Source organism: Triticum aestivum, chromosome 2B (genome assembly GCF_018294505.1).
Source record: "Triticum aestivum cultivar Chinese Spring chromosome 2B, IWGSC CS RefSeq v2.1, whole genome shotgun sequence".
Classification (NCBI taxonomy): Eukaryota; Viridiplantae; Streptophyta; class Magnoliopsida; order Poales; family Poaceae; genus Triticum; species Triticum aestivum.
In genome coordinates, this window is record NC_057798.1 from 574588249 (window position 1) to 574660081 (window position 71833).

Here is a 71833-nt window from a genome sequence, read left to right on the forward strand (position 1 = left end):
AAGCTTTACGTGACTTGACCACGATGTCATCCATGTATGCTTCTACATTCCGACTAATTTGAGTGAGCAGGCACTTCTGAATCATTCTCATGAATGTGGCTCCAGCATTTTTAAGACCAAATGGCATGGTGACATAACAAAAGCACCCGAATGGGGTGATGAAGGTTGTTTTTATTTCATCGGGACCATATAGTCGGATATGATGATACCCGGAATATGCATATAAGAAAGACAAGCGCTCACACTCTACAGTCGAGTCAACAATCTGATCGATGCGAGGGAGAGGGAAGTGATCTTTTGGGCAGGCCCGATTGATATGCTTGAAATCAATGCACATACGAAGTGAATCATCCTTCTTAGGGACCATGACTACATTGGCTAGCCACTCGGAGTGGTAGATTTCATGGATGAACTCTGCTGCTAATAGCCGAGTCACTTCTTCGCCAATTGATTTCCTCTTCTGCACAGCGGACCGCCGAAGGTGCTCTTTGACGGGTTTTACCTTGGGGTCGACACGCAAACGGTGCTCAGCTAGTCCCCTGGGTACACCTGGCATGTTAGAGGGTTTCCATGCAAAGATGTCCCAGTTCTCACGGAGGAACTGGATGAGCACTTCTTCCTATTTGCTGGCGAGTGTTGTTGATATATGAGTCGGTGCAGCGTTGGGATCGGTCGGGTGAATATGAATCGGCTTCATTTCACCAGTCGACTGAAATGCAGAGTCTGTAGCAGGCTTCTTGGCTTGGAGCAAATCACTCGGATCTGCATTCTTCTGATACTCTTGGAATTCAACTGCTGCCATCTGTGCACCGGCGATTTTGGAACCTTTCTGGAAACATTCCTCTGCCTTCTGCTGATTGCCAGTAACTGTGATCACACCTTTGGGGCCAGGCATCTTCAGCTTGAGATACACATAACATGGTCGAGCCATAAAACGTGCGTAGGCTGGCCCGGGGGCAAGCGGATCAGAGGAGCGACAAGACCCGGGGGCCCAGGAGGCTCAAGGCCCGGAAGGCCAGCTTACGTTATGGTAAGCCGGCTTAAAGAGGAAAAGCGTGAGGAATATCTCCCTTACAAGGAATCAAGACCTGGACTTGTACCCGGCTTGTAATAGAAGATAGGCTAGTCCTAATCCTATTTGGACTCCACATGTAACCCGCCCCTCTAACTTATATAAGGAGGGGCAGGGCACCCCAAAGACGAGGAACAAGAAACAATATCTAGGGCTAGACACAAAGGGGGGAGCCGGCTTATGCGGCGACTCTCGATGAGCATAATGAGACCTAGCCTCAAACAGCATGTAGGGTTATTATCGGATGATGTTTCCCGGGGCCCGAAGCTGTCTAAACACTTGTCTTGTGTTGCGTCTCTCGATTCCGCTCAACCCCTCTCAAGCTACCACATAGATGCGTTGGCCTCGCGATTAAGTCCTGACACTAAGGACATCTGCCGTGACAATTCCACGACAGCTTGGCATTCTCATATGCTTGGGTTCTCCATTCATCAAGTGAGCTAATATCAAACAACCTCTTCTCGCCGGCAAGTTTGAAGTCATAATTGAGCTCTTTAATAGCCCAATATGCTTTGTGTTCAAGTTCAAGAGGTAAATGACACGCTTTTCCATAGACCATCTTATATGGAGACATACCCATGGGATTTTTGTATGCAGTTCTATAGGCCCATAATGCATCATCAAGTTTTTTGGACCAATTCTTTCTAGACCTATTCACGGTCTTTTGCAAAATTAATTTGAGCTCTCTACTGCTCAACTCTACTTGACCACTAGACTGCAGATGATAAGGAGATGTGATTCTATGATTGACATCATACTTAGCAAGCATCATACGGAAAGCACCATGAACAAAATGTGAACCACCATCAGTCATAAGATATCTAGGGACTCCAAACCTCGGAAAAATAACTTCCTTAAGCATTTTAAAAGAAGTGTTATGATCAGCACTACTAGTTGGAATAGCTTCTACCCACTTAGTAACGTAATCAACAACAACTAAAATATGTGTATAACCATTAGAGGCAGGAAAAGGTCCCATATAATCAAAGCCCCAAACATAAAATGGTTCAATAACAAGAGAATAATTCATAGGCATTTCTTGACGTCTACTAATGTTACCTACTCTTTGGCATTCATCACAAGATAAGACAAACTTACGAGCATCTTTGAAGAGAGTAGGCCAATAAAAACCAGATTCTAGTACCTTGTGTGCAGTTCTATCTCCAGCGTGGTGTCCTCCATAAGATTCAGAGGGACACTTACGTAGAATCTGTTCCTGTTCATGCTCAGGTACACAACGTCTAATAACACCATCTACTCCTTCTTTATAAAGGTGTGGGTCATCCTATAAGTAATGTCTTAAATCATAGAAGAACTTTTTCTTTTGCTAGTATGTGAAACTAGGCGGTATAAATTTAGCAACAATGTAATTAGCATAATCAGCATACCAAGGAGCAATACGAGAAGCATTAATGACCGCTAGTTGTTCATCAGGAAAACTATCATCAATAGGTTGTGGGTCATCAAGAACATTCTCTAACCTAGACAATTTATCTGCAACGGGGTTCTCAGCTCCCTTTCTATCAATAATGTGTAAATCAAATTCTTGGAGCAAGAGAACCCATCTAATGAGTCTGGGCTTAGCATCTTTCTTTTCCATAAGATATTTAATAGCAGCATGATCAGTGTGAATAGTAACTTTGGAATCAACAATATAAGGTCTAAACTTATCACATGCAAACACAACTGCTAAGAACTCTTTTCCAGTAGTAGCATAATTTCTTTGGGCAGCATCAAGAGTCTTACTAGCATACTGGATAACATTCAATTTCTTGTCAACTCTTTGCCCTAGAACAACACCTACAGCATAATAACTAGCATCGCACATAATTTCAAAAGGTAAATTCCAATCAGGTGGCTGAACAATAGGTGCAGTGATCAAAGCTTTCTTAAGAATTTCAAATGCTTCTACACAATCATCATCAAAGACAAAAGGAATATCTTTTTGCAATAAATTAGTCAGAGGCCTAGAGATTTTAGAAAAGTCCTTAATGAACCTCCTATAAAAACCGGCGTGACCAAGGAAACTTATTATACCTTTTATGTCCTTGGGACATGGCATCTTCTCAATAGCATCAACTTTGGCTTTGTCAACTTCAATACCTCTCTCGGAAATCTTATGCCCCATTCGTTAACCATAAAGTGACACTTTTCCCAATTCAGGACGAGACTAGTGTCTTCGCATCTCTGCAAACACGATCAAGATTGCTCAAACAATTATCAAAAGAGGATCCATAAACGGAGAAGTCATCCATGAATACCTCACAAATATTTTCACAAAAATCAGAGAATATAGCCATCATGCATCTTTGAAAGGTAGCAGGTGCATTGCATAAACCAAAAGGCATACGTCTATAAGCAAAAGTACCGAAAGGGCAAGTAAAAGTAGATTTTGATTGATCTCCCGCTGACACAGGTATTTGAGTGAAGCCAGAGTAACCATCTAAAAAGCAAAAATGTGTGTGTTTGGATAGTCTTTCTAACATTTGATCAATGAAAGGTAAAGGGTAATGATCTTTCTTAGTAGCTTTATTTAACTTACGGAAATCAATTACCATCCTATAACCTGTAATAATTCTTTGCGGGATCAATTCATCTTTATCATTAGGAACAACGGTAATACCTTCCTTTTTAGGAACGCAATGGACAGGGCTTACCCATTCACTATCAGCAACGGGATAAATAATACCTGCCTTAAGGAGCTTTAGTATCTCCTTTCTTACCACTTCTTTCATCTTGGGATTTAGTCATCGTTGAGGATCTCTAACTGGTTTGGCATCGTCCTCCATATTAATTTTGTGTTGGCATAACGTGGGACTAACGCCCTTAAGATCATCCAGAGTATATCCAATAGCAGCTCGGTGCTTCTTCAGAGTTTTCAATAATCTTTCTTCTTCTTGCTCTGAAAGGTTAGCACTAATAATAACAAGATATATTTTCTTTTCATCAAGATAAGCATACTTAAGATTATCAGGTAAAGGTTTGAGTTCAAACATGGGATCACCCTTGGGTGGAGGGGGGTCCCCAAGAATTTCAACGGGAAGGTTATGTTTCAGCATAGGTTCCTGTTTGAGGAACACTTCATCTATTTCCCTTCTTTCCTTCATAAATATATCATTTTCATGGTCTAGCAAATATTGTTCTAACGGATCAGTAGGAGGAACAGCAATGGAAGCAAGACCAATAATACCATCCTTACTAGGTGGTTCCCTATCACGAGGTTGTCTACGAAACTTAGCAAAATTAAACTCATGAGACATACCATCTATACCAACTGTGACAGTATCTTTTTCACAATCAATCTTAGCACTAGCTGTATTCAAGAAGGGTCTACCAAAAATAATTGGACAAAAGGCATCTTGTGGGGAAGCAAGAACAAGAAAATCAGCAGGGTATTTAACTTTCCACACAAAACTTCAACATCTCTAACAATCCCAATAGGTTTAATAGTAACATCAATGTCTTCTAATTCAACGGGTGCAATGTCGTGCATAATTTCTTTATATAAATCATAAGGTATTGCACTAGCACTAGCACCCATATCACATAGGCCATGATAACAATGATCTCCTATTTTAACAGAAATAACAGACATGCCTTTGACAGGTCTATGTATCTTAGTATCTGGTCTAGCAATATTAGCAGTCTCACCACAGAAATAAATAACATGCCCATCTAAATCCTCATCCAAGAGATCTTTAACCACAACAATACTAGGTTCAACATTAATTTGCTCAGGAGGTGTATAAGTCCTAGTATTACTCTTACGAACAACAGTCAAAGCTTTAGCATGATCCTTTATCCTAACAGGAAAAGGAGGTTTCTCAACATAAGTAGTAGGAACAATAGGATCACTATAGGTGATAGTCTTTTCTTCGACTGTAATAGGTGCAACTACTTTCACTTCAACAGGAGGATTATATTTAAACCACTTCTCTTTAGGGAGATCAACGTGAGTAGCAAAAGATTCACAGAAAGAAGCTATTATCTCATAGTCAAGTCCATACTTAGCGCTAAATCCATGGAAAGCATCGGTATCCATAAAAGATTTAACACAATCGAACTTAGGTGTCATACCTGACTCCTTACCATCGTCGGAACCCCAATCTTCAGAGTTGCATTTAATTCTTTCCAATAAGTCCCATTGGAAATCAATAGTCTTCAGCATATAAGAGCCAGCACAGGAAGTATCGAGCAGGTTGCAATTATCAAGAGAAAGCCGAGCATAAAAATTCTGAATAATCATTTCCCGGGAGAACTCATGATTGGGGCATGAATATAACATTGACTTAAGCCTCCCCCAAGCTTGAGCAATGCTTTCTCCTTCGTGAGGCCATAAATTATATATGTAATTACGATCACGATGAACAAGATGCATAGGATAGAACTTCTGGTGAAATTCCAACTTCAATCGCTTATAATTCCAAGATCTCGTATCATCACATAGCCTATACCATGTCAATTCATCTCCCTTCAAAGATAAAGGGAAGACCTTCCTTTTGACAACATCATCGGGAATACCTGCAAGCTTAAATAATCCACAAACTTCATCCACAAAGATAAGGTGTAAATCAGGATGCAATGTTCCATCTCCTGCAAATGGATTAGCTAGCAATTTCTCTATCATACCCGAAGGAATCTCAAAGTAAATATTTTCATAAAGTTCAGTAGGTTGAGGAGCAACTCTTTGCTCTTCTGGTCAGGGTGAAGATACCCCGAACAAGCCCCTCAAAGGATTAGTTTCCATAGTGACAAGTAACAGAAAATTTCAGCACACTATATAAATGTTTCCTTACCAAGTTCCACTCACCAAAAGCGCTACACTCCCCGGCAACGGTGCTAGAAAAGAGTCTTGATGACCCACAAGTGTAGGGGATCAATTGTAGTCCTTTCGATAAGTAAGAGTGTCGAACCCAACGAGGAGCAGAAGGAAATGATAAGTGGTTTTCAGTAAGGTTTTCTCTGCAAGCACTGAAATTGTAGGTGATGGATAGTTTTGTGATAAGATAAATGGTAACGAGTAACAAGTAAATAAAGTCAATAAAGTGCAGCAAGGTGGCCCAATCCTTTATGTAGCAAAAGATAAGCCTGGAAAATTTGTAATAATGAGAAAGGAGCTCCCGAGGACACATGGGAATTATCGTCAAGCTAGTTTTCATCATGTTCATATGATTCGCGTTCGCTACTTTGATAATTTGATATGTGGGTGGACCGGTGCTTGGGTACTGCCCTTACTTGGACAAGCATACCACTTATGATTAACCCCTATTGCAAGCATCCACAACTACAAAAGAAGTATTAAGGTAAACCTAACCACAACATTAAACATATGGATCCAAATCAGCCCCTAATGAAGCAACACATAAACTAGGGTTTAAGCTTCTGTCACTCTAGCAACCCATCATCTACTTATTACTTCCCCATGCCTTCCTCTAGGCCCAAATAATGGTGAAGTGTCATGTAGTCGACGTTCACATAACACCACTAGAGGAAAAGACAACATACATCTCATCAAAATATCGAACGAATACCAAATTCACATGACTACTAATAGCAAGACTTCACCCATGTCCTCAGGAACAAACGTAACTACTCACAAAGCATATTCATGTTCATAATCAGAGGAGTAATAATATGCATAAAGGATCTGAACATATGATCTTCCACCAAGTAAACCAATTAGCATCAACTACAAGGAGTAATCAACACTACTTGCAACCCACATGTACCAATTTGTGGTTTTGATACAAGATTGGATACAAGAGATGAACTAGGGTTTTGAGAGGAGATGGTGCTGGTGAAGATGTTGATGGAGATTGACCCCCTCTCGATGAGAGGATCGTTGGTGATGATGTTGGTGATGATTTCCCCCTCCTAGAGGGAAGTGTCCCCAGCAGAACTGCTCCGCCAGAGCCCTAGATTGGTTCCACCAAGGTACCACCTCGTGGCGGCAGAGTTTCGTCCCGTAAGCTTGCCCATGATTTTTTCCAGGGTAAAAGCTCTGATATAGCAGAAGATGGACACCGGGGGCCCACCAGGGGGTCCAGGAGACAGGGGGCGCACCCAATAGGGGGGGGCACCTCCCACTCTCCTGGATGAGGTGTGGGCCCCCTGGTGTATTTCTTTCACCCAAAAATTCTTATTAATTCCAAAAAGATGTTTCGTGGAGTTTCAGGACTTTTGGAGCTGTGCAGAATAGGTTTCCAATGTTTGCTCCTTTTCCAGCCAGAATTCTAGCTGCCGGCATTCCCCCTCTTCATGGTAAACCTTGTAAAATAAGAGAGAATAGCCATAAGTAATGAGATATAATGTGTAATAACAGCCTATAATGCAATAAATATTGATATAAAAGCATGATGCAAAACGGACGTATCAGGTTATACATGGAAAATCCATCTCTGGGCTTAATGCGGATGAACTCCTCTTTCTCCCCTTTATACAGTTCGGACAGTATTTTCGCCAAAGCAGCGGGAGTGTCCGGACCCTTCCGACCACAACGGGTGGCATCGTCTTCTCCGTTGAAGTGACACATGGGGCTCCCTCGGTATTGGAGTGGCTGAACCCCTTGCATTATGGATATCGCCATAAACTCGATTATCGACAATCCAGATTGAGCAAGCATCTTTATCTTGCTCATCAATTGATGGACTTCCGTACTATCTTCCTCCTTAAGGCTTCGGGGACGCCAGCTGAGGCGTTTCTTCAACGGAGAACTTGAAAATTCAGGTAGACCCATTCGGATTGGGTCAGGGAGAGAGACGTCCTCAACATAGAACCATTCGGAAGGCCATTCTTCGGATGCCTTCTTCGGCGTGCCGGATAGGTACCCGGTCCCGGGTATGCGCCATATTTCGGCTCCGCCCACTTGGAATATTGATCCCTCTTGATTGCGAGGGACGAGGCAAAACAGCTTCTTCCATAACTTGAAATGGGCCTCACAACCCAGAAATAGCACGCATAGAGCGACATAACCTGCGATATGCAGGATGGAGGCGGGTGTGAAGTTGTGCAGCTGGAGACCATAGTGCTCGAGAAGCCCTCGGAGGAACGGATGGATTGGAAATCCGACACCTCTCAGCAAATAGGGAACAAAGCATACTCGTTCCCCCCTGGATCGGTTGGGGAACTCCTCCGCCTGCTCCCCACCGTCAAAAGAAGCCAATCCGGCTCGAACGGGGACTAGATCTGTGGGGGAAAGAAATCCCTGGGTCTGCAGCTTCACCAGTTGGTCGTGGGATACTGAACACTTTTCCCAATCTCCCTGTTTGGGGTCATGAAGGCGGGAGGTAGAGCAAGGAGCACTAGCCATGTTGGGATGGTTGTTGCGTGCAAGCTCCGAGGATTCCTCGTTTGGGGGAGACGGTATGGATTAGATCTGAAGATCCACGTCTCTTTAAATAGACAATATTCACATGGTCAAGGTGGCAAGTGTAAAAATCCCCTGACCTCTCGCATTCGCTCGACACTTGGAAGCTAGAATCATGAAGGTGCAGAAGCCGATGAGCGTGACATTGAATGAAAATCCGGACACTGCTCTTTAAGTCAGGTACTTTGAAGTATTCGGAGAAGGAACCCGCCTTGCAATGCCGAAGACAATCTGCGTGCTGGACTCATCGTCATTGAAGCCTGGTTCGGGGGCTACTGAGGGAGTCCTGGACTAAGGAGTCCTCGGATAGCCGGACTATATATTGTGGCCATATTGTTGGGCTATGAAGATACAAGATAGAAGACTTCTCCCCGTGTCCGGATGGGACTCTCCTTTGCGTGGAAGGCAAGCTTGGCGATTCGGATATGTAGATTCCTTTCTCTGTAACCGACTTTATGTAACCCTAGCCCCCTCTGGTGTCTATATAAACCAGAGGGTTTAGTCCGTAGGACAAGAACAATCATAATCATAGGCTAGCTTCTAGGGTTTAGCCATTATGATCTCGTGGTAGATCAACTCTTGTAATACTCATATTCATCAAGATCAATCAATCAGGAACTAGGGTATTACCTCCATAGAGAGGGCCCGAACCTGGGTAAACATTGTGTCCCCCGCCTCCTGTTACCATTAGCCTTAGACGCACAGTTCGGGACCCCCTACCCGAGATCCGCCGGTTTTGACATCGACAGGGGGTGAATAGGCAACTAACAATTTTTAGCTTTTCTTGACCAAATTAAACTTAGCATCAAAGTAGGTTGTCTAAATGTGCAACTAGGTGAGCAATCTATAAGATGCAACAGCAACAAGCACACAAGCAAGCACAGGATAAAACACAATGAAAGCTTGCACAAGTAAAGGTAAGAGATAACCAAGAGTGGAGCCGGTGGAGACGAGGATGTGTTACCGAAGTTCCTTCCCTTTGAAAGGAAGTATCTCCATTGGAACGATATGGAGGCACAATGCTCCCTAAGAAGCCACTAGGGCCACTGTATTCTCCTCATGTCCTCACACAATGCGAGGTGCCTTTCCACTATTGGTGCCCTTGAAAGCGGCGATCGAACCTTTACAAACAAGGTTGGGGCTATCTCCACAACTTAATTGGAGGCTCCCAACGACACCACAATGGAATATGGCTCCGAAGTGACCTCAACCGTCTAGGGTGCTCAAACACCCAAGAGTAACAAGATCCGCAAGGGATTAGTGGGGGGAATCAAAATGCTCTTGGTGCAAGTGTAGATCGGGGCCTTCTGAACCAATCCCTAGAAAATCAACAAGTTTGGAGAGAGATCAGGCGAAAATGGAGGTTTGAGCAACAATGCGCCATCCTAGGGTGCGTCGGGGGGTATTGTCATTTTTTGGAATTCTGCAATCTTCTCTGGGTAGTTAATTCAAATTCAGTCTTTTGGCATCATAGTTGAGTTCACCTCGAAGCACAATTCTAATAAATGGACTCTGGTTTCTGTTTATGGGCCATGTCAAGGGCCGGCCAGAGATGATTTTGTTCAATGTCTCTATAATTTGCATATACCCCTCGATGAGAATTGGCTTTTAGTTGGTGACTTTAATTTTATGAGATATGTGGATGATCGCAATCTTCCAGGTGGAAATGTTAATAACATGTTGTTCAACGATATTATTGGACATCTCGGTCTTGTGGAACTTCCAATCAAAGGAAGGAAATATACTTGGTCCAACATGCAAATCAATCCTTTGCTCGAACAAATTGATTGGTTTTTCACGTCGGTTAACTGGACTTCTAAATATCCAAACACTGTGGTCAAACCCCTACCCGCACTTCCTCGGATCATGTACCATGTGTTGTCACAATTGCCACAACAATCCCAAAAGCTAGGTTTTTAGATTTGAGAACTATTGGGTTGATCTCCCGGGTTTTCTTGATTGTGTCACTCAAGTTTGGAACAAACCGACCAGAAGGAACTCAATGGCTGGTAGTATATCTACAAAATTCAAATCTTTGAGGCATGCTCTTAAACTTTGGCACACTAATCTTTCCACTATCAAGAAACTCATTAATGATTGCAATATTGTCATTCTGTTCTTTGATAAAATGGAGGAGTTGCGTACGCTCACAATACCTGAATTCAACTTCAGATAGATAGTTAAGTTGCATCTGCAGGAGACTTTGATTTTGCAATATATCTATTGGCGGCAACATTGCACTATAAGATCAATTAAGGTGGGAGAGGAAAACTCGAAGTTTTTTCATGCCATGGCTACGGAAAGGTATAGAAGGAATTCTATCTCATCACTTAAGAATGATGCTGGGGACACTGTCACTAATCATCATGAGATTGCGAAGATGTTTTGGTCGGATTTCAAAGGCAGAATGGGTCATTCTACTCAAATTAATATGGTTTTCTATCTTAATCATTTGCTTCATAAAATTGACGGCCTAGATGATCTGTCACGGCCTTTCTCTGACTCTGAAATTGAGGATGTTATTAAATTCATGCCTTGTGATAGAGCACCAGGACCAGATGGCTTCACTGGCTTATTTTTAAAGAAATGTTGGCACATCCTCAAGGAGGATTTCTATAAGCTAGTTCATGAATTTTATGATGGCAAATGTGACTTGGCCTGTTCAAACTCCTCTCTTATTACTCTGATCCCAAAGAAGCTCAACCCTGAAGTGGTTGGAGATTATAGGCCCATTTCTCTGACAAATACTTGTCTGAAGTTTCTTACTAAATTGCTAGCCAATAGGTTGCAAAAGGTAATCCTTCAGTGTATTCATAAAAACCAGTACGGGTTTCTGAGGTGCAGATCAATCCAAGATTGTGTGGCTTGGTGTTTTGAGTATATTTATCAATGCAAAATCTCTGGCAAGCCAATTGTGCTGCTTAAATTGGATTTTACTAAGGCTTTCAACACAATCAAGCACTTTGCTATCCTACAAATTCTCAAACATAAGGGATTTGATGATAAATGGATTGGGTGGGTTCAATCTTTGCTAGCCTATGGCTCATCCTCTGTTTCGTTAAATGGAGTACTAGGTAGACATTTTCAATGCAAAACTGGTGTTCGTCAAGGCGATCCTTTCTCCCCTATCCTCTTTGTTATAGCAGTGGATCTTCTTCAATTTGTAGTTAATGACATGAAGGGCAAAGGGATATTGTCCTTGCCTATTCCTTCTAGCTCTGAGGATTACCCAATAGTGCAGTATGTTGATAACATGTTGATCATCCTCTCTGCTGTTGACAGTCAGATCATTGTGCTCAAACAAATGTTGGACACTTTTGCAACATCAACTGGTCTGAGGGTTAACTTTGCAAAGTCTTCGATGATACCTCTCAACATGTAGGATTGCCTCCATTCTTGGATGTCAAGGGGGCACTCTACCTTTTACTTATCTTGGGTTTCCTATGGGAACCACTAGACCAAATATACTGGAAATGATGCCTCTAGTGCATCGCATTGAAAGGAGATTATCTGCTTCTTCATGTTTTCTTAATCAAGGCTATCGTATCCAGTTGCTCCAGTCTGTGCTCAGCTCTATTTCCATTTATTTTTTATGTTCCTTGTCCATACTAGTAGGGATCTTAAAGCAGACTGAACGGATAGAGAGACAATGTCTTTGGTGTGGTAATACGAATAACCCTAGACAGTCTCTTGCTGCATGGGAGCTGGTTTGTCGGCCCAAAAGTTGTGGTGGGCTTGGTGTCATCAACTTATAAATCCAAAATTATGCTCTTCTGATCAAGCACATTTTCAAATTTTTCAATAAGATGGACATCTCGTGGGTTCATTTGATCTGGGACTCTTATTATGGTGTCTCCCCACCTCATTTGAACGGTAGCACAAGATGATGATGGACATATCATGTCACATATTTTGATTGCATGTGATGTTTATCTTTGATGCATCTTATTTTGATTAGTACGGTGGTAGCATTATAATATGACCCCTTACTAAATTTCAAGGTATACGTGTTCTCCCCGAGTATGCATTGTTGCAAAAGTTCTTCGTGCTGAGACACCACGTGATGATCGGGTGTGATAATCTCTATGTTCAAATACAACGGGTGCAAGCCAGATTTGCACATGCGGAATACTCGGGTTAAACTTGACGAGCCTAGCATATACAGATATGGCCTCGAAACACTGGAGACCGAAAGGTCAAACATGAATCATATAGTAGATATGATCAACGTAGTGATGTTCACCATTGAAGACTACTCCATCTCACATGATGATCGAACATGGTTTAGTTGATTTGGATCACGTATCACTTAGATGACTAGAGGGATGTCTATCTAAGTGGGAGTTCTTAAGTAATATGATTAATTGAACTTAATTTATCATGAACTTAGTCCTGATAGTTTTTTTGCATATCTATGTTGTAGATCAATGGCCCGTGCTATCGTTCCTTTGAATTTTAATGCGTTCCTAGAGAAAGCTAAGCTGAAAGATGATGGCAGCAACTACATGGACTGGGTCCGTAACTTGAGGATTATCCTCATTGCTGCACATAAGAATTATGTCCTTTATGCATCGCTAGGTGTACCACCTGCCCTAGCAACTGCAAACAATGTGAATGCCTGGCACTCACGTGTTGATGACTACTCGTTAGTTCAGTGTGCCATGCTTTACGGCTTAGAATTGGGACTTTAAAGACGTTTTGAACGTCATGGACCATATGATATGTTCCAGGAGTTCAAGTTAATATTTCAAGCAAATGCCCGAGTTGAGAGATATGAAGTCTCCAACAAGTTCGATAGTTGCAAGATGGAGGAGAATGGTTCTGTTAGTGAACACATACTCAGAATGTCTGGGTACCATAATCACTTGACTCAGCTGGGAGTTAATCCTCCAGATGATTGTGTCATTGACAGAGTTCTTCAATCACTGCCACCAAGCTACAAAGACTTCGTGATGAACTACAATATGCAACGGATGGAAAAGACTATTCCCGAGCTCTTCGTGATGCTAAAGACTGTGGAGGTAGAAATCAAGAAGGAGCATCAAGTGTTGATGGTTAACAAGACCACTAGTTTCAAGAAGAAGGGCAAGGGTAAAAAGAAGGGGAACTTCAAAAATACTGACAAGCAAGTTGTCACTCCCGGGAAGTAACCCAAGTTTGGACCCAAGCCTGAAACTGAGTGCTTCTACTGCAAAGGGACTGGTCATTGGAAGCAGAACTGCCCCAAGTATTTGGCGGATAAGAAGGATGGCAAGGAGAACAAAGGTATATTTGATATACATGTTATTGATGTGTACCTTACTAATTCTCATAGTAACTCGATATTTGATACCGGTTCGGTTACTCATATTTGTAACTCGAAGCAGGGACTACAGATTAAACGAAGATTGGCTAAGGACGAGGTGACGATGCGCGTCGGAAATGGTTCCACGGTTGATGTGATCGCCATCGGCACACTACCTCTACATCTACCTTCGGGATTAGTTTTAGACCTGAATAATTGTTATTTGGTGCCAGCGTTGAGCATGAACATTATATCTGGATCTTCTTTAGTGCAAGACGGTTATTCATTTAGATCAGAGAATAATGGTTATTCTATTTATATGAGTACTATCTTTTATGGTCATGCACCCGTGAAGAGTGGTCTATTTCTGTTGAATCTTGATCGTGATGATACACATATTCATAATATTGATGTCAAAAGATGCAAAGTTGATAATGATAGTGCAACTTATTTGTGGCACTGCCGTTTGGGTCATATTGGTGTAAAGCGCATGAAGAAACTTCATAAAGATGGACTTTTGGAATCACTTGATTATGAATCATTTGATACTTGTGAACCATGCCTTCTGGGCAAGATGACTAAAACTTCGTTCTCTAGAACAATGGAACGAGCTAGTGACTTATTGGAAATAACACATATCGATGTATGCGGTCCAATGAGTGTTGATGCTCGTGGTGGGTATCGTTATTTTCTAACCTTCACAGATGATTTAAGCAGATATGGGTATATCTACTTAATGAAACACAAGTCTGAAACATTTGAAAAGTTCAAAGAATTTCAGAGTGAAGTAGAGAATCATCGTAACAAGAAAATAAAGTTTCTACGATCTGATCGTGGAGGAGAATATTTGAGTTACAAGTTTGGCCTTCATTTAAAACAATGTGGAATAGTTTCACAGCTCACACCACCTGGAACACCACAGCGTAATGATGTGTCCGAATGTCGTAACCGCACTTTATTGGATATGGTGCAATCTATGATGTCCCTTACCGATTTATCACTATCATTTTGGGGTTATGCATTAGAGACAGATGTATTCACTTTAAACAGGGCACCGCCAAAATCCATTGAGACGACACCGTATGAACTATGGTTTGGCAACAAACCTAAGCTGTCGTTTCTTAAAGTTTGGGGATGCGATGCTTATGTCAAAAGGCTTCAGCCCGATAAGCTCGAACCCAAATCAGAAAAATGTGTCTTCATAGGATACCCTAAGGAAACAATTGGATACACCTTCTACCACAAGTCTGAAGGCAAGATTTTTTTTGCTAAGAACGGAACCTTTCTAGAGAAGGAGTTTCTCTCGAAAGAAGTGAGTGGGAGGAAAGTAGAACTTGATGAGGTAATTGTACCTGCTCTCAGTTTGGAAAGTAGCTCATCCAAGAAATATGTTCCCGTGATGCCTACACCAACTAGAGAGGAAGCTAATGATCAAGATCATGAAACTACAGATGAAGTTGCTATAGAACCTCATAGGTCTGGCAGAGCACGATCCGCACTAGAGTGGTACAGTAATCCTGTTCTGGAGGTCATGTTACTTGACCATGACGAACCTACAAACTATGAAGAAGCTACGATGAGCCCAGATTCTGATAAATGGCTTGAGGCCATGAAATCTGAGATAGGATCCATGTATGAGAACAAATTGTGGACTTTGGTGGATCTGCCCGATGATCGACGACCCATAGAGAATAAATGGATATTCAAGAAGAAGATTGACGCTGATGGTAGTGTTACTATCTATAAATCTCGACTTGTTGCAAAGGGTTTTCGACAAGTTCAAGGAGTTGACTACGATGAGACATTCTCACCTGTAGCGATGCTTAAGTCTGTCTGAATCATGTTAGCAATTGCTGCATTTTATGATTATGAAATTTGGCAAATGGATGTCAAAACTGCATTCCTTAATGGATTTGTTAAAGAAGAGTTGTATATGATGCAACCAGAAGGTTTGGTCGATCCTAAAGGTGCTAACAAAGTGTGCAAGCTCCAGCGATCCATTTATGGACTGGTGCAAGCATCTCGGAGTTGGAATATATGCTTTGATGAGATGATCAAAGCATATGGTTTTATACAGACTTTTGGAGAAGCATGTATTTACAAGAAAGTGAGTGGGAGCTCTATAGCATTTCAAATATTATATGTGGATGACATATTGTTGATTGGAAATGATGTAGAATTTTTGAATAGCATAAAATGATACTTGAATAAGAGTTTTTCAATGAAAGACCTCGGTGAAGCTGCTTATATATTGGGCATCAAGATCTATAGAGATAGACCAAAATGCTTGATAGGACTTTCACAAAGCACATACCTTGGTAAAGTTTTGAAGAAGTTCAAAATGGATCAGTCAAAGAAAAGGTTCTTGCCTGTGTTACAAGGTGTGAAGTTGAGTTAGACTCAATGCCCGACCATTGCAGAAGATAGAGAGAAAATGAAAGGCATTCCCTATGCCTCAGCCATAGGTTCTATCATGTATGCTATGTTGTGTACCAGACCTGATGTGTGCCTTGCTATAAGTTTAGCAAGGAGGTACCAAAGTAATCCAGGAGTGGATCACTGGATAGCGGTCAAGAACATCCTGAAGTACCTGAAAAGGACTAGGGATATGTTTCTCATTTATGGAGGTGACAAAGAGCTTGTCGTAAATGGTTACATCGACGCTAGCTTTGACACTGATACGGATGACTCTAAGTCACAATCTGGATACGTATGTTTATTGAATGGTGGAGCTGTCAGTTGGTGCAGTTCCAAGCAGAGCGTCATGGCGGGATCTACGTGTGAAGCGGAGTACATAGCTGCTTCGGAAGCAGCAAATGAAGGAGGCTGGATGAAGGAGTTCATATCCGATCTAGGTGTAATACCTAGTGCATCGGGTCCAATGAAAATCTTTTGTGACAATACTGGAGCAATTGCCTTGGCGAAGGAATCCAGATTTCACAAAAATACCAAACACATCAAGCGACGCTTCAACTCCATCCGAGATTTGGTTAAGGAGGGAGACATAGAGATTTGCAAAATACATACGAATCTGAATGTTGCAGACCCGCTGACTAAGCCTCTTTCACAAGCAAAACATGATCAACACCAAGACTCCATGGGTGTTAGATTCATTAAATGTAATCTAGATTATTGACTCTAGTGCAAGTGGGAGACTGAAGGAAATATGCCCTAGAGGCAATAATAAAGTTGTTATTTTATTTTTCCTTATTCATGCTAGAATTGTATTAACCGGAAACTTGATACATGTGTGAATACATAGACAAAACAACGTGTCCCTAGTATGCCTCTACTAGACTAGCTCATTGATCAAACATGGTTAAGTTTCCTAGCAATGGGCTTTAGTTGTCATTTGATAACGGGATCACATCATTAGTGGAATGATGTGATGGACAAGACCCATCCGTTAGCTTAGCATAATGATCATTCAAGTTTGTTGCTACTGCTTTCTTTGTGTCAAATATATATTCCCCCGACTATGAGATTATGCAACCCCCGGACACCGGAGGAATGACTTGTGTGCTATCAAACGTCACAATGTAACTGGGTGATTATAAAGATACTCTATAGGTATCTCCGAAGGTGTTTTTGGGGTTGGCATAGATCGAGATTAGGATTTGTCACTCCGAATATCGGAGAGGTATCTCTGGGCCCTCTCGGTAATGCACATCATATGAAGCCTTGCAAGCAATGTGACTAATGAGTTAGTTGCGGGATGATGCACTCCGGAATGAGTAAAGAGACTTGCTGGTAACGAGATTGAACTAGGTATGAAGATACCGACGATCGAATCTCGGGCAAGTAACATACCGATGACAAAGGGAATAACTATGTTGACATTGCGGTTCGACCGATAAAGATCTTCGTAGAATATGTGGGAACCAATATGAGCATCCAGGTTCTGCTATTGGTTATCGATCGGAGAGGTGTCTCGGTCATGTCTACATAGTTCTCGAACCCGTAGGGTCCGCATGCTTAACGTTTGATGACGATAGGTATTATATGACTTATGTGTTTTGGTAATTGAAGGTTGTTTGGAGTCCCAGATGAGATCGCAGACATGACGAGGAGTCTCGAAATGGTCAAGAGGTAAAGATTGATATATTGGAAGGTTATTTTCGGACAACAGAATGGTTTCGGAAAGGTCGGATATTTTTCGGAGTACGGGGAGGTTACCGGAACCCCCCCCCCCCCCGGGGAATTGTTGGGCCTACATGGTCCATAGGAGAGAGTGGAGGCAGCCCAAAAGGGTGGACGCGCCCCCTTCCCATGGGGAGTCCGGATTGGACTAGGGGAGGGGGCGCGCCCCCTTTCCTTCTCCTCTTCCCTCTCCCTTCCCCCTTTCCCCCCTCCAGAAGAAGGAAAAAGAGGGGGGCCGAATCCTACTAGGAGTGAAGGGCTCGGGCGTTAACTTAAGTACTAAAGCTGCTGGAGCGGCTGCCTTCGTTGATTCCCGCTTTCCCAACAAATAATAAGACCCATAGCATGTGCACCAAGATGGTCTTTCTATCCTGAAAACGGGCGGCATCATCGTATGCTCGACATTAGTTGCCCTGGTGTATATCCCGGAGTACTCCTATGGCCGATCTGTCACCCATACATGAAGCACAATGTTGAACTCAGTAAGGATGATGGCCCCATCTTGCCAATCTTCCTGTAAGCATTGGTCTTGTCATGAGATATTTAAGTGGGTGAACTTTGGCAGGAGCAAAAAGATTGAACTAGCCCACGCATCTGCTCCCCTCTCAATCCACCAATAACTCCCATCTCCTAGCATCTCATTCCCCCAAAATAAATCCAATTGCGTTTTTCTTAGTTTAGAATATCAAAAGACACCCACAGCCCGGTCTTAGGTTCAGAGTCGCTTTGTGGGAACTTCAAGAGAGTCCTAGTAGGACTCCCCCCTCCTTGGTGTGACCCTTGTGGTCGGCCTCCTCCCCTCCTCCTTTATATACGGGGGCAGGGGGGCACCCCAAAGGACACCAATTGTTTAGCCGTGTGCGATGCCCCCCTCCACCGTTTACTCCTGCGGTCATACTGTCGTAGTGCTTAGGCGAAGCCTTGCGCGGATCACTTCACCAACACCGTCATCACACCATCGTGCTAACGGAACTCATCGACTCCTTCGTGCCTCTACTGGATCAAGAGTTCGAGGGACGTCATCGAGCTAAACGTGTGTAGAACTCGGAGGTGTCGTACGTTCGGTACTTGATCGGTTGATTTGAAAAGACGTTTGACTACATTAACCACGTTAAGTTAACGCTTCCGCTTTCGGTCTACGAGGGTACGTGGACACACTCTTCCCTCTTGTTGCTATGCATATCCTAGATAGATCTTGCGTGAGCGTAGAATTTTTTTTGAAATTGCATGCTACCTTTTCCAACAGTACTACCGCAAGCACCTGCAGTACTACTGCTCTCTTGAGCAGTACTACCGCATGCCACTGACACTTTTGCATTTGGCAGCCTTCATTTAGCAAAGACAAAGATAAACAGACGGTGCTCCATTGATGCAAAGGAAAGGTGGTGCAAAGGAACAGATGTGTACGTGTTAATTCCACCCTAACCTTTTCGAAACGGACCCCCTCTTAATAGTACGGCTTTCCTATGACTCAAATCCAGCAAAAAGAACCATAGAGAACAGCCGTCTTCGATAGGCTCCGAGGGGCACCGAATCGTCTTGTGCCTAGATATGAAATATCTGAAATGCTCAATGCACACGATTAGTCCGCAAATGTACTGTCATTAATCACCAAAACCACTTAGGAAGAAATATGCCCTTACATACGGTGCGGGTGGTATGTAGCTGTTTCCACGTGGTGTGTTCTCCTCACCTTCCTCAATCTCCTTCACCTAATCCCGTCTAATCTATACAATGGTGCTTCGATTTGAGATAAGCTCCACATGAAAAAGATGTACATCGACGTTGGGATTCTGTTCTCGTGATCTCTTCCTAATTTTTGTTACTGTTAATCTTCAAATTAGTGTTTATATTTGGCTTTTTAGATGTTTTTTTTGAATTAGTCACACCCAATCGACCGTCATAGATGAATAGATCTTTATCTCGTTACTATACTTTGTGTGTGTACGTGAAGGTGTTTTCTTCGTCCTCTCCCTCTCCCTCTCTCACATATCCTCTTTATTATCTACTTTGTGGGTCCACCATTTCATGATGATGTCTACATGAAGAAGATGTGGATCAACAAAGTGATTCTGCGAAACAACTTGTGGTTGGATGGTTAGAGGGTCAGTGGTATCCCTAGCCCACCGGGGTTCAAGTTCTGGTGTGCGCTTTCAGTGGGAGGAGACGTTTCCGTCGACGACGAGGCGCCTACGGTGACTTCGTAAATCTCAAGATAATATGCCGGCTCAGTCTCTTAGAGGTGCTCATAGGAGTAGGATGTGCGTGCGTGCGTTCATAGAGGTGAGTGTATGCGTGTATGTATGAGTGCTTGCGTCTGTACTATCTTTCCCTACTTTTTTTTTTTTACTAATAAAGCAAATAGTGCTTCTGGTCGTCCGTCGCTAGCGATTTTGCATAAAAGCCCCTCAGTTTATAAAAAATTAACCCGCAGTCCTATTTTAATGTGTTACTGCAGAAAACGGTTGGATTTTGCAAAAAGCCCCCTGCGTCCATTGCGTTCTCCGCCGCCGTTTATCCATTGCCGTACTCCACCGCCGGGCACGCCGCTTGCCGCTGACGCCCGCGAGCCGTCCTCCACCGCCTGGCACGCGCCTCCGCTTGCTGCCGGCGTCCACGCCGCCCGAGGCCAGGAATGGGGAGCGGCCTTGTGGCGGGCGTTCGAGGGCGCGACAGACAGGGAGTTGTGGAGTCGCCGAAGGCGGCCTTGGCCGGCACGGGGGTGAGCTCGCGGGCGCGCTTGCGCCAGGTGAGCCTAGCACGCAACTCCTCCCGCTGCTTGGCGAGGCGCCTTCGCGGGCCGAGGCGTCGCGGCGGAGGAGGACAAGGCGGCCGGCGTGCTCAGTTGGGGCGAGGCACGCGAGGAGGCGCGCTGCGGCGGGGCGGCTTCAGGCGTAGTGGCTGAGGCAGGACTGGGGTCTCGCCAGAAAGCCGGCTCGGTGCTGGTGGCCCACGGGCGAGGAGGAGGCCTGAATCGAGGCGACCTGGCGCGTCTCCTGCGCACGTACACGAGCAGGGATAGGACACGGAGTGCGACGGCGCTGCTGGTCTCCGGTGGTGCGGCGCGGCGACCTGGTGGCGGGGACGAGGCTGGGAACGCAGGGCCTCGCCGGATCTGGCGGAGAAGGCGATGAACGGAGCAGGGCGGCGGCGGGAGCTGCAAGGTCAAGGTGGGGAAATTTCAGAGAAGAGGCAGAGAGGGAGTAAAAGAGATAGAAGAAGAAGAGGGACGACAGAGGGAGGCGGACCCGGTGGAGCTCGTGCTCCGACGAGCTGCTGCTTGGCGTGGAGGAGGCCGGGACGGGCGCGGGGCTGCAGGAGCCGGCCGAGGAATGGCCGGAGGCGGGCGAAGCTCCGGTTGGCGGCGCCATGGCCAAGCTCGGGTGACGGCGGCTGGGACGCGGGGCTTCGGCAGGCGAGGATGGGATGGAACTGGGGCGGAGAGGTCTTGGGCGGCTGGATCGGAGCGAGGCCTGCACGCGGCGGCAGTTGGCGTTGATGGCCATGGCGGCTCCCTGTTGCAGCAGGACAGAGTGAGTGAGAGCCGCGTGAGAGTGAGAGCAACGCTCCGCAGCCTCTTCTCCCTCGTCCACGCTATTGCCATCGCCATTCTCTGTTCCATGTATTGCTTTGCTGCTTGTTGCTTGCTCCAGGAGTAGTACACCATTTTAAAGATGCAAGTGTCTCAATTCCAAAAAGTTCTTGTTTGCTCCATGTATTGCTTGCTGCAGATTTTGCTTCCTGCTTGCTATCTGAGAATGTCATGAACGCTTGGATTGCTAGGGGCAGTGTTATCTTCTAATGTGGAAACTGTTTTCTTTTCTCTATTTTACAAATATTATAGGGACAAAAGGAGTTTGTTTGAGAGTGTAGCGTTACCGATGATGCATGTTAAATCACTTAAATGCGTATATCCCGTTGCAACACACGGACATGTGTGCTATAGCACCAATGCATGAGCAGCGCGATGGCTGAGGCAACGATGCTCCACACAGGAGACCAGGGTTTGATCCCTGGTTCTCACGCTTTTTCTCTTTCTTTTCACCAAGCGCAGTAATGGGCCAGCCCATGTGCGGGTCGTGGCGCCCCCTGTTTTCTATATCTTTTTTTTATTTCTATTTTGTTTTTTCCCTAAAAATAAATTTCGGATTGATGGCGCCCCCTATTTTTTATTTCTTTTTACTTTTTTATTTCTGTTTTGGTTTTTTATCTCAAAATTAATTTCGGATTTCCAAAATATCAAACAATTGCGAGTTCTGAAAAAAAGTAGGAAAATGGTAAACTGTTTGTGAATTTAAAAAATATTCTAAAAATCAAAAAATGTTCATGACTTAAAAAATTGCTCACAAATTATAAACAAATCACGATTTCTAATGATTTCATGAAATAAAAAATGTTCATGATTTTTTTAAATGAGCCAATATTCAAAGCATATTCAGGAATTTAAAAATCATGTCCATCAGCTTTTAGAAAATGTTCACAAAAATTAAAACACATCCGTAAATAATGAACAAAACTAATTGTAGGTTCCATAAAGGTTTTATTAGGAGATCTATATAGCTCGTTTTATGATTTTATTTAGTCCTTCGCGTTGGGTAAAAAAGGGTTTCCGTGTTTTGTACAACGCTGAACCCAACAAAATTGACATAACTTTCTAAGGGTTTGTTTTTGTAAGCTATATTAAAATGACTAAATGTCTATTTTGCTTCCATACACAGTTATGCTTATTTTCATATCACAATAGTGGTTATGGTAAACACCGCTACGCTAAGTCCAGACGAGACACTTTATTTATCAGTATAGCTCAGGCAGGGTCCGTCAATGCAGTTTGCTCAGCCACAAAATATTTTGTTGTGACGCCTTAAAAAATCAAGTCTTGATGAGCATCATATTGTTCGTTTTTGAAATTACATTTTAAAAGTGTCTTATCGCATCATGACATGATTTGTATATACTTTGTGAATTTGATTCATACTTTTTTATATCTACCACACATGTATAACTTGATAGTTTTTTTCCGTTGCAAGGCACGGGCATTTCCAAAAATGTTCGCTAAATCAAAAAAAGTTCGTCAAATTCAATAACTATTCCACCCAATTTCTAAATATGTTCATCGATTATAGAATGTTTGCCAGTTCAGGAAAATTGCTTAAAAATGTTCACAATTTTTAAAAAATGTTTGTAAATAGCAAAAAATATTCATAAATTGAAAAAATGTTCTTGATTGTAGAAAATGTTCAGAAATTTGTAATAGTATGTTGTTTGCGATTTCAAATATGTGCATGAGTTTAACAAATTGTTCATAATTTCAAAATGTTCATGATTTCGAGAAATTGAGAGAGATATTGTATCTCGGTGATGCAACGAAATGTGATCATGACCATTTGAAATTATGAATTTTTTTCTCCCGTTGCAACGCACGGGCCCTTTTGCTAGTCTTAAAAAAGAACAAAGTGATTCCATTCCGGCAATGGATTTCGAGTTTCCTTGGTGGTAACTCATCATTTTCATGTTCAAGTTTGAACTTATTTTAGACAAATTTCATCAAATTAATCACACACGGTCAGTTTCTTAAAATTTCCTCGTTGTTCCACATGATTCTCATGTTGTCAGTATTTATTTGAACGCTCGTAAATGAAATTGTTCAAGTGTGATGGTGTGAGTTAACACGTAAACAAGCAACTGAACGTTGCATCTTGGAAGCACATAAATACAACCAAACACCATGCTTGCGTTTCTGCGTCTTGAAGAAGAGGCGATGCGGGTAATCAAACAACTGCAAAACATGGCCCAGAACTCCTATCACCTAGAACAGGCTACACCAGGCCAGGTTCCCACGGAACCGAAAAATGATGCAAGCATCCAAACAGGCCCATACTGCCAACGTGCAGATTTCTCTGCAGGAACAACATGCCTGTTTGAACTTTTAGGCCTCCTTTGGTTTGAAGGAATTTTGTAGGAATTTCATAGGATAGGATTTTTATAGGAAAAATTCCTTTAGAGCCCTTTGGTTTGTAGGAATGAAATCCTATGCCTATGGAGGAATTCTTCCTATCCTCCACATTTCATAGAAAAATAAACATTAGTCTAGACTCAATGGAAAAAATCCTATGATGTGAATCAAAGGACATCCCTTTTTCTATTCCTACTCATAGGATTTGAGATGCATGTCATCTCATTTTCTATGACTTTCCTATTTCTATGATTTTCCTACCCTATGAACCAAAGGAGGCCTATCTGCTGGCGTTTTGCCGGTGCTTCAGAAAGAACAGAGGACGCATGCCCAAGTTAGTTTTGGAGATTTCAATACATATCGTTTTATTCTACATAAAACCAGAGCGTTGAAATAAATGAAACCGCGGTTACTATACGTAGTTCTCTGGCTAATACTAGCCCAGCACACTAGTAACACCAATTCAGTTCATGTTCCATAGTTCCAATACAGAACCGCCGATCATTGTACAACGAGCAAATGGCAGGAAGAGTTTTATAGACAAAAGGCTTTACACTTGCAGGCCTGCGAGCTGCATGTCAACTATTGGAACCTATGTACCTTTGATTTGGCATCAGCGTTACAAAAATGGAATATCTGTGCCAAAGGAACCACCGAAACTTCCTTGTGTAAAAATGTACAACAACATGAACTAAATCATCAATGACGTAGGTACAGACTTGCTACAAACACCAAAAACAAATTCTTCTAGTTCTCGACGCATTCCTATCTTTCTGGCCCTTGTGGAAGGCTGAGATAGCAAGATGCACCGAAGCATACGTCATAAAAGATGCCAGCAGAACACCGCCAGCAACCATCAACCCTAGCCTGACAAAGAAAAGAAGATGCACAGGGGCTGATCAGTTACTGGCAAGAGAAACACACACACAAGATGCCTTTCAGACAGTTTGTGAAATATAAAAATCTGCATTTCTACAGGAGTAAGTCAGAATCCTTAAATCACCACTACTTCGTATACACCTCAGAGAGCTACTACCCTCTACGAATGAAATAGAAAAGGTCTGTGCTATACCCCCAAGCTAATTATCTGGTCTAGGAAGTCCACACACACCCACAAGTCATAGCTCCCATACCAGCACCCCCTCCTATCCCCTCTCGGTGTAGTCCTCAATCCCAAGTTTCCAACAGTCCCCGTTCCCGTAGTCCTATGGAAATGCCGGGCATTCCCCATTTTTACGTATTCAAAATTGGTGGGGTGTCAGCTAATCTGCACCCGAGCTCATATGCTCCCGCATGAACAGTAAAATCGAAAAAAAATCGAAAAAATTCCAAAAAATTCCAAATTTTTTTGAGAGAAACATTGACAAAAGTTCTAAGTGCCTGCAAAAATTCGTCACGAAATCACATTCCTAGAAGGCGTGGCAAAAAAAACAAAAATAGTACTCTGAAAAAGCTACTTTCAAACGCATTTTGAAGCACTGAATTTGTTTTTTTTGCCACGCCTTACAGGAATGTGATTTCATGATGAATTTTTGCAGGCACTTAGAACTTTTGTCAATGTTTCTCTCAAAAAAAAAATGGAATTTTTTGAATTTTTTTCGATTTTTTTTCGATTGTACTGTTCACGCGGGAGCATATGAGCTCGGGTGCAGAATGGACTTTTCGAGTTTCCCCCGCTTTTTCCTTCATATTAAATGCGAAAGAAAAGAGAGGGGCCAGTCAGTGTCTTACTTTGTAAATAATGCAGTTATACCCAAGATAGTTGGTGAAAATACAGTAATGACAGCTATGACAGCCATCCCTGCCCAGTAAAATGTCGCCTCCATGTCAAAGTCGGATATATTGCGCTGATGACCTGCAGAAGACCAAGCTGTTAGATACCTAAAATTTCTAGAGAAGAAAGATGAAACTTTGCAAGAAGTTATATAGTATAACATGCCTGTACTCATGTGATTCTCTGATGAATCAGAATTGCTATATCCCACATGAGTTGCACTGATACTTCCCCATCGATAGACAAAACGGAGATAGCCACCAAACAATAAGAAGAATGCCACGAAGGTCCACTCAAACATCAGTAGCAGACCTGTCCATGGCATAATTTGTCGTGGAATGATAGTGAAAGCAAAGGCAAGAGAGACACCAGCAGACATAAAACAGATTAGCACAGCAATCGCCCCAAAATAAGAAGGCAGCTTCAGATGTGGCCCGTTAGAGATCTGTGGCAGTGTTAAAGAACCATTAGGTAATATCACATGATCGTCAACACATTTCGGTAAGAAAAATAAACTAAGTAAGAAAATATAACTAGGATGGTAAATTCATATAGAACAATATATCATCTCCCCGGCCCAGTTTTGTGCAGGGTGAACGCTTTACCAATATTTCCAATATAAACATTATCTTATATTCTGGCCCAATAGTCAACGTTCAATAGAATGTATTACAAGTGCAAAATGCAGAAAGTACCTTGGTTCATGTTAGAATGAAAAAACCTACTTAACACATGCTACAAATTCAGAGGATATTTGCTGTTGAAGAGGAGTAACTAACTCTTTGATTTGAAGTCGAAAATGTAGATGATGAAACACCAACTGCTGAATAAGATGGAAGTGCCTCTTCAGACTTGTACTTATGACGGCCTCTTCTAGCGAACACACATAAAGACTGCACACTTGGAAAATCCTTATTGTTCTGTCAAAAACATCACCCATGATCGATCAAAAGTCAATAAATTCCTACAAGATATTATATCTACAAAGTTAAAAAAAACTAGCAGCATGAAATGTGATTTAACCTGAAAGCATGATTGGTAATAACCAAATAACAGCAGGCAGAAGGGAAGAATGAATAAAAATTTGACGACCAGCTGATCATGAGGGTTCCTTCCCCCACCGGTTCCCGGAAGAGATTCTTCAAGTTTTTGCCTAACATCCTGGAATCATACAGAGCATAAATTTATCACCAACATGCTACTAATTCACTTTCACAAAATATCAAATGTAAGTAAAAAATAGATAAATGAGCTGGAATTTTACCTGCCATATCTCCACAGGTTTTACAAGCCAAGCTGTCCACCAGTCCCAGGGTTTAAGGGGACCTAGTGTGTAGTGAATAACTCTAAGTTCCTTCTCATCAACCATCCACTACAACATAAATTAGATCATGAGTCCCAAACAAAGCATCATGCTCTATCAAACTTATGTAACTAACATCTAATGGGCACCCAAAAAAGGTTAAGTTTTGTACTTTTATGAGCACGAGACAACAAATAAGTATAAAAGTAAACACAGATATTGTCTTAGTGTGTGATATCGGTGACCTTCCATACATTCAAAAGACTAGAATAGTTGTGACTTGCATACCTTACTGGAATCTATTTCTTTGCAAGGATAAGGTTTACATAATATGGAATACTGTGTTGGCTGGCATTTTTTTTTACAGAGAACACAAGATGAGGCGCATGCAGTATCAAGTTTGCAACAAAGGTTCTAATTAGTCAGATAAATACTAATGTGTTAGGCATTATCAGTGCACACAAAGAATATTACCTTGTTGGCTAGCATGTAAAGACCAACATCAGCATTATACAAGGTAGAAAGGCGCTGTGTCTCCGGTTCAGGTGTTAAAGGTGAGTCTGGCTCATACACGCGGGAGTTAGCAAAATCAGCATAATACGAATTAAGAAAACCTTGATCCCCTGCATTGATTAATTCAGCACCCCGATTAAATACAGCACATAAAATCAACTACAATGCTAAATATAATCATCAAAGGGCCAAAATAACTTCCAACTGGGCATCATATATCTTCCCAAAATCATGGGCTAAGTTTCCTTAGACTATTTCGCACGATGATCATATTGCCCTCCTCTATCTTGAACATAACCAGCGAGGGAATAGGTTTTGATGTTGAGGGGGGTAGTGGTGTCCTCGACATTAAGCATGGTGGGGAATCATAAGAAGATGTGAGTACTCTACAAGCAGGTTCTGCAGCCACAAGCTGTTAACACCTGAGAGCATAGTTCAAAAAAGCGCTAGGCGTTAATTGTGCGTTTTGCCACCGCCTTGCGCTTTACTGACCAAAGCGCATGCTTATGCGCAGTTATGCACAGATTATGCGTAGTTATGCGCAATGCGTTTTGCCAACGCCTAGAGCCTAGCGCACTTAAGCGCTCGCTTAGGCGCGCCTTTTTTAACTATGCCTGAGAGTATTGATGGTGTGTATGAATTGCGAGTGGGGAATTTCTGCAGAGGATGGGATAGCTTGAGGATTGCCCTGGTGTTGCCATTGTAAACTAAAAAGAGGACCTGACGATGCATAAAAAAGACTAACAAATCATCACAAATGCTGGTCAAAACAGGCCAAGGAGAGCAGCAGGGCTGAAAATTTCAGGTGTGATTGAAAGGTGGTGGATGTGCAACTGTCTATTTATGAAATAACTTTTGTTTACATGCATTAACATGCCAAATCTATGAAAAGTAACACATTGAAGCGAATAATTATTTACTTTACATTTTGAAAGTGTGAGAGTAAAGTCTCTAAAAGCACTTACCAAGTTACCAGTATGAAAAAAAACATTTTTCTTATATAACTAGTCTCTTCCATTTAGGTAAATGCGACCAGTCTCAAGTTTATTGCACAAGGATTCTTTTATTATATGGACTAGCATGCACTGAAATTTAATAGATGTGAGCAAACTGTTCACAGCCAATCAACTTGTGTTCTCCAAACAATTGCCTGAATATAATAGGAAAAGAAGTGCATTGACCTCCAGTGTAGGAAGGCAACCGGTCTACTTGGCTAATCATATCCTTGAAAACAGTTTCAGATGGCTCCACAACCATCACTCCGGAATTCATTCTTTCAGAATGCTTCAAGTTCCCACAGAACTTCCCACACTTGAAAACATCCTCAATACTTTTTACAACTACAGTATCTGCATCAAGATAAACAACTGGGAGAACAGCAACCTTTTAGAATAGTAATACAAAAAAATGATACGAAAGAGATGACAGAAAAAAATACTTTAGAAGAAATAAAATTATGATTGTCATTTCGAAATAGATGGCCGTAGCCCTGCACATTCAGTTCAGAGTAGAGGTTGATAATACGATTATCATTTTGAAATAGACGGACTCGGTGATGGAAATAGAAGCAAAATCACTTAAATTATTATCGAAACATACCTTTTTTGTAGCTTGTCATGTTGAATATCTTTAACTTCGTGTAGACACCCCAAAACCTCGTTGGTCTCACTTGGTTAGGATTAGCCAATAAAGTTATACGCTTCACGATCCAACCATCAGCCTAGAATTTATCTAATGTTAGATCCAATACGGATTAGTTTGAAATATACACCGAAACTACTTTGCAGGTAAGACGATTGACAAATAATGTTCATTGTAGTGTGGCATCTTCTGAAGTGATTTCTTTTTTCAGGAATCTTCTGAACGAAAACGGATTAGAATGACAAAATTTTCATCCAGGTACACTGAGATCACAGTGAGCACCCCTAATAAACTCCTAAAGTAAGCAGCAACATCCTCCTTGCATCTCCATTTCAACCAGTTGATTCAACCCCAAACAACTCTGCGCCAAAGCTGCTACTTCACCGAAGCACACTTAATCTACCGCTGAATTTGTGGGCGTGAGTAGTATTCAGCAAACCTCGAGGAGCTGCCGCGAGTACTCGGAGACGCCGTCGGAGACGAGCACGACCATGTCGCGCCGCGTGCCGGTGTCGCGGATGGACTTGCCCAGGACGCGTACGCCGAGGACGAACTCGTCGCCGTAGAGCAGCGTGACGTATGCCTCCTCCGTCGCCGCGGCCGCGCCGGCGAGCAGCGCCGCCGCGACGAGGGCGGCCAGCAGGGGCAGCCTGGACGGCGGCGGTCCCATCGAGGCCCTGCCCGCGCGGGATCTCGCCACGGCGGCCTTCCAATCGGAGCTGCTCGGGATCGGGAGGTTGTCCAGTGCTATGGTGATCTTCTCATGGCGATGGAGATGTGTTCGGTCAAATGAGTTCGTCCAGTTTGGACTTGTCACGGCGGCTCGGTCGACGGTCGTCGAGGGAATGGGCCGTAGCGGGCCGCACCAGGCTCGGCCCCCGAGCCTACTCGGCCCGCTTTCGCCGCCGAAGCAGTTCACGGCCTCTTCTGAAGAAGAAAAACTCACACGTCGACACATGTGACAGAAGGAGTTGGAATCCCCGCCCTCTGCGACCGGCTAACCCACATCCCTTCCCCTGCCGCCTCGCCGCCGGCCGCCGGCCGCCGTCTCGGTCTAACCGACCGGCCCAAAAGGAGGCAGACGAGGCGAGTCCTCTTCGCGTCGCGCCCCAATGGACATACTCGTAAGCGCAGCAACCTTACCTCGCAGCCCTTTATCCCTACTCCCCGCGCGCCGCACCGCAGTTCCTCCCGGTTGAATTATCTCTTAGTTTTGCGCGCCAATCTTCCGCAGGATAGAATTCGCGGAGGCGGCGACAAGCCGGCCGTGATGGAGACGCCCCGGAGGCCGGAGTCGTGGGTAGAGATTTCAGAGTCCGTCTCGCGGCTCTGCAGCTTCGACGCCGGCGGGGGCGGCGGCGTATCTGTAAGCCTTCTACATTTTCCCTTGTGGTTACTAGTTTTCTATGAACTTTCAGGCTCGCATCATTTTTTTATCCTTCGTGTGCCGACCAGGATTACGCCCAAGTCCCAACATGAAACTAGGATGACAGTGAAAAATGTTGTTTTCAGTTAGAATCAGATTAGATTTCTCCCTCTAGCACCTGAAATTGGAGTGCCAAATATCTGAATTCCCTATCTATTGTTGCAAGGGGCTCATCACAAAATACATACTTGGCCAATATATTACTCCCTACATTCACAAATATAAGTTGTTTTGGATATTTCAATATGGACTGCATACGGACTGAAATGAGTGAACATACACACTAAAACGTGCCTGTATACATCCGATTCAGAAAGAAGTTAGAACATCTTATATTTGTGAACGGAGGGAGTAACTTCTTACTACCTCCGTACCAAAAATAAGACGTTTTTGTAGACTAAACTAGCCACAAAATCGTCTTATATATTGATACGGAGGAAGTATTTTTCAAGAAAGAATCAATCAGTTTGGCGATAGAGACCAACATATCAATTGTTAGATTGACTTAGTGTGAATAACAATGTGCCTGTTCGACTCATTGTCATTTCTAAACTTTAAAGCTGTTATTATGAGCCTACTGTAGTTTTAGTACTGCCCAGTTAAAAAATGAATCTTGGAGCTAACACAAATAAAGGTATAAACAATAACCACACTGCTAGATGCATCAGTTTGCACAATAGTACAGTAGCTAATTTGTAGCACTGCTTCATCTTTGCCCTGAGTGTTATTTTGGACAGAAAGTGTAGTACGGTTGTTTGGTGTGATTGTTTAACTGATGGGACATGTCACATATCATATGACCCTTTGTTCCAATGATACAAATGGACTATCAACCTTGCAAATTGTTGTTTGAGTTTGTTTACAGCAAGCAGCTTTTTCCCCTTCTAGGGAAATGTTTAATGCTTACCTAGATAACTAAAAATCTCAGTATGAGCAAGCATAATTCTGTAGTTAAAGTACTGGGATGTTACGTTCATGATAATTGTATAGTTCAGTGTAAATTCTCTGTTATCATATAAGTTATAGCTCCTATTTTCTTGTAGGTAAAACTTGTCCAGGATAACAGGATGGCACATGATAAGTTGGTTGATTCTTTCTTGAACAAGTTTTTTCCATCTGGTTATCCATACAGGTATGAGTTCCCGAATCGTTGACATTCTTGATACTCTGATGGACAACATTATTTGATGAGTTTTGCTCTTGCTCATGCAGTGTGAATGAGGGTTACCTAACATATACCAAATTCCGATCACTCCAGCATTTTTCTAGTGCTATGCTGCATGTGCTATCGACCCAGGTCAGTTCATCTGGTTGCTGTTATTCGTTAGCAGCAATAAGAGTCGTCATTGGATAATGTGTGTCATTTCCATGAATTTTAGCCGCTTTCTAGATACTTATTTTTACCTACTTTGTTTGATGAGCAAACATGGTAGCTTCTACTGACGGCCCATGTGGGCTGCGGCTCAGTCTTTATTATTTGCTGCAGGTCTACGACCTACCCCTGCACAAGCAACGGCTGTAAGTTGGGTAAGCGTATGCTGACAGAGATGCTAAAGTTTCTAGCAGGTAGTACGATTGAAACATCTTGGCTGATTTTCTGTAACCATTTCAGATTCTAAAAGATGGAATGCAGCACGCAGGAAAGCTCATCTGTAGCGGCATGGGGGCAAGAATGGATTCAGAGCCAAAGAGTTGGAGGATATTTGGTGGGTAATCATCGTATTAACCGTGTTACCCATTTTCTGATATTTATGCTTGTTTGTGTTCTTCTACTGAAATTTTCTTTCTAAGCTGCATCACCGATGCCTCTTTCTTTTGGTGCCAGCTGATGTTCTCTATGATTTTGGTACTGCCTTGGACTTCATTTCACCACTGTGTCCACAACTTTTTCTTGAAGTGGCAGGCTTGGGAAATTTTGCAAAGGTGCGAATTTAACTTGCATATGCTGCACTTCAAACGGCACATATATTGCAATACAATCTTCTGTTTGACATTGCGTGTTTAATTTGTCGAGGACTTACTCAAAGATAAAACGACTGTCCTCTGCGCCTGAAGGTTATATGAAATGACTGTAGATTATAGGACGTTGCCAAAATGAACATATTTGTCCAGATTTTCTGCCTGAAAACTGAGGTGCCATCACAGTGATATCTTATTGCTTGTCATTGTAGGGAATGGCTGTAGTTGCTGCCAGAGCGACAAGGCTACCAATATATTCATCTTTTGCGAAAGAAGGTAACCTTAGTGACTTGTTTGCTAAAGGGGAAGCCATCTCGACACTTTTCAATGTTATGGGGATAGGAGCTGGCATTGGATTATCATCTACAGTATGTTCAACGACTCAAGGAAAGGTACATATTTGCAATAATACACTTGTTAAGTTACTCTGTTTCATTTTATCAGGCAAGTAACAAAGTAAAAAATGTGATTACATGAATTAGATTAGAATGGCCATTACTTTGAGAATGAGGACGACCATCAGAATCCGGAACTTATTATTATGTTTAGAACTTTCTGTTTGGTACAAGCTTCTAATTGCTATTATCAAATTTCTTTCAGCTAATCATAGGCCCGTTGCTTTCTGCTGTGCATATATGGGGAGTGATGCAAGAGATGAGAGCAACTCCTATAAACACACTTAATCCACAAAGAACAGCCATGGTGGTGGCTGATTTTATCAAGGTTTCATACGTTTGACCTCTAACTGTAGGTGCTTCCTGTTTTCCGGATTACTACAATAATAATTTCGTTTCTTACTCTGCAGAGCGGAAAGGTTTCAAGCCCAGCTGAGCTAAGATACAGAGAAGATCTTCTGTTCCCTAACCGGTTGATAGAAGAAGCAGGAAGCGTGAAAGTTGGGCAACCACTTCGTAGGGTTTTGAGCCCACGGCGTGTCGAAGAGCTGAGGTCTACTTTCCCAAACGAGAAGTTTTTACTCACCCAAAAAAGCGACAAGGCGTACATGGTTCTTGAGCAGAGCGCAACCGGGGAGGATGCGCTGAGGGGGTGGCTGGTCGCTGCCTTCGCTTCGGATATGGAGAGATCAGGCGCTGGACCACGTGACACAGTCCTAAATGACGCCTATCAGAAGATGGAGAGCGTGTTCCCCATGTTCGTTTCCGAAGTCAAGGGCAGGGGCTGGTACACAGGCCAGTTCTTGGATGGAAATCATAGTCGGATAGCATACACGAAATCTGAATGACTGCATATGCTGGAGCAAGAGCAGGGCCAGCCCCATGGAGGCGTCGCCTCCCGCCTGCAGTCTCAAAGTTGCAGGGCTGGACGGATCAATTTTGTTTCACATCACGTTTTTTTGCAGCATAACTTTTTTTGGGTCTGTCGTCAGTCGTAGGATCGCCATTCTATGTGCCTTCAGTTCCGTGTATGTATGACAGAAATGAGTGGATCCTTTGTCTTCATAGCTTACTGAATCATGCACGAAATGGAAAACCAACACGATGCTGGTACCTGAAAGGAGGCTGCATCTGTTTGACTATGGGCTGCCGTATGGTTTGACTACGTGCTTATCGTGCGAGTGATGGGATGGAACCGCGGCATCTCGATTCGGAACTGCCGCATCTTAGTCAAGATGCTGCCGTAGTGGATGACATAATCACGCGATCACTGGACTAGTCCACGGCGAAGCCATCTGTATTCTGTACCAGTACTAGGTTTCGCTACCCTATCAGAGTAGGGTGACATATAGTCACCACGAGTTGAACTGTCCTGCGATCGAGTTAACTTCCAAGTTTGAGTGAACCACGTCGTCGACTCTTCGTCTTCCAGAGCGCGACGGGCCAACGCCGGCGGCTCCCTCTCAGAGTTCTCGCGGAACAAGCCAGACCGAAGGGTGCTATTCAGCGTGCGTGACCGGTCGACGGCTGAGCTGCGCGGAGCAGTAAAAAATTATCTACCGAAAGGCGATCGAAATTACCGTGGATTGTATGCTCTGCTAAATCCAATTTTACGGTCGCGCGCTGAGTTTCGGGCGCAAAAACGGACGAAGGCACGTACGCACGCATGTTCTGGCTGAAACCATCAACGACTGCGATGGGCCGAGAGAGGATATTGGACGAGGAAAAACGTCAGGCCCGCAAAGGCAAAGAGTCTATGCTCAGACCAATCATAGCTTTTTCTCTGGCCTAACGGCCCCAATGCAGAGAACTTCAGCGAGAACTTCGGGTCCAACTCAGCAAAAATTCCTACGTGGCATTGATTAAATGAAGAGAGAGAGCTTTGGAGGAACTTAGGCTGGTTGTAATGGGTAGTATCATATACTAGTATCATGCATATGCTATTAGTGTATGATACTACCTCCGTAATGCATAGTATCATATATTAGTATCATGTAGTACTTTATTTATTGTCATGCATGACATAAAGTAGCATAGCATTTAATATGATATGGTATCATGATATGATACTACACCCTCTCTTTCTTCATTTAATGCTATGACACTTCATCAAAATTGCTTAGTTGGCATGCATGATACTAGCTATGATACTACCATTACGACCAGCCTTAGCTAGTTCCGGTAACATAGCGCTGCATACGAGAAAAAAATAATGCTAATCGATCCTGTGTGCGGGCGGCCGGACGCATCGCGAAGCAACCAAGAAAATCCCCACCCGTGTGACTTTCTCTTCCTCCACGACTGGGCCTCATCCTTCTCCCTCCCTGCCGCCTTGGAGCTCCGGCGCCCCGCACTCCGTGTTGCCGGCCGGCGGCGGCTCTGGCAGGCGGCGCAAAGCCACCAGATTCATGGCCAAGTCCGGTGCCCGTAAGGACGCCGCGCAAGTCCGGCCATCTGCCACCTCGCCGCCGCAGCAGCACTCCCCAGGCGCCACAGCAAGCTCGTTCGCCAGCCGCTCTCCACAGCTTCTCTTCTACCCCGGCGCCCCGACAAGATCCTCGGCCAGCCCCTCGACACCGCCACACCTGTACCCGCCTCTCATGGAATCCTCCTCAGCCAACCCTACATGGTATAAAATTTCTGCTTTAATTCAATCTTTGGCAATTATAATTTCTGTAGCTCGAGTATGCAGCATTATGTAATTCTATTTGGGTTATAGAGCAGAGCATTAGGTAATTGTAATTTCTATAGCTCGAGTACCTGATTCAGCATGTGTGCGTGTTGAAGCAGAGAGACTCTGAAGTCTTAGCCTTAATTTCTGTAGCATTAGACCATTGCAATTCTTCAGGTTTTTGCTTGTTGAATCGGATTTCGCTATGGACGTAGCAGGATATGCAAGTCCCCCGTGATGTGTGTCTGTGTGCTTATTGTGCAAACGGTTTACTACTATATCAGACACTTGAACTTGGATGTGCTTCGCTTGTTTGTTTGTACTTTTTTCTTGCAATGATTAGAACAGACAAAAGTTTCTAATAGCAAGCTTTGGACAATGCTTCTTAATTCTGATATTTACACTATAACAGGAGGCCGATGTATACCTCTGCACCTGAAGGTCCGCTAAGTTTTGGACAAATACCGCCCATGAATCCTTACAGTTTTCAACCTCAGCTAATGCACCATCATGAACAAAGATACCAAAATATGGAGAATTTGCACTTTGTTGGTGCTTCCCCACATGATCCCTTTTCAACACCACCGCCACCACCGCACTCTAATGTTTCATCTCAGTCTGCTCCCACCAAAGTTGATTCAAAGAAAAAGAAAAGGAAGGTCAAGAGTGTAGATGCCGACGAATCGGGAGCAAGGACCGCACATCGTCTACCCTATACACCCGAGGAACATGAGAGACTGGTAAGGATATTCGTTGCTCAAATCCGTTTAGTGTGCATATAATTTCTTGTTTGTTGTTGGCCTCAACTGAATTAATTGTGAACAATGTAGGCAGGTGCTTGGCTGGAGTGTTCACTCAATCCCATTGATGGGAACAAAAAGAAGTCTGAGCAGTTTTGGGATGACATTGCTGCTCTATACAGCAGCAGCCGCTAGCGACACTAGCTAGACAATTGATTCTGTCTGATGATGCGTACGTACACAAAGGAGCAAGCAGGCAGACTATCACCAGCCTTTTCAACATTTAACTATGTGGGAAAAAATCAAGGATGATTCAAAATGGCTAGCCTCTTATAAAAACATGATGGCAAAAAAGGAAACATGACAGAGATGTTAGAGTTCGTAATCGTCCAACGCATAAGGCTCTTAAAAATGATTTGATTGAGCATATATGGAGAAAGTTTGGGCGTGAATAGATTATATCCAAGTCTTGATCGATGTATTGCTAAATATGTTCTATATATTTCAATAATATAATATTATACTTTATTATTTGTTATGATCCAAATTTGTGTTCTTTTATTTATCCATAAGTATCGGAAAACACACGTTTTGTTGGTACATGCCACATATAGATCACAAAGTTGAAGTACTACTATAGATCCCACGAAAGCAATAAATAAACCCTCTAAATTACCACCCACTGTGGAGGTAGTAACATAGAGTAGTAACATGCTTACGGGGCATGTATGTTACTACTCTATGTTACTCCCCATTGGGGCCAGCCCAGTACTTCCTACTTGACGATCACTAGTATCACTAGAGAATTGATGGTGGATTGACCCTGGCTGGAGTCTGGTCTTGGCACGGAAAGAATAATCTGGAAATTTATTCAGTCTAGCAAGTGGGTGGTAAAGCACCATGTGTTTACATTTAGGCGTTCAAAGGGTAGAGTTTTTTCTTTTTCGGGAACAAAGGGCAGATATCAGAGAAAGCAAGGCTGGTATTTTGGAACCAAATGGCAACTGGCAGCCTTCACGCCGTTCGTGTGCTGCAAGTGCATCGATCACGTGTAATTAAACCCCGTGGACGAGGGTTAGAAATGCCGTACGCAGCGGTGTGTTGTAAGAACCTGCGCGTGACGTCGAGAACTCCGCATGCAGTTCATACGAACTGAGCTACGGAACACATGGTGGATTTCGATCTTTCCAGATCTAACGGTTCATCATGAACTGTCCGGATCGAATGGAACGGCGACCGCCCGGCGGCGTCTTGCGATCCAGCTGGAATTGTGACAACATTGGCCCAGCAAAGGGGTAAAGTAGTATACTTGTTTCCCTGAGATGAGATGCAGAAAAGGAGATACTGAAGGCAACACGAGTCTGAACATCAAGAAAGGGGAATGAAGGAACGGGTAAAGTGTCGGCACGACCGCGAGCCGCACGATCGAGAAAGATATTCGGGATAAAATCAGGGCATGGATCCTGCCGGGTTAATTTATCCTTTCTCGTAGGAGTACTGCCTTGGTCCTCCGCTGTTGTTGCTGCTGTAGCGCTACGTGGACACGTGAACGGACCCAGACTGCTGCCGGCAGGTTGGTGCAGCGCAGATTGATTGTCTGTCATATCCATTTGTCCATTTATTACTCGCTCCAGGACGAAAGCGATAAAAAGCATCCCGCATGGGGGGAATACGGACGCCCCTCCCCCCGCCAATTCTTTACTCGTAGGCCTGGCTTTTCGTATTATTGGTCCATGCACGACACGAAATCCACGTCCGGAGGAGAAGGCCGGGAAAGGCGCGTGGATTTTTCACATTTGGAACGGGGCCAAAGAGGATACGAGAGGGTGAAAAAGGAGGGGAAAACCGCGGCCGTCTCGTCCGTGACGAAGGCGTGGCGACGAGGCGACGTAATGAAACGTGCAGGCTCCACCGCAGGGCGCAGCGCGGGACGGAAGGACCGACGGAGAGAGGGATGCCGGAGACGGGCTGCACCCTGCACGGTGCGTCCGGACGCGCGCACGCTACGCACGTGCGGCCGTCGCTGTTCGGGTGTCCCCCGAGGGAAACCACACGCCCGGTTCCTTCGTCCTCGCCTCCAAGTTTACTTTTGGTTTGTTCGGTAGTGGGTCACAGTAACAGTCAAGGAGAAATACATGAATTAATCGATCACGCGGCTATCATCTCATATATAAATATACGACCAGTGGCCCGTGCTTCTCTGGTCAAACCGTGGTAAAAGAAAATCGGATATATGGATTTGCCGCACACAAGTAGTGCCTCTGAGAATTGTGTAATCGTTTTCATATGGGACTTTTGGTCAGAAAATTGAACAACCCGCGTTAGCAGAGTATGTTTGCGTGTCAAAGAAGCCGAGGTGAAAAATAGGATATCGTCTAACCGCGCCATCCTCGGCGAGGCCAAGCCCAAGACCAGGTCGTGGGCTGGGACGATACGAGGACATCAGGAATGGTTGACATGCCCAGGCTGTGTGGGGGTCGCACGCCGAAGATGATGGGGGTTTATGACGATGGCGGCTCCAACAGGCCGAGGCGGCGCACAGTAGCGCACCGGCCACGAGTGGCCAGAGCCAATGTTTCGGTCGGCAGTGGTGGACGGCGTAGAATGCCACTGTCCATTAGATGTGGTCAAACGGTGAAGAAAATAAGTTACCCATGGGGAGAAAAAAAATCTCCAAAGGACTGTCAAATAATCGGCCCCCAAAACGAACGATTCAGCATATTTTAATGAGGCCCTACTTTGAGCAATGATCAAAGGTACCCCGCACACAGAAAAATAATAGCGAAAGGACCCAAGGAAGGAGGGACCAACGATGATGCAGTTAAACTTTGGCCACGAACGATCATAAGTTTCTCGAATATTCCACAAGATATACCACCCGGTTTCATCTTCACAAAGATCACCACCGGCTGGCCAATTGAACTGATATTGACTGTGCTCGACATATACTCTGGAAAAAGTTGCACAAAGCACCATTCCTAAAGGAAATCACACATCACACGTCTGATAGAGCACGTGCTATGGCTTCGGTGTGCCCCGTAGGCCGTAGCTATCCTCGTTCAATCATCACGTAGCCCTGATCTTGATGTACAATAGAGGATTAAGTACATGTCAATCTGGCACATGACATCTAAGTTAAAGACCGGACCCGAGTGAGGGAGGAATGGAGGATGAAGTCCAGCCACGAGGAGCGTTGAAAATTCTGCCTCGTTCCGCGATGGCGACGGCCCGGCCATACGTCCCGCTTGGGACGGACAGCGGCAGGCGTCTCCATCACCAGTCTGTGTATATCAGCAAGGGACGTACGCTACTTATAAAAAATTAAGCCGCGTACTTAGTGCAGCGAAAACTAATCGGAACGATGATCATGCCCTGCGAGCGAGTTAGTGCTGACTGACGAGACGACGGGTTCATAATGTGGAGGCACGGCGTGACGTCGACGACGATCGATGGCGATTTGTCTGAGAGCTGCGTGCGCCTTTTTCTTCTCGTTTGCTCTTCTTCTTTTGATCTCCCTCCATGCTCTTGTTTCTCGTCGCGCGTGCCTGCGGAATATCCGTTTGTTTGCCTCGATGCTCTTGTTCGTTCGTTCGTTCGGCTGCTATACGATATCGACTTTGAATTGCTTTCACGGCGAGGATCCAGAGGATTGACAGCAGTCCAGGCAGCAGCAGCAGCTGTAAATGTCATCCAAGTTTTTGTGCTATCTATCGCAAGTACAGAATTTTAGCCTTGTCAGGGTTTTAGCTGCGTCGGTGGTAGCAAAAGTTAAACCCGTCTCCACTAGCTTTTGTTTTGATAATCAGATTCTCTGGAGATATTGACTCTCTTTGGTGATCGATCTTGCTTTAGTTGGTAAGCGCAAACCACAAAGCGGTAGCATAGTCGGTCGTTCAGAACGCTGAAATGCGATTCCAACAAAAAGGGGTCATTTATAAGTAGCCACAAACAAACAAGCAGAGACATGGCTGGCAGTGCATGCATGCATGCAAGAGGAAGGCACATCACAGATTCACAGGGCCCCTGTCGCCGGCCGCAAACCATTTCGTTCTCCGCAGCGACTAGCAGCTGCAGCACGTACGTCGTATGAACAAATCTAACACGCACCGAGCGACCACGGCCGACTGGCTTGACACAAACCGACTGCAACTTGCGCCTGATGTACCCTATATATTCCTATCCTATACACACACGCAGCTGCTAGCTTGCGTACGTTCGGACCGGCCAACAAAAGCGGCCGCCACCTTTGGGATCGACGGGGCCCGCGTGCGAACGAAGGTTGACCGTTTGACCATTTCTGCGTGCATGCGCTTCGGCATTTGGTCAATCCGTTGACGCACATGCGGCCTGGTAAAGACGTTGCTCCGTTTGTGTACCTCGTCGCTGGTTCCAAACCTTTCCCGGGCCCCAGCAATGCAGTGGCATGCAAAACACGCATGCGTCGTACGTACAAGTACCTTCGCCGGCCCCGGCCGTGTGCGTGCGTGCGGCTTTCAGAAAAGCCGTGTCAATAATAACACACACCGCCCGGTTCGTCCCCGTCTGCGATCTCGCACGCCAAGTTTCTGCTTCATCAGCTCGATGGATGGACCCACGGCGTGTCACACATGCAGTGTATAATTAACACCGTCCAGTTCATTTCTAGCTTACCGTTGTCCGAGGGACTGAGGGTGGCTTGGTGGAAAAGTCAGCATACCGAAATCCTTCCATGCTATCACCGCTTGTTTATAACCGTAAAATAAAAAAGAGAAAAGAACAAGTTTTTTTGGGGCGAAATAGAAAAAAATAAGTTCCCCGCAAGGAGAAAGAATAAGTGATCTATTTTTGCGCGATGAAAGAATAAGTACGTTGCTCTCCAACCAGTTCGTTCACATGTGGGCAACGCGGTCTAGTTTGCTGGCATCACACACAGTTGGATCGACTGGCCAGAAAGTGGTACGGTACACCATCAAGCAGCTAGCTAGACGCGTCACGGAAATACCGGCAATCCAACTAAAGCACCTTTACCCCCAAAAACAAATACATATAGCCAGAAAGCGGCAGAGAATGAAAATATAATAATATACACATCATTAGTTTATATGTATCTACATGGACCACATTATAAGGTGGCCCTAATCATCCACTCAAAAAAAGCCCTAATCAAACTTGGGCTGAAAAATGTAGAGTAGAATTGAGCGCGCCGCCCTGCGTGGCTAATTATGTAATGAACGATTGTAAGACTATTGTTATTTAATCAATATATGGGTGGAGTTTTTCAAAAAAAAAAAGAATTGAGGGCGCCGCCGGCTATCGCTCGCTGGTCACCGCGACGTGCGACGGTCGTCGTTGGGAGTGAAGTGCTCGGATTGGATACGTACGCCGGCTGGCTGGCTGAGACGAAGCTGTCGGGAGAAGGAGCGAGCCTGATTTGTCCTGACCACGTCCCCCTCATGCTTCCAACCTGACTAGTTTTCCCGGGGACAAGTTGCTTACGTGATCTTTCGCAAAAAAAAAGTTGCTTACGTGATCGACATGCTGACATGCTTTAAATAGGTTAGCTAGTGACCTCTACTGGCCAGATGCGTTGGACTTGCTCCTCCGTCTGTCCCGCGCTGGCTGCGATTGCGAATGCTTCTTGCTCTGTCCATCTTTCTTTGTCAATTTTCTAGTATTCGTCGTATTAGCACGGGTCGATCCTCTCGCCGATTCGCAGCCCTTCAGATTTGCATGTATTCAACCGTACAACTTGGATCCATCAACCGTGTCTTAATAATCAGCCAAAATCAGAAAACTGCGGGACACAATTTGAATAGATGTCCATCTTTTGATCATTTGAATTTTGAAGGCCACTGGTCGACCATCTTTTGGATCTTCTCTTTTCTTGTGACAAATGCTATACCGTGACACGAGGAGCTCAAGATAGGGTCAGCTCGGGAAGGAGATTACGCAGTGCCATCTTTTCCTCTTCATCACCAATGTTGGATTCCACAGGTCAAGAGGCACGCAAATGTAGCATGTGCTGTGTTGCACAATTTTTGACCATTTTAGCAATGGTGAAACATAACTGGCTCGGTCCATTCGGTCATGTCATTGACTCGAAGGTTTTCCTAACTTAATGTCTGGTTCTTTTATACACTATTAATTTCTTTAAAGCAAATGAACTAGGATGGGTGAATAGACCGACAAACCCGACCCACTTGCATCTCTATCCAGTGGTCTCCGAGAACGTGCTGGTATTTATGTGCCCCGTGATGTTGAGAGCATTATCATGGATGTGCATTTCGGTGATCATGGTTGTACAATTGTGCAACCATCACACATGAGTAGCCGCCAATGAAGAAATAGTCATTACAGACAAAGGTTATGAATCGAGCCTCTAGACCATGCCAACTAGAGCGATAGTTATCACATAAGAGGAGGATTGGAAGAGCATGTCGAGAGCAATGGAAAATGGAAGGAAGGAGAATAAGAAAGAAGGAAGCATATTTTGTGAAAATATGGTTTGGGACATGGTTCCAAGCGAGGATTGAATCTGCAACACTCATTTCTCTATGATTGGCGATGTATCGGTACTGTAAGCCATGTATAATTTGGGGCAACTTCTTAGAATGTTAGTATTTAGGATTGTATGATACACGACAGTTAATGCAGTGGGCCCACACGTTTGAAAAACAGAACACCCATCCCAGTTTTATCGGTTAGTTAGACAACGACACTCCGCTCACCCCACGTGAATTTTTTTCGCACCCCATCTCCAGCCAACAGCTCCTCTACTCTCATACACCCTCTCTCTTTGTTTTCACCCCTCTCATCCATCTCCCCTCATGCACTCATCAATGTCACAATCAAGTCCCTCTACTCCTCTAGCCCTTCCGGGGAACGATCTCGCTTTACTCCCCAAATCCAATGTCCCAAATGCAATGATGGATACGTTATGTGGTTTGTTTCAGGCACAATTCTTAGTGTTAGATTTAACTTTAGGGCTTAACAAAATTAGGATCCGCTTCTCTAGATTAGAACACTAATACATGTGTCAAAATCATGAGAACTTATAGGTGCTCGATGAAATCTCATGCCCATTCAATTCAGACACCGTGTAGCCCATGGCTACACCTTGCGGTCACCAGCAATAGGTAGATGGTCAGGCAAGATGAGCAGGAGCAACGCGATGTAGTTGGTAGCAGCAGCAGCGCTGCCGGCACTACCCTATGGTGGTCGACGGTGGTAGAGGCTTTCTGATCCCCTGTAGAACACTTTTAGGGTTGTTAGTTAGGATTTTAGGGTTAGACCGTACGTGTGTCACTTTTTCCCAAGGGCCACAACCTCCTCTTTTATATACGGTGCTTAGGGGACAAGGACCACAACCAATCGTGGGTTTGTGTGCACCCCATCAATGCACAAACATGAGGAGATGAGACTTTATCTCACCTGTTTTTCTCTCTTGGTTCTTAAAACTATGAGATCAATTCCAACATTTAATCAATGGGGGCAATTTCAATTACAGGTGTGAGCTGCAAGGGTATTTTGTTCTACGATGCTCTTTATTGTATCATGTAAGCACATGAATCTCGAAGTCTCATGCATGTTCATCTGATTCTCTTATAATCTCAATCTAGGTGGGAGGTACTAATTGTGATCTGCGTTGGGATTTCCCCGAAGAGGAGAGGATGATGCAGTATAGTAGAGATAAGTATTTCCTTTAGTTATGAAACCAAGGTTATCAATCCAGTAGGAGAACCAAGCAACACTATGTAAACAACACTTGCACACAAACAATAAATACTTGCAGCCCAACGCGTAGAGGGGTTATCAATCCTTCAACGGTTACGAGCAAGATTAAATTGTATAGGTTTTGATAGATAGATCTAACTAAAACACAAAATAAAAAAGTAAAGGAAAATTTCAGCAAGGTATTTTTGGTTTGAATACGATAGGAAATAGACCCCGGGGCCATAGTTTTCACTAGAGGCTTCTCTCGAGAAAATATCATACAGTGGGTAGAAAAATTACTATTGGGCAATTGACAGAAAAGCAAATAATTATGATGATATCCAAGGCGATGATCATGTATATAGGCATCACGTCCGAGATTACTAGACCAAAATGATTCTACATCTACTACTATTACTCCACACATCGACCACTATCCAGCATCGATCTAGTGTATTAAGTTCATGAAAGAACGGAGTAATGCCTTAAGCAAGATGACATGATGTACGCAAGATAAACTCATGTATGAAATAAATCTCATCTTGTTACCCTTAATAGCAATGATACATGTGTATCATGTCTCTTTCTGTCACTGAGATTGAGCACTGCAAGATTGAACCCATCACAAAGCACCACTTCCCATGGCAAGAAAAATCAATCTAGTTGGCCAAACCAAACCAATAAATCGAAGATGAAATATGAGGCTATAATAATCATTCATAAAAGAGTTCAGAGAAAACTCAAACAATTTCATGGATAGATCTGATGATAAACTCACAATTCATCGGATCCCAACAAACACACCGCAAAAAGTCATTGCATCAAATAGATCTCCAAGAACACCGAGGAGAACATTGTATTGAATATCAAAAAGAGAGAAGAAGCCATCTAGCTACTAACTACAGACACATAGGTCCGTGGTAAACTACTCACGCATCGGAGGAGGGGCAGCAAGGATGATGAAGAACCCCTCCGTAATCGTTACACCCTCCGGCGGAGTGCCGAAAAAGGCCTCTAGATTGGATCTCGTGGTTCTGGAACTTGCGGTGGTGGAAAAAGTATTTCATGAACTTCCCTATAGGTTTTGGTATTTTAGGGTATTTGTAGAGGCAGAGGTAGGTCAGACGGAGGCTTGTGGGCCCCACTACCACTAGGGCGCACCAGAGGCCCCTAGCGCGCCCTGGTGCTTAGCCACTGCTTCATCTTCTCGTGGCCTCCAGAATCTTCCAGGGTCTCTTATCACCAGCAAAAATCTCTAAAAAGTTTCGTGGCATTTGGACTTTGTTTGGTATTGATATTCTGCATAGTTAAAAACAAGCAAAAAATGACAACTGGCACTAGGCACTAAGTTAGTAGGTTAGCCCAAAAAATGATATAAAGTTGTTTGTAAATGTATATAAAACACTGAAGATTGATAATATAATAGCATGGAACAATCAAAAATTATAGATACGTTGGAGACGTATCAGTATCCCCAAGCTTAATTCCTCCTCGTCCTCGAGTAGGTAAACAACAAAAACATAATTTTTGATGTGGAATGCTACCTAACATATTCATCATATATTCTTTTCTTTGTATCATGGACATTTGTGTTGGGGAACGTGGTAATTTCAAAAAAAATCCTACGATCACACAAGATCTATCTATGTGATGCATAGCAACGAGAGGGGAGAGTGTGTCCATGTACCCTCGTAGACCGAAAGTGGAAGCGTTATGACAACGCGGTTGATGTAGTCGTACGTCTTCACGATCTGGCTGGTCTTAGCACCGAACGTACGGCACCTCCGCGATCAGCACACGTTCAGCCCGGGGACGTCCCTCGTACTCTTGATCCAGTTGAGGCCTAGAGAGAGTTTCGTCAGCACAACGGCGTGGTGACGGTGATGATGAAGTTACCGGCGCAGGGCTTCGCCTAAGCACTACGACGATATGACAGAGGTGTGTAATTGTGGAGGGGGGCACTGCACACGACTAAACAATGTCAACTTGTGTGTTCTAGGGTGCCCCCCTGCCCTCGTATATAAAGGAGGGGGGGGAGGCTCGCCAAGGGGGGAGGAGTCCTCCTCCTAGTAGGAGTAGGACTCCCCCTTTCCTAGTCCTACTAGGAATAGAAGGAAGAGGGGGAAGGAGAAAGGAAAGGGGGCCGGCCCCCACACCCAATTCGGTTTGGGATTAGGGGGGGGCTCCTAGGCTGCCTTCTCTCCTCTCCCACTAAGGCCCATTAAGGCCCATATGCTCCCCGGGAGGGTTCCGGTAACCCTCGGTACTCCAATAAATGTCCGAACTCATCCGGAACCATTCGGAAGTCCAAACATAGGCTTCCAATATATCAATCTTTATGTCTCGACCATTTCGAGACTCCTCATCATGTCCGTGATCACATCCGGGACTCCGAACTACCTTTGGTACATCAAAACACATAAACTCATAATACTAATCGTCATCGAACATTAAGCGTGCGGACCCTACGGGTTCAAGAACTATGTAGACATGACCGAGACACGTCTCCGGTCAATAACCAATAGTAGAACCTGAATGCTCATATTGGTTCCTACATATTCTACAAAGATCTTTATCGGTCAAATCGCATAACAACATACGTTGTTCCCTTTGTCATCGGTATGTTACTTGCCCGAGATTCGATCGTCGGTATCTCAATACCTAGCTCAATATCGTTATTGGCAAATCTCTTTATCATTCCATAATACTTCATCCCGCAACTAACTCATTAGTCACAATGCTTGCAAGGCTTATAGTGATGAGTATTACCGAGAGGGCCCATAGATACCTCTCCGAAAACACGGAGTGACAAATCCTAATCTCGATCTATGCCAACCCAACAAACACCTTCGGAGACACCTGTATAGCACCTTTATAATCACCCTTTTACGTTGTGACGTTTGGTAGCACACAAAGTGTTCCTCCGATATTCGGGAGTTGCATAATCTCATAGTCTGAGAAACTTGTATAAGTCATGAAGAAAGCAGTAGCAATGAAACTAACACGATCATAATGCTAAGCTAACGGATGGGTCATGTCCATCACATCATTCTCCTAATGATGTGACCCCGTTTATCGAATGACAACACATGTCTATGGTTAGGAAACTTAACCATCTTTGATTAACGAGCTAGTCAAGTAGAGGCATACTATGGACTATATGTTTTTTCTATGTATTCACACATGTACTAAGTTTCCGGTTAATACAATTCTAGCATGAATAATAAACATTTATCATGAATCAAGGAAATAAATAATAACTTTATTATTGACTCTAGGGCATATTTCCTTCAATTCGGACTTGAATGGTTCAAAGCAATAGTCTATAATTTGACATGAAAACATCAATACTCAAGCATATCAGCAAGAAACTATGTCTTTCAAAATATCAATGTTAAAGAAAGTTATCCCTAGCCCATTATGCTCAATCACTAATCCATTCACGAAACACTCTCAAATATTAACGACATCCAATACACAAGTATGCCAATAGTGTTCCTTGGTTGGTGCTTTATAAGAGAAGATGGAGACTCAATGAAAATAAAAATTGCATAAAGGTAAATAGACATGCCCTTCACAGAAGGAAGCAAAGATTTGTAGAGGTGCCAGAGCTCACAACTTAAATTGAGAGATAAAATTGTTTTGAGAGGCATGTTTTTCCTGTCAACGAAAACGACCGAGAATTCCCAATATCTTCCATACTAGATAAATCATAGGCGGTTCCCAAATAGGAAGTAAAGTTTATTTCCTTTCTACCATTCTTACACAATCCATGGCTAGCCGTATCCACGAGTGCCTTCCATACCAACACTTTCCAAGGAATTTATTGTTAACAACATATTATTTTTTTCATTTCGGGACTGGCCATCTCTATTACCCGCCACACTCTCGTGCAATGACAAGTGAATAAACACTCATGCGAGAATAAAATACCTGGCATGAAAAATATTGGCTACCCCCTGCTGCTTCATGAGTGGCACGGGCACACAAAACAAAAATTCATTTTGAAAATTAGAGTTGCCACATACAAATTTACGTGGAACGGCATGGAAATACCACATATAGGAAGGTATGGTGGACTCATTTGACTCATATAGCTAGCCGAATTCTTGGGTGCCCTCCATACCAACAACTTTCCAGGGGATTTTGTTTTATTATTTTGTAATTTTAATCATGGGACTAGGCATCCCGATTACCAGCCCCTCTTGTGCAAGGACAAGTGAACAAACACTCATCATGAGAATAACCCGCTTAGCATGGAAGATACTGACCGCCCCTTGTCACTCCAACAGTGGTACGAGCACACAAAACAGATGTTCATTTGAATATTTAGAGGTGGCACATGCAAATTTACTTGGAATGATAGAGTAATACTGCATAGATATAGTGGACTCATGTGGAACAACTTTGGTTTAGGGATTTGGATGCAGAAGCAACATTCCCGCTTGGTACAGGCGAAGGCTAGCAAATAGATTGAGAAGCGACCAGCTAGAGGGAGAAAATGCTCATAATCATGCATTATGAATAATTAACATTGAATACTAGCATGACTAGGATATAAGCACCATGAACATAAATATCGTGAAGGCTATGTTGGTTTTGAATCAACTACATGCGTGAACATCTGCCAAGTCAAGCCACTCGAAACATTCAGAGGAGGATACCATATCATCAAACTATATCATAATCATTTTAATGCATGTTGACACCCAAGATAAATCATTGTCCACTCCTAGCTACTTAAGCATGGCATGAGAAACTATAATCTCTAATTGTCATCATAAACATTTTTAATCATAATATGCTGAATCATGGACACTGAGTTAAACATATATACGAAAACAAGTTGAGTTCATACCCGCTTTCCTTTGCCACAGACACTTCATCAAATTTTCGTCATTATCGCCTTTCACTTGCACGACCAAATGGTATGAAAATAATAATAGTGCAAGAGTGTCGTGAACTAAGCCAGAATCTGAAGAACAAAATTAAAGGAGAAGACACAATAATATGGGCTCTTTGTTAGATCAACAATAATGCATATGAGAGCCACTCAACATTTGCATCGTGGTATTCTCCTCACAATGGCTCAACAAAAGAAAAGAATTTCATAGAAACACACTAAAATATTTTTGGAGTTTTTGATTTTTCTTGAAGGAAGCAAATTGAAGAAGGGAAAACAAAAACGAGAAGAAGTATTTACACGGGAAAGCTCCCAACAAGCAAAAGATGAAATGAGAAATCTTTTAGGGTTTTATTTTAATACTACAACAAATTAAACTAGAAAGAAAAACCAGAAAAGAAGAGAGAAATATTTTTGGATTTTCTCAAAGTTTTTCAAACACACAAGAAGAAAGAAAGAAAATAAAACTAACATGGATTATACAATGAAAAAGGATGAACACCGACAATTGGAATGAAATGTGTGAACATGAATGTAATGTCGGTGAGAAAACGTACTCCCTAAAGTTTAGGCTTTCGCCTAACTTGGTAATCACCATCCGTGGTCTGGGTAACAATCAAAGTGGTAGCTCGTGGAGGCTCGTTGTGTAGCCTTCTTGTGACAGCCTGGATTTTGCCTTCTCTCTTTTTCCGGACTTGCCTTCTCTCTCTTTTTCGGACTTGGTTTTTATCGTGGTTTTTGCCCTGATTTGAATTGGAGTTTGAATCATTTCAAATGGACTTGTCACTTGGGCATATCCTTGACTTTCACCCAAGTGGCCTATCTACTTTATTCCACTGATCAATTCTCAAAATAATCAAATGAATATTTTTCATAAAAGAAAAATATTCGTTTCTCTCTCTAAAACTCACTTCAGAAACTTGTGCTCCAAAGCAACCTCAATTTTTCTTGCTCAGGAAAATCTGAGATAATTCCTAAATATTCTTAGCACCTTGGCACACCTTCCCATGCAAAAATACTGCACCACTTTTTGGAATATTTTTGTTGTAGAAAATCATTTCTATTTTGACCCAAAACTCCACTTTGTACAGTAAGTACAATTTTTCTTGAGCTTTTAGCCTTGATCTTTCTTGAGCTTAAACACCCTCCTAAGAAACCCTAAACCCCAGGAGGTCAGCCCTAATGGCCTTCTAGAGGGTGGCCAAACTTGGCGACCAAGTTTCTGGACATAAATTTGTCAGCTTAGTAGAGTCAAGTCTGGTCGGCCTGGGCATGAACCATCACCTCTCCTAGACTAAACACTGCACGGTCGAGCACGTAGATAAGGTTTGGCCGCTCCTGGGCGTCGTTTTGACCATCCCAGCTTGGTGACCACGTGAGGACACGGCGCCTGGCAGCATCTCGACGTGCTCTGGCTGGCACCTTGCCCTCTTTTTTGCGCGTGCTTGTTCCAGCGCTCGCCGCCGACTGCCACATCATGCCACAAGCCCCGACCCATCACCCTTGATCGCTCCCTGGCGCTCGCCGACGCCGGAGCCGCCGCAACAAGCACGGGAGCGTCACCGCCAAAACGCCACAGTGCCCGCGTGCGCTTGTCCTCTTCCCCAACCGCCTCCTGTGCTCGTCCGCGAGCGTGGGCAAGATCCTGCATTGACGCTGAGCCTTTGCCCCCTCACCTTGGAGCTTCTCGTCGCCGTTCGTCGCGTGTCCAGAGAGCTCCGGTGGCGACACGTTCCCCCCTTGCTCCGGCTATATATAGCGCTCCCCTCCTCGATTTCTAGCCAAGCACCACTCCACACCACCTCCACGAACACATAGATGAGCAGAAGCTCGGTCGGGCAGGCCTCTGGCCGTCGCCCCGACCAGAGGACTCCGGTGATCCCCGCAGTCCAGCCGCCGCTCTCCGGTGCCTCTCGAGCTCAAGCAGCTGCTTGGGCGGGGCATTGGGGATCTGCTGGTGCCGCCTGGACACCACTGAGCCCTTAGAGCCGCCTCTAGCCATCGTCTTCAACCACTCCGACGAAACCCGTCTGCCACCATAGCTTGCGAGCTCAACTGCGAGCAGCTCTGTCCACCCCAAGCAAAGCTAGCCCCGCTTCAATCCTATACCTCTAGCCTAGCCCCAAACCCCCTCGTCGCTGGCGTGAGCTCCAGCGAAGCCCCGCCTCTCTCTGATCTCGCGCACCCCCTCTCTCTTGACGTGCGGGACCCACCTGTCGGTCTCACCACTCGCGCCCGAAGCAGTAGGAGTTGAGGCGTATTTCTGTTTTACGCCTTCGACGTCACCCCCCCCCAGGATTTCTGTTTAATTCAAATATTATTCAGAAATTTGACTGAACTTTGACCAGCCACCATTTCTAAACCATAAGTCCAAATGATTTGATTCTTTTTGCATTGTCTTTGTTTCAGAAAGCTCTAGCAGCACACCAGAAGGTGGATTTTTCCTTGCTGCCTAGAATTTCTGGTGATTTTCAGGATGTGTTTTGACAAATATTTTTGTGGTTTAAATTCCTTTCCAGAAGGAGAAGCTTGTCTTGAAGCAAACCAAGAGGGGTGTGATCCTCCTCTACACTAAGGCAAGCCACACCAGCATTTGGATGGTGTTATTTCAATATCGATGATTTTCTACTTGAATATGAGTTCTTATTTGAAATTAAAATTTGATAAATAACTTTGGGTAATTGCTAGCTACTTTATTATGCTTGATATGCTTGTTTCATTTACAGGTTGAATGCATGAACTTCTTTGGTTAAGTAGAGTAAGATTTTGCACTATACATATTGCTATGGAAATTAATGTTAGTTATTTTACTAACGCCCTGTTCGGAATCTCTCCCGTCGCTCCACTCCGCGGAGCTCCAGGAGCTCGGTTTGAGCTGCTCCGTGGAAATAAGCTACGGTTTCCTCCGCTCCAGGAGCGCAGTCCAGGGAGCGGAGAGGAACCGAACAGGCCCTAAATGTTAGTTTCATTTAAATAAAGAACTAACAACAATATTGCTTGATAAATAAAAATGAGTTATAACTAGAAAAGTTTTGGTTCTAAGAATTGCAAGATGCATATATTGTTAAGTTTGATCCATGAATATGAGTTGTTTGCTTTGTATGACGAGTAGTTGCATGATTCTTTTTGGGTTATATAATGTTGATGATAATTTTTTTTATGAAAGATAAAATTGATTAAGTTCAACTTGAATACGATGTTGATCACATCATGGTGCCACTGAATCGGGTTTTAATTCAGTGCAGCCACATTTACCTTATGGGAAGGTCTTGATTCGGTCCTTTGTTGTGGCTCTCACCGGTGCCTCCCGCGAGGGAAGGTTATGGGCATGCATACCCTGGCCCGGTAGGCAAACATAGCCTTGTGTGCTCGTTTTTGTTTTTATAGTACCTTGTCCCCGTTCGGGACCATTTTGCAACGACGGTGGTCGTTGGTGTCTTTGGGAGACACGGGGCCACCCAAGACCTAGCCCTGAGGGGGAGTTGGTCGGAGTGGCCGGGGAGAGTGCATGACAAAGGGAGGGTTTCATCAGAATGCTTTGGTCCACCCGAATGGGAATGCGAGGCCAGGTGTTTCGTAGTGTAGGTAAAGTGCGCTACCTCCGCAGAGTGTAATTAATCTATCAATAGCCGCGTCCTTAGTTATGGGCATAACTCGGGAGTAAGTCACACCATGGATCAACCTTTCTAATAAATCTTGCAAACTAAGTGAGTGATGTGATGCATCGGTTCGTGGCGAAGCATGAACACTTGAGGTGTTCATTAGTGATTGGTTTCAGGTGTGACCCAGGTATGGTCACCGTTTGGTTACGAGGTAACCATATGGTAAGCGAGTCCGTGGGACTCTTTGCATGAAACATTTGTTTTCCTTCGGTAGTAGTTTTGCATTGTATTAATCTGATTAAATATCATGATATTGTTTGTCATCGTGCTTATGTTTGTTGTGAGCTTGCAAATACATTCAATGTACTGACCTGGCGTGTTATGCCAGTTTTCAGGCAAGTCAGTTCGCATCGGAGCGCATCTCGTGTCTAGGCCGTGCTCATGTCGGTGTCCCTGTGCTATGGAGTTCCACTTTGTTGTTCTTCCGCTGCTGCGTAGCTCGTGTGATCGAGGCCCCGTCATGTTCATTAAATAATGTACATACTATCCAGCAGCACCGTGTGTGCCACTTGGCCTCGAATCTCGATATAATATCAGACCTATGTAATCCGCTAGCATCAATAAAGAGGTTGTTTTTGTACCATGTTGTGTATTGCCAGAAGACTTGATCTCTGGGCTGGCAATGCAAGGTAAACTGGTTGCTCTGAGCCGGGGTGCCACAACGCTTGGTATCAGAGCCGCGCTAGTTGTAGGACACGCTAGACCGTTAGTGCGTTAGTAAAATGGTAGATAGCTTCGTTTGAGTGCCGATTGTTGCATTGCATGCATGTTTATTTGTTATTACTAATCGAATGGTTTGTGAGTGTAGATGGCACCAGTACCAATCTTGTACCATCCTGAGCCAGCTCCATACACATCGGCGCATTTGCTTCAGAACGTGTGGCGACGACTCTACCCAGAGGGTGCTGATCTAGAGTATCGGGTGTATCACGAGCACCTAGCCGGTGCATTGTATGAGTATTATGCTGAGGTCACTCTACACCACAGTTCACCTTCCGGCGCTTACACTCGTTCGACTAAGGGTGGTCTTGCTTCTACACCATCCCAGGCAATTCAGTTTGCTGCTCTCGAGGCTCTTGTAGACTTGCGCTACAACGAGGTCCACATGCATACCCACCCTGGTCTCTTCTTCTACCCATCTCTGCACGAGAATGGACGTATCCATTTTCCTTTGATTAATCCGGCGTGCGACCGTCCCACTAGCCACCTTTCTCACTACATCATCGCTAGTTATCTCCTGAACTACGAGTTAGCTCGGGAGCTTTCACGTGCTCGCACCACTCTCGCAGCTGCTCGTATGAGGAACCCTCTTCCCGCTGTCATCTATACTTCTGCTTCGGTTTCTTCCACCTCTGTTCCCTCGACGACCTTGCAGGGTACCGTTAACCCTCTAACGGTGAACCCTCGCAGTGCTCCTGCTGCATGGTCTTCCCTTGTCGCTACTCCTGCTAGTCCTATGCTTAGATCTGATCCCCCGCATGCCCCTGAGGGAGAGCCCTCAAGGCAGCGTCGTCGTGTACCTCTTGATCCGGAGGTCTCTGTTACCAGTTCAGGATCAGGGTCTGGCTCAGGAGACGAGCCTGCAGCAGCACCGACCGAGCAGTAGACCGTTAGAGTATCGCTGTAGTCATGAGCATGATGTATGGCTGTAATCGCACTTGTCATGATGCATAGTTTCATGTACGAGGGTAGTAGACCCGCTGTGATGTTTACTTCCATGTTGGGACTATGTATAATTATGTTGGAACTTTTTATTCGCCTTGGTTTCCATTCGCTGTTTTCTTCCGGGATTTATCATTGGATTTTTCCCCCATTTTGGAATTTTCTCATCATGGTTGCTATGTATTGGGAAAACATAAAAAATAGGATGACGCATGGAGGCAGCAGCAGCCAAGCTTGTGAGGATGTCCCTGTTCGTCGTTCCGCAGGACAGGCGGGACATTCCCCCGAGCTGTACCTGCCACCTCCGCCGCCACCGCCACATCCGCATTCCACTGATCAGATCCTGTGAATGTTTGAAGAAAGAAGGAGCAACGACCTGTTGGAAATCCTGAAGAGTGTGCAAGTTATGGTTGGGCAGAATGGAAACCAGAATGGCCATCACTCCAAACTGCCAGATTTTCAGTGAACCAAGCCTCCCAGTTTCAGCCACACTACTGATCCTTTGGACGCCGACAACTGGCTAAGGACTATGGAGAGGAAACCGGAGATTGCTCGCACTGAAGAAGGGGACAAGGTTCCCTTCGCAACGCATTATCTCGAAGGAGCTGCCGCGATATGGTGAGATAATGCCAAGGCAATATGGCCTGCAGACGAGGAAATTACTTGGGCAAAATTCAAGGAACAATTCCGCAAGTATCATATTCCCACCAGAGTTATGAAAATCAAGCAGCGTGAATTCCTCGCTCTCACTCAAGGCAGCATGGCCGTCAATGAGTACCTGAACTAGTTCAACCATTTGGCGCGCTATTCTCTCCACGATGTTGCCACAGAAGAGCGGAAGATCGACCGGTTCATTGGAGGCCTGAATCAACATCTCAGGTGCACTCTCAGCATGTTTGATTTCCCATACTTCCTGACGCTGGTGAACAAGGCCCTCATCGCCGAAAGGGAACACAAGCTCCTACACGACCACAAGCCAGCTGTTAACGACCACAAGCGCAAATTCGACCCAAAGAAGGATATGCAACCAGTGCAAAAGGCTCGTACTTGGCAAATGACTCAGGTGGAGTACAAACCTAATTGGCAGCAGAATGTCAACAAGACTACTATACAAGTCAAGAATGTCGTGACCAGTCCGGTGCGCGAAGACTGTCAGCGCAACAATTCATGTTTCAGCTGTGGTCAAACCGGACACTACGCCAGACAGTGTCCGAAGAACAACAAGCACGTAGCTCCCTTCCAGCCGCAAGTCAACTACATGGAGCCGTATTTCGCCCCAGATATGATTCAAGGGCAAATTCATCACATCTCCGCAGATGAAGCTCAAGAGGACCCGGAAGTCGTCATTGGTATGTTCTTGTTAATGACATACTCGCCGTAATTTTATTTGACTCTGGGGCTTCCCACTCTTTCATATCGCGGAGTTTTGCTTCCCAAAACAATTTTACTTGCTCAGATTTGGGAAAGCACATGCTGGTACAATCCCCGGGATCCGTACTCAGAAGCAATCTCGTCTGCCGAAATTTGGAAATTGACATCAAGGGCGTCAAGTTTCCATCCTCGTTGATAATAATCGATTCCAACAAATTAGGCGTCATTCTGGGCATGAATTGGTTAACTCAATATCAAGTCTGCATCAGCTGTGCGACCAGAGAAGTTACCCTGAAATATATGGAAGGTCGCACCACAAGTTTTTATGCCCGCAAGCGCAAACCCACGAAAGATATGGTTTTTGCAGCAGTGGCAGAAGAAGTGGAATTAATTCCTGTGGTCAGTGAGTATCCAGACGTCTTTTCTGAAGAATTACCAAGCATGCCACCAGACCGAGAATTGGAGTTCGCAATTGACTTGGTGCCTGGAACCACTCCGATACATAAGAAATATTATCGGATGCCTTCCTCAGAATTGGTGGAATTGAAGAAACAACTGGATGAGATGCTGCATAAAGGATACATTCGTCCAAGCTATTCACCATGGGGATCACCAGCAATCTTCGTGGACAAAAAGGATGGCAGTCTACGAATGTGTGTAGACTACCGATAGCTGAATGATGTCACCATCAAAAATAGGTATCCACTGCCGATGATCAACGATCTGTTTGATCAACTTAGTGGGGCCAAAGTATTCTCAAAAATTGATTTGAGGACTAGATATCATCAACTCAAGATAAAGAAAGAATACATTCCTAAGACCGCGTTCACCACTCGATACGGTCTTTATGAGTACACCGTTATGTCCTTCGGCCTCACCAACGCTCCTGCATTCTTTATGCATATGATGAACAGGGTGTTTATGGACTTCTTGGATAAATTTGTGGTGGTATTCATTGATGACATCCTCATTTACTCCAAGAGCAAGGACGAACACAAGGAGCATCTTCGAGCAGTTCTGCAAAGGCTTTGCAACCATCAACTTTATGCCAAATTCAGCAAATGTGAGTTCTGGCTCCAGCAAGTGGGATTCCTCGGGCATGTCCTCTCGGCAGAAGGAATCTCAGTGGACCCAAGCAAGGTGAAGGATGTACTTGATTGGTCCGCACCCACCATAGTCTCATAAATCCGGAGTTTCCTTGGATTAGCCGTATATTATCACCGTTTTATCGAAGGCTTCTCGAAGATCGCCAAGCCTATGACTGAGCTTCTGAAGAAGGATAAGAAGTTTGTATGGACTGCATAATGCGAGCGGACTTTCAACGAGTTAAAAATCAGGCTGACATCAGCACCAGTATTGACCCTTCCAGACATCTACCGTAGTTTTGATGTCTACTGCGACGCATCCAGAAGAGGACTGGGGCGCGTACTCATGCAATATGGCAAAGTGGTGGCATATGCATCTCGACAACCACGGCAACACGAAGGAAACTACCCTACTCATGATTTGGAATTGGCCGCGGTGTTGCACACTTTGAAGATCTGGAGACACCATCTGATTGGAAAGAAGTGCCAGATATTCACAGATCATAAGAGTCTCAAGTATATATTCACTCAGCCTGATTTGAACCTTCAACAGCGAAGATGGCTCGAATTGGTTAAGGACTACGACCTCGGGATAAATCATCACCCGGGCAAAGCTAATGTGGTGGCTGACACCCTTAGCCGCAAACCAGCCAACCTTAATGCTCTAATGAATTCCTTGCCTCCTGAGCTTTATGAAGAAATCATGCAGCTCAATTTGGTAATCACCGACGCCCGTCTTGCCAATATATTGGAAGTCGCCCCTACTCTCGAAGAAAAAATCTACAATGCTCAAGCGAATGATAAGATGTTAATTCAGAAGATGCATGCACGAAGGGCGTGCACCAGACTTCTCTACGGATTAGCAAGGTTCGCTAAGGTTCCGAGGAAGACTCTGCGTACCCAACCAAGAAACTCTGAAGAAGAAGATATTGGCAGAAGCGCATGAAGCACCATACTCAATTCATCCTGGTGGTACCAAAATGTATGAGGACCTTCGTCAGGTATTTTGGTGGGATGGAATGAAGAAAGACATCGCATACTTTGTGGCATGTTGCGACGTATGCAATAAAGTAAAGGCACAACACCAAAAACCCGCCGGACTCCTCCAACCTATGCCAGTATCCCAATGGAAATGGGATGATATCTGCATGGACTTCATCACCGGACTACCAAGGTCTCATCAAGGAAACGATGCACTATGGGTCATAGTGGACACCTTAACAAAGGTGGCACACTTTCTTCCTATCCGAACCACATACCATGCAGATCAACTCGCACAGCTGTATGTGTCAAGAATCGTCAGTCTGCATGGAGTACCCAAGACGATCACCTCCGATAGGGGATCTCTCTTCACCTCCGCATTTTGGTCTCGACTACATCAAGCCTTGGGGACCGCTTTGAAATACAGCACGACTTATCATCCTCAGACAGATGGACAGACTGAGCGAGTAAATCAAATACTCAAAGATATGCTCCGGGCATGTACATTGGCCCAAGGGACCAAGTGGGAAGACTGTCTTCCCTACGCCGAGTTTTCCTACAATAACAGTTTCCAGGACAGGTTAAAGATGTCACCCTATGAAGCCCTGTATGGCCAAAAGTGCGGCACTCCATTGAACTGGTCTCAAACCGGAGACAACCGCATTTTCAGGACTGATTTAATGCTCGAAGCGGAGAAGCAAGTCAAGGAAATCCAAGACAGACTGCAATTGGCCAAATCTCGACAGAAGAGCTACTATGATGCCAAACATCGTCAGATCAACTTTGAACCCGGAGAACACGTATATCTCCGAGTCACCCCTATGAAAGGAGTCAAGAGGTTTCAGACCCGTGGAAAGTTGGCACCCAGATATATCGGTCCATTCCTCGTTGTGTCCAGAGTCGGTACAGTTGCATATCAGTTGGAATTGCCACCAGAACTATCAGAAGTACACAATGTGTTTCACATATCACAGCTAAGAAGATGTATCTCGCCACCAGAGAAAAGGACTGATATGGTAGAGATAGAATTGGCTAAGGATTTGACTTATGAGGAAAAGCCAATCAGAATATTGGATCAGACAGAAAGGGTCACTCGCAGCAAACAAATAAGGTTTTACAAGGTTCAGTGGGAGAACCACACCGAAGAGGAGGCGACCTGGGAAAGAGAGGAATTTTTAAGGACTGCATACCCAGAATGGTTTTCCCAAGCAACCGAATCTCGAGGACGAGATTCAGCTTAAGTGGGGGAGGTTTGTGACAGCCTGGATACTGCCTTCTCTCTTTTTCCTGACTTGCCTTCTCTCTCTTTTTCGGACTTGGTTTTTATCGTGGTTTTTGCCCTGATTTGAATTGGAGTTTGAATCATTTCAAATGGACTTGTCACTTGGGCATATCCTTGACTTTCACCCAAGTGGCCTATCTACTTTATACCTCTGACCAATCCTCAAAATAATCAAATGAATATTTTTCATAAAAGAAAAATATTCATTTCTCTCTCTGAAACTCACTTCAGAAACTTGTGCTCCAAAGCAACCTCAATTTTTCTTGCTCAGGAAAATCTGAGATAATTCCTAAATATTCTTAGCACCTTGGCACACCTTCCCATGCAAAAATATTGCACCACTTTTTGGAATATTTTTGCTGTAGAAAATCATTTCTATTCTGACCACAAAACTCTAGTTTGTACAGCAAGTACAATTTTTCTTGAGCTTTTAGCCTTGATATTTCTTGAGCTTAAACACCCTCCTAAGAAACCCTAAACCTCAGGAGATCAACCCTAATGGCCTTCTAGAAGGTGGCCAAACTTGGCGACTAAGTTTCTCGACAGAAACTTGTCAGCTTAGTAGAGTCAAGTCTGGTCGGCCTGGGCATGAACCATCACCTCTCCTAGACTAAACACTGCATGGTCAAGCGCATAGACAATGTTTGGCCGCTCTTGGGCATCGTTTTGACCATGCCAGCTTGGTGACCGCGCGAGGACACGGCGCCTGGCAGCGTCTCGACGCGCTCTGGCTGGCGCCTTGCCCTCTGTTTCACGCGTGCTCATTCCAGCGCTCGCCGCCGACTGCCTCACCGCGCCACAAGCCCCGACCCATTACCCTTGACCACTCCCTGGCGCTCGCCGATGCCGGAGCCACCACAGCAAACACGGGCGTGTCACGGCCAAAACTCCATAGTGCGCACGTGTGCTTGTCCTCTTCCCCAACCGCCTGCTGTGCTCGTCCGCGAGCGTGGGCAAGCTCCTGCATTGACGCTGAGCATTTGCCCCCTCGCCTTGGAGCTTCTCGTCTCCGTTTGCCCCGTGTCCAGAGAGCTCCGGCGGTGACACGTTCCCCCCTTGCTCCAGCTATATATATAGTGCTCACCTCCTCGATTTCTAGCCAAGCACCACTCCACACCACCTCCACGAACACGTAGACGAGCAGAAGCTCGATCGGGCAGGCCTCTGGCCGTCGCCCCGACCAGAGGACTCCGGCGATCCTTGCAGTCCTGCCGCCGCTCTCCGGTGCCTCTCGAGCTCAAGCAGCTGCTAGGGTGGGGCATTGGGGATCTGCTGGTGGTGCCTGGAGACCACTGAGCCGTCGGAGCCGCCTCTAGCTATCGTCTTCAACCACTCCAGCGAAACCCGTCCGCCCCCGTAGCTTGCGAGCTCAACTACAAGCAGCTCCGTCTACCCCAAGACAAGCTACGGGTACCGGCAGGTGCACCTCGAGCCCCGCTTCAATCCTATCCCTCTAGCCTAGCCCCAAACCCTGTCATCACCGGCGTGAGCTCCGGCGAAGCCACTCCTCTCTCTGATCTCGTGCACCACCTCTCTCTCCTGACGTGCGAGACCCTGATATGTCCCCAACGTATCTATAATTTTTGATTGTTCCATGCTATTATATTACCCCTTTTGGATGTTTATGGGCTTTATTTTACACATTCATATCATTTTTGGGACTAACCTACTAACCGGAGGCCCAACCCATATTGCTGTTTTTTTGCCTATTTCAGTATTTCGAAGAAAAGGAATATCAAACGGAGTCCAAACGGAATGAAACCTTCGGGAGCATGATTTTTGGAACTAACATGATCCAGAGGACTTGGAGTGCAAGTCAAGAAGCAGCCGAGGCTCCCAAGAGATAGGAGGGCGCTCCCCCTGTCTCGTGGTCCCCTCGGGCGGCCACAGACGTACTTATTCCTCCTATATATACCTACGTACCCCAAAAACATCCGGGAGGCGGACGAAACACAATTTCCACCACCGTAACCTTCTGTATCCGCGAGATCCCATCTTGGAGCCTTCGCCGGCACTCTGCCGGAGGGGGAATCAACCATGGAGGGTTTCTACATCAACATCCCTGCCCGTCCAATGAGTTGTGAGTAGTTTACCACAGACCTACGGGTCCATAGTTATTAGCTAGATGGCTTCTTCTCTATTTTTGGATCTCAATACAATGTTCTCCCCCTCTCTTGTGGAGATCTATTCGATGTAATCTCTTTTTGCGGTGTGTTTGTCGAGATCCGATGAATTGTGGGTTTATGATCAAGTTTATCTATGAATAATATTTGAATCTTCTCTGAATTCTTTTATGTATGATTGAGTTATCTTTGCAAGTCTCTTCGAATTATCAGTTTGGTTTGGTCTACTAGATTGATCTTTCTTGCCATGGGAGAAGTGCTTAGCTTTGGGTTCAATCTTGCGGTGTCCTTACCCAGTGACAAAAAGGGTTACAAGGCACGTATTGTATTGTTGCCATCGAGGATAACAAGATGGGGTTTATATCATATTTCTTGAGTTTATCCCTCTACATCATGTCATCTTGCTTAATGCGTTACTCTGTTCTTATGAACTTAATACTCTAGATGCAGGCAGGAGTTGGTCGATGTGTGGAGTGATAGTAGTAGATGCAGGCATGAGTCGGTCGATGTGTGGAGTGATAGTAGTAGATGCAGGCAGGAGTCAGTCTACTTGTTGCGGACGTGATGCCTATATGCATGATCATGCCTAGATAATCTCATAACTATTCGCTTTTCTATCAATTGCTCGACAGTAATTTGTTCACCCACCGTAATACTTATGCTATCTTGAGAGAAGCCACTAGTGAAACCTATAGCCCCGGGGTCTATCTCTTATCATATTTGCTTCCAATCTACTTTTATTTGCATCTTTACTTTTCGCATCTATATTATAAAATACCAAAAATATATTTATCTTATCATACTATCTCTATCAGATCTCACTTTGGCAAGTGGCCGTGAAGGGATTGACAACCCCTTTATTGCGTTGGTTGCGAGTTCTTTGTTCGTTTGTGTAGGTGCGTGGGACTTTTGAGGAGCCTCCTACTGGATTGATACCTTGGTTCTCAAAAAACTGAGGGAAATACTTACGCTACTATTGCTTCATCACCCTTTCCTCTTCAAGGAAAACTTACGCAAGCTCAAGATGTAGCAAGAAGGATTTCTGGCGCCATTGCCGGGGAGGTCTTCGCTCAAGTCAAGACATACCAAGTACCCATCACAAACCCATCTCCCTCGCATTTACATTATGTGCTATTTGCCTCTCGTTTTCCTCTCCCCCACTTCACCCTTGCCGTTTTATTCGCCCTCTCTTTCCCAATCTCCTCCTCTCTTTTTTGCTTGCCTTTTTCTGTTTGCTTGTGTGTTGGATTACTTGTTGCCATGGCACAAGATAATACCAAATTGTGTGATTTCTCGAATACCAATAATAATGATTTCCTTAGTACTCTCCTCTTAATGATGTTGAGTCTTGTGAAATCAATGTTGGTTTGCTGAATCTTGTTATGAAAGATCAATTCGCCGGCCTTCCTAGTGAAGATGCCGCTTCTCATCTAAATAACTTTGTTGATTTGTGTGATATGCAAAAGAAGAAAGATACGGATAACAATATTGTCAAATTGAAGTTATTTCCGTTTTCACTTAGAGATCGTGCTAAAGTTTGGTTTTCGTCTTTGCCTAAAAATAGTATTGATTCTTGGAACAAGTGCAAAGATGCTTTTATCTCTAAATATTTTCCTCCCGCTAAGATCATCACTCTTAGGAACGATATTATGAATTTTAAACAACTTGATCATGAGCATGTTGCCCAATCTTGGGAAAGAATGAAATTGATGCTTCGCAATTGCCCTACTCATGGTTTGAATTTATGGATGATCTTACAAAAATTTTATGCCGGTTTGAACTTTGCTTCTAGAAATCTCTTAGATTCGGCCGCGGGAGGCACGTTTATGGAAATAACATTGGGATATGCTACAAAACTTCTTGATAATATTATGGCTAATTACTCAATGGCACACCGAAAGATCTTCTAGTAAAAAAGTGCATGCTATAGAAGAAATCAATGTTTTGAGTGGAAAGTTGGATGAACTTATGAAATTGTTTGCTACTAAAAATACTCCTCTTGATCCCAATGATATGCCTTTGTCTTCCTTGATTGAGAATAATAATGAATCTATGGATGTGAATTTTGTTGGTAGGAATAGTTTTGGAAACAATGCTTATAGAGGAAACTTTAATGCTAGACCGTTCCCTAGTAATTCCTCTAATAATTATGGAAATTCCTACAATAATTCTTATGGTAATTTCAATAGGATGCCCTCTGATTTTGATAATAGTGTGAAATATTTTATGATTTCTCAAAAGAATTTTAATGCTTTGCTTGAAGAAAAATTGCTCAAAGTTGACGATTTGGCTAGGAACGTTGATAGACTTTCGCTTGATGTTGATTATCTTAAACTTAGATCTTCTCCTCCTAAGCATGATATCAATGAGTCTCTCAAAGTAATGAGAATTTCCATTGATGAGTGTAAGGAAAGAACCGCTACATTGCGTGCTAAAAAAGATAGCTTCATAAAAGCGTGTTCTTCTAGTTTCCATGAAAATAATGATGAGGATCTTAAAGTTATTGTGCGTCTCCTATTAGATCTATGTTTTGAAATATGAATTTTGATGATTCTGGGACTGATGATGAATCAACTTTTCCTAGAAGGCGTCCCAAAAATTCAGAGTCTTTAGATCTTGATGCTAAATTTGGTAAAAGTGAGATTGGAGAAGTCACAACTTTAAATAGCATTGAACCCACTATCTCGGATTTCAAGGAATTTGATTATGATAATTGTTCTTTAAAAGGTTGTATTTCCTTGTTGCAATCCGCTGTTAATTCCGCTCATGCTTATAGACAAAACAAAGCTTTTACCAAACATATTGTTGATGCCTTGATGCAATCTTATGATGAAAAACTTAATTTGGAAGTTTCTATACCTAGAAAACTTAATGATGAGTGGAAACCTACTATAAAGATTATAATTAAAGATCATGAGTGTTTTGCTTTGTGTGATTTGGGTGCTAGTGTTTCCACGATTCCAAAAACTTTATGTGATATTCTAGGCTTCCATGATCTTGATGATTGCTCGTTAAATTTGCACCTTGCGGATTCTACCATTAAAAATCCAATGAGAAGGATCAATGATGTTCTTATTGTTGCAAATAGAAATTTTGTGCCCATGGATTTTATCGTTATTGATATAGATTGCAATCTTGCTTGCCCTATTATTCTTGGTAGACCTTTCCTTAGAACGATTGGCGCGATTATTGATATGAATGAAGGGAATATTAGATTCCAATTTCCATTAAAGAAAGGCATGGAGCACTTTCCAAGAAAGAAAGTCAAATTACCTTATGAATCTATCATCCGTGCTACTTATGAATCAAGTGCCCAAGATGGCACTACTTAGATCTATCTTCTCTTTTATGCATAGCTAGGGGCGTTAAACGATAGCGCTAGTTGGGAGGCAACCCAATTTTCTTAGTGTTTTTTGTTTTTGCTCCTGTTTAGTAATAAATCTTGCATCTACCTTCTGTTTAGATATGTTTTTATCTTTTAGTTAGTGTTTGTGCCAAGTAGAACCTATAGGATAAACTATGATGATAGTTGATTTGATTCTACTGAAAAACAGAAACTTTGCGCTCACGAGAAACAATTCAATAAATCACAGAAACGTGATTTTGCATTGATTCTTTTTGCTTCTGATCAATAAACAAATTGTCCAGTACCTCCTATTTTGGTAGGATTCTTAGAGTTCCAGAAGTTTGCATTAGTTACAGATTGCTACAGACTGTTCTGTTTTTGACAGATTCTGTTTTTCGTGTGTTGTTTGCTTATTTCAATGCATCTATGGCCAATAAAATAATTTATAAACCATATAGAAGTTGGAATAAAGTAGGTTTAACACCAAAATAAATAAAGAATGAGTTAATTACAGTACCTTATGTGGTGGTTTTGTTTTCTTTCACTAACGGAGCTTATAAGATTTCCTGTTGAGTTTTGTGTTGTGAAGTTTTCAAGTTTTGGGTAAAGCTTTTATGGACTATGGAATAAAGGGTGGCAAGAGCCTAAGCTTGGGGATGCCCAAGGCACCCCAATATATTCAAGGATAGCCAAAAGCCTAAGCTTGGGGATGCCCCGGGAAGGCATCCCCTCTTTCATCTTCGTTCATTGGTAACTTTACTTGGAGCTATATTTTTATTCGCCACATGATATGTGTTTTGCTTGGAGCGTCGTGTATTATATTAGTCTTTTCTTTTTAGTTTACCACAATCATCCTTGCTGTACACACCTTTTTGGAGAAGCCTATTTGATTAGAATTTGCTAGAATACTCTATGTGCTTCACTTATATCTTTTGAGCTTGATAGTTTTTGCTCTAGTGCTTCACTTATATCTTTTAGAGCACGGTGGTGTCTTAATTTTGAAGAAATTATTAGTCTCTCATGCTTCACTTATATTATTTTGAGAGTCTTTTAGAACAGCATGGTATTTGATATGGTTACAAATTTGGTCCTAGAATGATGAGCATCCATGTTGGGTACAATACAAACTATCATAGAAAGTGAATTGGATGCTATGATCAATTTGATGCTTGATAATTGTTTTGAGATATGGAGGTAGTGATATTAGAGTCATGCTAGTTGAGGTGATTATGAAAAATACTTGTGTTAAGGGTTGTGATTCCCGTAGCATGCAAGTATGGTGAACCGCTTTGTGATGAAGTTGGAGCACAATTTTATTTATTGAGTGTCTTCCTTATGAGTGGCGGTCGGGGACGAGCGATGGTCTTTTCCTACCAATCTATCCCCCTAGGAGCATGTGCATAGTGCTTTGGTTTTTGATGACTTCTAAATTTTTGCAACAAGTATATGAGTTCTGAGTCCATGGATTATATGCACCCTTTCACCCTTCCACTATTGCTAGCCTCTCTTGTGCCGCGCAACTTTCGCCGGTGCCATACACCCACCATATACCTTCCTCAAAACAGCCACCATACCTACCTATTATGGCATTTCCATAGCCATTCCGAGATATATTGCCATGCAACTTTCCACCGTTCTGTTCATATGATGCACATTACTTTTGTCATATTGCTCTTTGCATGATCATGTAGTTGACATTGTATTTGTGGCAAGGCCACCTTCATAATTTTCATACATGTCGCTCTTGATTCATTGCATATCCCGGTACACCACCGGAGGCATTCATATAGAGTCATACCTTGTTCTAGCTTTGAGTTGTAATTCTTGAGTTGTAAATCCATAAAAGTGTGATGATTTTCATTATTAGAGCATTGTCCTAGTGAGGGAAGGATGATGAAGACTATGATTCCCCCACAAGTCGGGATGAGACTTAGGACTTTACAAAAAGAAAAAAAAAGAGAAAAAAAAGAGAAAGACCAAAAAAAGAAGGCCAAATAAAAAAGGAAAAAAAGAAGAAAAGAAAAAATAAAATGAGAGAAAAAGAGAGAAGGGACAATGCTACTATCTCTTTTTCCACACTTGTGCTTCAAAGTAGCACCATGATCTTCATTATAGAGAGTCTCATATGTTGTCACTTTCATATACTAGTGGGAATTTTTCATTATAGAAATTGGCTTGTATATTCCAAATATGGGCTTCCTCAAAATGCCCTAGGTCTTCGTGAGCAAGCGAGTTGGATGCACACCCACTTAGTTTCTTTTGTTGAGCTTTCATATATTTATAGCTCTAGTGCATCCGTTGCATGGCAATCCCTACTCACTCACATTGATATCTATTAATGGGCATCTCCATAGCCCGTTGATATGCCTAGTTGATGTGAGACTATCTTCTCCTTTTTTGTCTTCTCCACAACCACCATTCTATTCCACATATAGTGCTATGTCCATGGCTCACGCTCATGTATTGTGTGAAAGTTGAAAAGGTTCGAGATTACTAAAGTATGAAACAATTGCTTGGCTTGTCATCGGGGTTGTGCATGATTAAATACTTTGTGTGATGAAGATAGAGCTTAGCCAGACTATACGATTTTGTAGGGATAAGTTTCTTTAACCATGCTATTTTGAGAAGACATGATTGGTTTGATTAGTACGCTTGAAGTATTACTATTTCTTATGTCAATATGAACTTTTATTTTGTATCATTTGGATCTGAACATTCATGCCACAATAAAGAAAATTACATTATAAATTATGCTAGGTAGCATTCCACATCAAAAATTTCTTTTTTTTATCATTTACCTACTCGAGGACGAGCAGGAATTAAGCTTGTGGATGCTTGATACGTCTCCAACGTATCTATAATGTTTTATTGTTCCATGCTATTATATTACCCCTTTTGGATGTTTATGGGCTTTATTTTACACATTCATACCATTTTTGGGACTAACCTACTATCCGGAGGCCCAACCCATATTGCTGTTTTTTTTGCCTATTTTAGTATTTCGAAGAAAAGGAATATCAAACGGAGTCCAAACGGAATGAAACCTTCGGGATTGTGATTTTTGGAACGAATGTGATCCAGAGGACTTGGAGTGCAAGTCAAGAAGCAGCCAAGGCTCCCACGAGATAGGAGGGCGCGCCCCCCTGTCTCGTGGGCCCCTCGGGCGGCCACCGATGTACTTCTTCCTCCTATATATACCTACATACCCCGAAAACATCCGGGAGGCGGACGAAACACAATTTCCACCACCATAACCTTTTGTATCCATGAGATACCATCTTGGAGCCTTCGCTGGCACTCTACCAGAGGGGGAATCAACCACGGAGGGCTTCTACATCAACATCCCTGCCCCTCCAATGAGTTGTGAGTAGTTTACCACAGACCTACGGGTCCATAGTTATTAGCTAGATGGCTTCTTCTCTCTTTTTGGATCTCAATACAATGTTCTCCCCCTCTCTTATGGAGATCTATTCGATGTAATCTCTTTTTGCGGTGTGTTTGTTGAGATCCGATGAATTGTGGGTTTATGATCAAGTTTATCTATGAATAATATTTGAATCTTCTCTGAATTCTTTTATGTATGATTGAGTTATCTTTGCAAGTCTCTTCGAATTATCAGTTTGGTTTGGCCTACTAGCTTGATCTTTCTTTCCATGGGAGAAGTGCTTAGCTTTGGGTTCAATCTTGCGGTTCCCTTACCCAGTGACAGAAAGGGTTGCAAGGCACGTATTGTATTGTTGCCATCGAGGATAACAAGATGGGGTTTATATCATATTGCCTGAGTTTATCCCTCTACATCATGTCATCTTGCTTAATGCGTTACTATGTTCTTATGAACTTAATAATCTAGATGTAGGCAGGAGTCGGTCGATGTGTGGAGTAATAGTAGTAGATGCAGGCAGGAGTCGGTCTACTTGTTGCGGACGTGATGCCTATATACATCATCATGCCTAGATAATCTCATAACTATTCACTTTTCTAACAATTGCTCGACAGTAATTTGTTCACCCACCTAATACTAATGCTATCTTGAGAGAAGCCACTAGTGAAACCTATGGCCCCGGGGTCTATCTCTTATCATATTTGCTTCCAGTCTACTTTTATTTGCATCTTTACTTTTTGCATTTATATTATAAAATACCAAAAATATATTTATCTTATCATACTATCTCTATTAGATCTCACTTTCGGAAGTGGCCGTGAAGGGATTGACAACCCCTTTATCGCGTTGGTTGCGAGTTCTCAGTTTGTTTGTGTAGGTGCGTCGGACTTTTGAGGAGCCTCCTACTGGATTGATACCTTGGTTCCCAAAAACTGAGGGAAATACTTACGCTACTATTGCTGCATCACCCTCTCCTCTTCGAGGAAAACCAACGCAAGCTCAAGACGTAGCAGACCCACCTGTCAGTCTCACCACTCATGCCCGAAGCGGTACGAGTGGAGGCGTATTTCTGTTTTACGCCTTCGACATCACCTCCCCCAGGATTTCTGTTTAATTCAAATATTATTTAGAAATTTGACTAAACTTTGACCAGCCACCATTTCTAAACCATAAGTCCAAATGATTTGATTCTTTTTGCATTGTCTTTGTTTAAGAAAGCTCTAGCAGCAGACCAGAAGGTGGATTTTTCCTGCTGCCTAGAATTTCTAGTGATTTTCAGGATGTGTTTTGACAAATATTTTTGTGGTTTAAATTCTTTTTAAGGAGAATCTTGTCTTGAAGCAAACCAAGAGGGGTGTGATCCTCCTCTACACTAAGACAAGCCACACCAGCATTTGGATGGTGTTATTTCAATATCTATGATTTTCTACTTGAATATGAGTTCTTTTTTGAAATTAAAATTTGATAAATAACTTTGGATAATTGCTAGTTACTTTATTATGCTTGATATGCTTGTTTCATTTACTGCTTGAATGCATGAAATTGTTTGGTTAAGTAGAGTAAGATTTTGCACTATACATATTGCTTGGAAATTAATGTTAGTTATTTTACTAAATGACAATTTCATTTAAATAAAGAACTAACAACAATATTGCTTGATAAATAAAAATGAGTTATAACCAGAAAAGTTTTGGTTCTAAGAATTGCAAGATGCATATATTGTTAAGTTTGGTCCATGAATATGAGTTGTTTGCTTTGTATGACGAGTAGTTGCATGATTCTTTTTGGGTTATATCATGTTGATGATAAAAAGTTTTTATCAGAGCTAAACTTGATTAAGTTCAACTTGAATACGATGTTGATCACATCATGGTGCCACTGAATCGGGTTTTAATTCAGTGCGACCAAATTTACCTTATGGGAAGGTCTTGATTCGGTCCTTTGTTGTGGCTCTCACCGGTGCCTCCCGCAAGGGAAGGTTATGGGCATGCATACCCTGGCCTGGTAGGTAGACATAACCTTGTGTGCTCGTTTTTGTTTTTATGGTACCTTGTCCCTGTTTGGGACCGTTTTGCCACGACAGTGGACGTTGGTGTCTTTGGTAGACATGGGGCCACCCAAGACCTAGTCCTGAGGGGGAGTTGGTTGGAGTGGCCGGGGAGAGTGCATGACAAAGGGAGGGTTTCGTCGGAATGCTTTGGTCCACCCGAATGGGAATGCGAGGCCAGGTGTTCCATAGTGTGGGTAAAGTGCGCTACCTCTGCAGAGTGTAATTAATCTATCGATAGCCGCGTCCTCGGTTATGGGCATAACTCGGGAGTAAGTCACACCATGGATCAACCTTTCTAATAAATCTTGCAAACTAAGTGAGTGCTGTGATGCATCAGTTCGTGGCGAAGCATGCACACTTGAGGTGTTCATGAGTGATTGGTTTCAGGTGTGACCTAGGTATGGTCACCGGTAACCGTCTGGTAAGCGAGTCTGTAGGACACATTGCATGATACGTTTGTTTTCCTTCGGTAGTAGTTTTGCATTGTATTAATCTGATTAAATATCATGATATTGTTTGTCATCGTGCTTATATTTGTTGTGAGCTTGCAAGTACATTCAATGTACTGACCTGGCGTGTTATGCCAGTTTTCAGGCAAGTCAGTTCGCATCGGAGCGCATCTCGTGTCTAGGCCGTGTTCACGTTGGTGTCCCTGTGCTATGGAGTTCCACTTCGTCGTTCTTCCGCTACCGCGTAGCTCGTGTGATCGAGGCCCCGTCATGTTCATTAAATAATGTACATACTATCCAGCAGCACCGTGTGTGTCGCTTGGCCCCGAATCTCGATGTAATATCAAACCTATGTAATCCGCTAGCATCAATAAAGCAGTTGTTTCTGTACCATGTTGTTGTGTATTTCCAGAAGACTTGATCTCTCGGCCGACAATACAAGGTAAAGCGGTTGCTCTGAGCCGGGGTGCCACACTTCTCAGCCAGACGAGCAGCTTCTACTGCTGCATTGTACTCACATGCCTCGCTCTCATAAGTGTAATATCTTTGTTTACTCTAAAAATCAAAGAAAGTAGGCGCAGGCAAAATAACAGATATAATATGTTCTTGATGACACACAAGTATAGGGGATCAATCATAGTCCTTTCGATATGTAAGAGTGTCGAACCCAACGAGGAGTAGAAGGAAATGACAAGTGTTTTTCAGCAAGGTAATGTCTGCAAGCACTGAAATTGTCGGTAATAGGTTGTTTGATAGCAAGATAATTTGTAACAAGTGAGTAACGACAATGGTAAATAAAGTGCAGCAATGTAGCCCAAACCTTTTAAGGCAAAGGACTGGCCAAAACGGTCTATTATAATAAGCAAAGCGTTCTTGAGGGTACACGGGAATTTCATCATATCACTTTCATCATGTTGGCTTGATTCGTGTTCGTACTTTGATAACTTCATATGTGGGTGGATCAGTGCTTAGGTTCTATTATTACTTGAACAAACCTCCTACTTATTAATGACCCCCTCGCAAGCATCCACAACTACGAGAAAAGTATTAAGATAAAATCTAACCATAGCATTAAACTTTTGGATCCAAATCGGTCCCTTACGAAGTAGCGCATAAACTAGGGTTTAAGCTTCTGTCACTCTAGGAAACCATCATCTAATAACTACTCCACAATGCATTCCCTTAGGCCCTTATAAGGTGAAGTGCCATGTAGTCTATGTTCACATGACACCACTAAGGGAATCACAACATACATATAATCAAAATATCGAACACATATCAAGTTCACATGATTACTTGCAACATGACTTCTCCCGTGACCTCAAGAAAAAAAGTAATTACTCACAAATGATAATCATGCTCAAAATCAGAGGGGTATTAAATAGCATAATGGATCTGAACATATAATATTCCACCAAATGAACCATATAGTGATCAACTACTTGATGCAATAAACACTACTAGTCACCTACAAGTACCAATCTAATGTTCCGGTACAAAGATTGAACACAAGAGATGAACTAGGATTTGAGAGGAGATGGTGATGTTGAAGATGCTAATGGAGATTGCCCTCCCAAAGATGGGAGAGTTGGTGGTGATCACAATGAC

The 71833-nt window shown here is 43.5% G+C and overlaps 4 protein-coding genes across 4 annotated transcripts; 2 read left to right on the forward strand and 2 right to left on the reverse strand.

Annotated features, from left to right (window-relative positions):
- Positions 1–20274: 20274 nt before the first annotated feature.
- Positions 20275–21519, reverse strand: LOC123046109 (vegetative cell wall protein gp1-like). Its single transcript, XM_044469393.1, has 2 exons — positions 21111–21519; positions 20275–21019 (listed from the first exon to the last, which is right to left on the reverse strand). Exons 1-2 carry the CDS (start codon positions 21366–21368, stop codon positions 20618–20620), a joined length of 660 nt encoding a protein of 219 aa, XP_044325328.1. The 5' UTR covers positions 21369–21519; the 3' UTR covers positions 20275–20617.
- A 2694-nt stretch (positions 21520–24213) lies between these two features.
- On the reverse strand, positions 24214–29834 carry LOC123046110 (inositol phosphorylceramide glucuronosyltransferase 1). The gene is made up of 10 exons (XM_044469394.1): positions 29486–29834; positions 29005–29125; positions 28587–28772; positions 27367–27515; positions 26854–26961; positions 26613–26750; positions 26369–26509; positions 25755–26034; positions 25547–25670; positions 24214–24682 (listed from the first exon to the last, which is right to left on the reverse strand). Exons 1-10 carry the CDS (start codon positions 29714–29716, stop codon positions 24538–24540), a joined length of 1623 nt encoding a protein of 540 aa, XP_044325329.1. The 5' UTR covers positions 29717–29834; the 3' UTR covers positions 24214–24537.
- Positions 29835–29965: 131 nt separating this feature from the next.
- LOC123046112 (protein root UVB sensitive 2, chloroplastic) lies at positions 29966–33968 on the forward strand. Its single transcript, XM_044469395.1, has 10 exons — positions 29966–30170; positions 30281–30412; positions 31516–31604; positions 31685–31769; positions 31940–31999; positions 32085–32178; positions 32298–32395; positions 32644–32823; positions 33032–33154; positions 33237–33968. Exons 1-10 carry the CDS (start codon positions 30159–30161, stop codon positions 33672–33674), a joined length of 1311 nt encoding a protein of 436 aa, XP_044325330.1. The 5' UTR covers positions 29966–30158; the 3' UTR covers positions 33675–33968.
- Positions 33969–35062: 1094 nt separating this feature from the next.
- LOC123041692 (uncharacterized) lies at positions 35063–36768 on the forward strand. Its single transcript, XM_044464272.1, has 3 exons — positions 35063–35455; positions 35910–36237; positions 36328–36768. Exons 1-3 carry the CDS (start codon positions 35235–35237, stop codon positions 36430–36432), a joined length of 654 nt encoding a protein of 217 aa, XP_044320207.1. The 5' UTR covers positions 35063–35234; the 3' UTR covers positions 36433–36768.
- The last annotated feature ends 35065 nt before the right edge of the window (positions 36769–71833 follow it).

What these genes read in the sequence shown, in the direction of transcription:
- LOC123046112 (XM_044469395.1), top strand. An exon ending in AAAGAGTTGGAGGATATTTG is followed by an intron (nt 32,179 to 32,297) that starts GTGGGTAATCAT and finishes TTTTGGTGCCAG; the next exon opens with CTGATGTTCTCTATGATTTT. An exon ending in TGGTGGCTGATTTTATCAAG is followed by an intron (nt 33,155 to 33,236) that starts GTTTCATACGTT and finishes CTTACTCTGCAG; the next exon opens with AGCGGAAAGGTTTCAAGCCC.
- LOC123046110 (XM_044469394.1), bottom strand. Translation starts at nt 29,716, where the DNA reads ATGGGACCGCCGCCGTCCAGGCTGCCCCTGCTGGCCGCCCTCGTCGCG. An exon ending in AACCTGTGGAGATATGGCAG is followed by an intron (nt 26,751 to 26,853) that starts GTAAAATTCCAG and finishes GTATGATTCCAG; the next exon opens with GATGTTAGGCAAAAACTTGA. An exon ending in TTTCGACTTCAAATCAAAGA is followed by an intron (nt 26,035 to 26,368) that starts GTTAGTTACTCC and finishes ACACTGCCACAG; the next exon opens with ATCTCTAACGGGCCACATCT.
- LOC123041692 (XM_044464272.1), top strand. Translation starts at nt 35,235, where the DNA reads ATGGCCAAGTCCGGTGCCCGTAAGGACGCCGCGCAAGTCCGGCCATCT. An exon ending in TCCTCAGCCAACCCTACATG is followed by an intron (nt 35,456 to 35,909) that starts GTATAAAATTTC and finishes ACACTATAACAG; the next exon opens with GAGGCCGATGTATACCTCTG. An exon ending in CCGAGGAACATGAGAGACTG is followed by an intron (nt 36,238 to 36,327) that starts GTAAGGATATTC and finishes TGAACAATGTAG; the next exon opens with GCAGGTGCTTGGCTGGAGTG.
- LOC123046109 (XM_044469393.1), bottom strand. Translation starts at nt 21,368, where the DNA reads ATGGCCATCAACGCCAACTGCCGCCGCGTGCAGGCCTCGCTCCGATCC. An exon ending in CGGAGCACGAGCTCCACCGG is followed by an intron (nt 21,020 to 21,110) that starts GTCCGCCTCCCT and finishes TTGACCTTGCAG; the next exon opens with CTCCCGCCGCCGCCCTGCTC.